Source organism: Diospyros lotus, chromosome 1 (assembly GCF_014633365.1).
Source record: "Diospyros lotus cultivar Yz01 chromosome 1, ASM1463336v1, whole genome shotgun sequence".
Classification (NCBI taxonomy): domain Eukaryota; kingdom Viridiplantae; phylum Streptophyta; class Magnoliopsida; order Ericales; family Ebenaceae; genus Diospyros; species Diospyros lotus.
The window spans coordinates 45858432-45930520 of NC_068338.1; the positions used below are offsets into that span (position 1 = coordinate 45858432).

Sequence of the window (72089 nt, forward strand, 5' to 3'; positions counted from 1 at the left end):
TCCCAAAGTAATATTCTAATTAGAGCAGACTCTAAATAGGATCATCAGGACCACCAAATTATATCCCTGAGGGATAATTAAGCTTTTTTTCTTTTTTATTCTATAGATGTCTCATATCTTAGACATTGAAATTAAATATTAAATTTTTAAAAAAAATTGTACATCTAGACAAAAAAATAAATAAATAATAAAATTTATGAGCACTCTCTTAAGGGGTAATGCATACTTTTATATTTATTATATTTTATTTTTAATATCTTAAAATATTTCTTTATTAATTAGTAGTAGATATATTTTATTTTTTAAAAAATCATATTTATTACACTTCCAACTAATAACTATGAAGCACTGCTTAACAGTTAACATGATTGATGATTCAAAATAATTAAATATATATATATATAATTATTCAGATAAGATTTTACTATTTTTAATCGTATTTTAATTATTTGTGTTATCCAATAAAAAAGAAGTGCGTCCAAATTCACCGCATTTTTTACGAATTTAAGCAAAGGTTGTATGGGCATTTTAGGCACGATATGATTTAACCGTACATAGACGACAGATGTGGACAAAATAAGGGCACAATGGTAAATTCACCGACTCCCAACTGTAAATGGATATCCAAAATGGTTGAGGGGATAATACTGGAAGCAAAAGCCTGCCTAAATAAATAAAGGCAGTGAACCAAACCAAACCAAAGATCATACCATACGAATGAATTCATACATATATATATAAATATAAATATAAATCATGTAATTAAATAATTATTGATAATAGAAGTGCGAATATTATATATCTCTGGCGATGAGGTTGGTCCTGGTGGTGAAGCTACTAGTAGCTATGGCGGTGCCCTTTGGAGCCTTCTGAGTCAACTCTGTTCAAGAACCGAAGCCAACGCGTTCTCCGGTGATCCCTAACTGTTCGCCGCGCGGCAGCGGCGTCGATACTAGTTTTTTTTCGCAGTTGAAGTCCAGGGAGTTCGGTAACGGAGTTGCGATCATGAACGGATTCAACAGTGTTGAGGCGGAGTACATACGGATGCACCACAGGCACCATCCGGCGGAGAATCAATGCAGCTCGGCTCTCGTGAAGCACATCAAAGCCCCTGTTCATCTCGTATGGTTCCTCTCTGCTTGTATCTCTGTGTTTTTCTTTATCTGTGAAGGCATTTTGCTCTATGGACCGATCGTTTGGCACTTAATCTTGTTTGGATTTGATTGGAGGTTTATATTTACGAATTCTCGGATCCTTACCCAAAAATAATAAAAGAAAAAGAATTCTCGGTTCCTGTTTTTCCTAGCTTGTAATTGCTGGAAGGGTATTGGTTATAATTGTGATTCTTCTGTATTACTTTGGTTGATTTGTTGTTAAATCGACTTTGTTTGTCCGCTGATCAGTTCGGTTGCCGAGAAAATGGAGAACTTACTCCAGGAAAATGTTTTGTTTTCGTTTGCATTCCTTCTCTCATAAGCACAAGGTTTGGTTGTTCTAGATTTAGCCGAATGGAGAAAACTGTTCTCCCGTGTCAAAAAGAAGAAGATTGTTTTCTTTTATTACCTTATTTTAGCACTATACAAAGCCAATTTTTCTAAGTGTGATTTCAATAGATTTTGTTTTCTGGTAATTTTTGAAGAATGGAAGCAGAATCCAATCGTGAGAAATACAGCTGAAGGGAAAACATTGTTGTTTTCTCTGTAAAATGATGGATTTTTTGTTGATTTGAGGCTTCGATAAAAGCTGATATTTCAAACTGTGTTATTTCTCTCTCTCTCTCTCTCTCGTTGGTAGGTGTCTTAGGAGGGCTTTTTATTGGTTGGTTGAGAAATTTTCCTTCCTTGAAAAGAGAGTTAAAACGTTTTCCTCGATTTGGATATTTGCAGCTTGGGTAATGATAAGGTTTCAAATATATCAGGAAGTAGCAATGTTCGTCACTTTCTTATCATTCTACTTGCATTAATCCCGTGTTGCATGTTTGAGCACTTAGTTTGATGGCAGTTCAATTAACTTACGTGTTTACTGTGCATTGAGTTCCTTGTTTTCGAGATTGTTCAATTACTGATCAAAAGGTTTTGCCTTTTTTATTTTTCCCCCATCAGGTATGGTCCTTGGTGAGGAGATTTGATCAACCACAAAAGTACAAGCCATTTGTCAGCAGGTGTGTTGTGCGGGGAAACCTTCAAATTGGAAGTCTTAGAGAAGTTGATGTTAAGTCAGGGCTTCCTGCCACTACTAGCACAGAGAGACTGGAACATCTTGATGATGAGGAGCATGTCCTTAGTGTCAGGATTGTTGGGGGTGATCACAGACTCAGGGTATGGAAAGTTGAAAATTATGTGTTCCATTTGGGGTCTGGTACCTCACATGTTTTCCTTTAGTTTTTTTTTTTTAATATATCTAATTTTGGTAGGACAAACTACAAAGTGACCCATCCACTGATTTTTGGCTACATATAAGCAGAAAAAAGAATTTGCTTAAGTTGTGAGTTATATATGAGTTGCCTAGTTCTAATTAAAGGCATAAAAACAAAAATGGAAAAAGATTATGTAGTTGGTTGAAGATGAATTTAGTTTTTGACAAGTAAGAAATCATGATTTATGTTGCAACCTTTCTGACTCTGAATACAATCTGATCCATGCCTTTCAATTTTTTGATGATTTTGTATGAATATTTACATTTCTTTATATTACAGTGGTAACAAATGATGTTGGATTGAATATTTTAAGTTCTGAACTATAGTATCTGTTAAGAAATATATTTTCTTGATCTTATTCAGAATATTAATACCTCCTGTCAGCATAGTGTAGCACCGTGAGTTTAATTAGAGGTCATGATAACTGAACCTGGACGACATGAATCCTTCTAATTTATGAATTCTGCCTCCTTATTGGATTCCTCCTTCCTTCCTCTTAATGTTCAAGGTCAGAAATGCTCTCTGCTCCTGATGGTTTGTGTTCCATAATGCAGGTAGGATTATTTGAGTTTTCTTATATAATTCATTACAGAATCAGCTTTCAGGTCATAGTTTGAACTACTGAAGTTTGCCTGATGGCCTAGGCTCCTCTAGCAGCAGGTGGAAACTAATTTGACGAGTAGAAAAGAACATCCAATTATGTGAAAGTTGGGAACTAATTTGATGAGTGCATATTGAAGATGGCTATGATGCACGGAAACTTCTCAGGGGTGTTGTTACAGCATTTCCGAAACATTTCCGTTTTCGAAAGGCCAAAAAATGTTTCTGGGCTGCTTTTGCAATTTTAGAAAGTTTTCATGGTCGTTTTGTAATATAAGAAAAATATCAAAAATGTGTTTTCGATTTGGAAACTCATTTCCATTAACGAGATAAAATTTTGTTCGTCTCTTGACTCAAAATTTTTAATTTTTTCTAGAATTTGTTTGAATGTATTATGGAATTTATGTTTATTTTTAGATTGAATAACTATTTTTTATAATTTTTTATATTAAAAATTATATTTTCAAAAATGTCCTTATATTTGTTTATGTATGTGTTTCTGTTTGACTACATTATAGAATTTGTTTTTCTCGTGTTTCCGTTTTCTTTTTTTTTTGAAAAATGACGTTTTTTCGTTTCTACAAGATAGGAAGATGGTATTAGCTTTTATGGTTCACTTTCATTAGCATTCATTTGTAGCACATGATTGGTTTGTAGGATTTCACTTTTGTTATTAATCAGGTGAAAGGAAAATATATATATAAAGAATCCTTCATGACATGGATAAGGTTGACTTGTGTGTGAATGTGGAATCTAACAATGTCTGCAGCCTTTCAACTAAATGTGCTTCCTGTATGCCATGTTACACCAGAATAGATGTATATTAAAATGCAACTTTTTAAGCTAAATGAAGTAAGCTGAAGTTTACTTTTGAAGGCATGATTTCCTTTGATGAAATAGTTACATGAATAATGGATTTACTATACATCATCATGGATCTGCTGCTCTCTAAGTTACCTTTGCAGCTGAATAGGATGGATGATCCTGAATTTGCTATTTGGTTAGATGCACATTGTGTTGCTGTCATGTAATCTCTATAAATTACCAGCTTGATGATATTTATTCTTCTCCATGTTCAAGTTTTTTTTTTAAACATTTTCAGAACTACTCTTCCACCATTTCTGTCCATCCAGAAGTCATTGATGGAAGACCAGGGACTCTGGTAATAGAGTCCTTTGTAGTCGATGTGCCTGATGGGAACACCAAGGATGAGACCTGTTACTTTGTAGAAGCCTTAATCAAATGCAATCTCAAATCACTTGCTGACGTGTCAGTGCGGCTGGCTGTACAAGGCAGGACTGAACCCATAGATCGGATGTAGATGGGGCGGGGACATGTGGAGGAGGCTATTGTTACCATGGATGAAGTTTCTCCTTGGCTTTTGATTCCTAGAGGCTAAGGTGGCAGACAGGTAGTGGCTTCTATTTGTATTTGAGATACTTTTGGATTCCTTCCTCTTTTCTTCCCCATGTTTAAAGTTATGCTTCCAGTAAGTAGCTTAAGGACCACAGCTTCATAGAAAGTTTCTCGACCCTGCTACTACGGATGAAAGGCGAAACCAAAGATTAGACTATCTTTCCATCTTATCTTTTTACTGGATTTTGGTCATCCATGGAGGTATGCCACACTTTATTAGTGTACATATGTGTTGTAGAAAGAGTTGGTGTTCGTTGACTTTTTTTTCTTCCATGTAGCTTCTGTCAAGAGTTCGATTACCTGTAGGCTAGTTTGCATGTCATTATAGAGCCAAGAAGCTTGTTTTTCGTATACAATGGTTGTGTGATAATTCTCTCTCCCATATTATCTACAAGTCATATTTGTGTTAAAGAATAGCTTTAATTATTGTGAGTTGAAAGATTCATCAAGGTTTTTACCAATTTGGTTGCCATTTGCTACATCTGGCCATACCCTGTGCTTAATAAGGTTTTTGCTCGGACCTTGGCTTTTGCCTTTTGTGGAGATCTGGAAATTGTTTTGCTATCTTGCTCAGCTCTGGTGTAAGGTTTTTCTCCAGATGTCTTATAGTTTAGTCTGTGTTAAGGGTTTCTATGAGGTTTACTAATTTATGGTGTATTTATTTATAAGTAAAACTTTTGGTTATTTATCCGTTGCACCTTGATATTTGGACCAAAAAATCATGGGCTGAATGCAGTAAGATCCCTCTCTTCCGACTTAATCCTTGTATTAACAATCATTTGATGTTCTACCCATTTATTAGTGTTTAAAATTGTTATCTTGTCCGTCTCAAATAACATATATAATATGCGGGTAAAATTAGAGGAGGGTGTCATATCCTCTCCCCTACAAGCCGCGTTGCAGACAACAAAACAAGTCTCTATTAATCTTCTTCACTGTTATTATATGTTCTCTATTATTTATTCTGTAATGCTTTTGATTTGCCATTACCTCTTAACTAACATTTCGTACGTGATCTCAGCCTAACGTGAAGAAATATTTTCTGTAATAACAAGAACACGTTTGTATTTTCACATGCAAGTAAATGGGGAAGTGAATCAACCTTTCTTCTAAGAGATGTTTTATTCATTTTCTCAGAATAAAAAAGAGATTGTTTATATTTTTTATGCTCTTCACTCCATCCAAACAAAAAAACTTATTTTATCTTGAATAATGTTAATTATTGTTTATAGTTTTATTTAAAATTAAAAATAACGTGAAATAAATGTATATTTTTTAAAAATAAGTTAATACTTACTACAACTCAATTCTTGCCTTAATATTATAACTTAATTTTTAACCTTCTTGTAGAAAATGCATACTTCACCTTTGCAAAGTAAAAAAATTAATGCAGTAGAAACAAACTTTATTGCATGTTGCTTTTCTTCTTTGAGTGCGATGTAGAATGCATTTGCAGACTTCTTGCTCCTTCGATAATGTTCAGAGAAATTTATGTGTACACGATGGATGGAACAAATTCAAAAAACTTCAAATATTATGTAAATAAAAAATAATGTTAATTATTTTCAATAGTTTAATAATAATATATATACTTTATTTTAAATAATATATATTTATTATATCTTATCTTTTATATTTAAATAATTTTATTAATTGATTAAATGTGTTTAAAACATTATACATTTATCATCAATTAAAAAATTATTTAATTATTAAAAATAAAATAAAATATTACCAGTTAACAATTACTTTTAAGGGCAATAATTAACAATCATCCATAAATTAACATAATAAAATAACAAAACATACGAAGGATGTGATGTGGCCAAACAAGAAATATGAACGAAAAAATATAGAAGTATTACGTGCACCATTAATTAACATTCAGACAAATTAATTGATATCAAATTATTAAAATAATATATTATTTTAAGATTTTACACAAACAAACCAGAATAAAACTAACTAAAAATATTTTTTGTTAATATTTTCTTTCTTCCCTACATCCCAAGTTAAAAGTGTAAGGAAAATTGGGATAATGGAGGGATCACTACCTCCATTATGCCTGAACATTTGCACTTAGCCATATTCGGCTTATTTAAGTGCTCGTCCATTAACAACTGAGTCATGAAAATGGATATCGCAACAAGAAGGGGCAACGACATAAGTAGATGCCATAGAATAAAAAAAACTAAATGGGACATATAAGGAAATTCACCAAGGGGAAGCAGAACCAGCGGGAAATAATAAACTACTCCATGTATTCCCTCCCAAACAAAATTAGTTTCCACTATGGGTTTTTTTTTTTCTTTTCCTTATTAAATATGGATTTCATATTGGCCCAGTGGAGCTTATACAGAAACCCTTTTGACATGTTACAACAAGAAGAATAATGAGCTAAAAAGAAAAAAAAATAAAATCCAAAGCTACTATATAAATAATCGCAACATTGAGCTTTTGAATGAACTGTACAGAGCTTACCACTAGTCTACATAATGATACGTCCAGACAGGCCGGCGGGCCTAAGCCTAGGCCAACGCAAGCTCCTCCTCCTCTTCCTGCGGCTGCTGTTGCTCCGACAGTCGCCCTTCCCTGTAGGGTAGAAGTATACGCTTGATATCTTCTGCATTAAGCGTCTCATACTCCAACAGTGCATTGGCCATTGCATGTAACGCCTTCTCTTGCTGCGTAATTGTCATACACATCGATAAAAACTCGAGAATTAGAATTCTAGAACAAGACCATTATAATCCCAGTACGTATAATACATTTTCTCTAGACTCACAATCTACGATTAGGAAGAGTTACACACTTACCTTTTTTAGCAGAGCTTTTACACGATCATACGCTTCTCGTAGAAGTTTCACCACCTGCACAATACAATATATGTCACGGAACAATATCATGACTGTTTTCATAGAACTCCAGGATTCAGATACATACTTCCGCATCAATGCGTGATTGCATTTCTGAACCAGGTCGTTCTTTGATGTGAACGGGACCGATTGTATCACTCATCCCACAGTTTGATACCTTGTAGAGAAAAAAATATTACAGAGTATCGTTAGTTGGAATAAAACTCATCATGAAATGAATATGAAGATACATTGACTTCGGTCTCTAGTAACTAAGAAGTCATGCAATTGAAACCATAAGGGTTATGGTAAATTCCTATTTCTCTCATTAACCACCTGTGGAACCATTTCAACTGATTACAAACTGCAGAATCTCACCAAGTATCCAGAGTCCAATGAAATGGATTTCACATTTTAACTTCATTTCTTTTGCAAAACTCTGTAACCATTTATGGAAATTAGCACCTCCCTAGTAGTTTTCTACATATATGTAGGATACTTCGCTCCAGAATAACAGGTTGTGGAAAGATCTAATTTAGCAAGAAATGGGATATACCATGAACTGGGCAAGCTCTGTAGCAGTATGGAGGTCACTACTTGCTCCAGTGGTAATATGATCCTGCCCAAATATAATCTCTTCTGCTACTCTTCCTCCCATGCATACATCAAGGCGGGCTAACAACTGCTTTTTGCTAATTGATGTCTCATCACTTGAAGGGAGCTGCGTTACCATTCCCAAAGCAGATCCACGTGGCGTGATTGTTGCTTTATGAATTGGATGTGCGCCCTCAGTATTGAAGGCAACAATTGCATGCCCACTCTCATGATATGCTGTAAGCTGATAACGTGCAGGAAAATGTCAGCTATGATAATGAAAAGTAAGTCTCCGAAAGCATCCTACATTGCAAGCAGCATATAGAAGGAAGATGATAATGCTTCATGAAAAATCAAGTTATCATACACGTTTTGCACTCTTAAGTTAACAAGATCAAGAACGTAACCACACTCCAAATGTCCAACTCCATGGTTCCATATTATTAGCCTAAAAGGGTATTGGAGCATGTCCTATTCATTTACAAGCTTAGTGTAATACCAAGAGGGATGCTGACTTTGTTTTCTCCCAGATCATAGCATTAGATGTTTTAACAAGAAAGAGCTATGACCATATCAATGGCACAAATCTACACAGGCACAAAAAGAATGCTGCCATATCCCAGATGATGTCAGGACTGAGGGTATACACACTTCATTCCCCGCAAAAATTATCCTCATTCACCCCAAAAGTTATGGTGACAAACAGGTAATAAAAAGAATCTTTATGAGTCCACAATTATGCAATAAAACATCAAGCTGAGGGAACCATATTAACCTCTATTTGCATAGGAGATACCTACCTTCTTCGACTCTTCTGAGATGAACATTGTTTTACGCTCAGTACCCATAATTATCCTGTCCTTTGCAAACTCCAACTGTGCTGCTGTAAGCTTCTCGGCACCTTCCACAGCAGCCTTGATGGCAGCAATGTTCACCAAATTTGCCAAATCTGTTTGAGAAGCAGGTTAAAAAGAGAAGATGATGTCAGCTCTACTACATGTCACTATTATTATAAGAAACAGTTTAATGAATGTGACATTATTATAAGAAACAGTTTAATGAATGTGACATCAGACCAGTTCTGGGAGAAGAATTATAATTTGTTACTCAAAGATGACATAATAGGTGTACCTGCTCCATTGAATCCCGGTGTACCACGAGCAATTGCTCTTACATCTACATCGTCAGATAAAGGTTTATCTTGCAGGTAAAGCTCCAATATCTCTTGGCGACCCCGCACATCTGGATTAGGAACAACAATCTAGAGCAAGTTCTAGTTAATTCATATGATTCAGAGGAAAAATTAATTTGCTTAGATTTGATAACCCTAAAAGAGTAAAAAAAAAAAAGAACCCCTAAGGAGGCTCATTACAAGTAGCAAGGATGGATTGTAACCAAGCACACAAGGACATCAAAACAGAAGGTTTCTAGCTAATGGAAGCTTAAGATTCATATGCAATAAATCTACAAGTTCAGAATGTTCAATCAGGATATTACAATGACAGAAATAGTTTTTGCACACTCTTTGCAGACAGATTATGACCTTGATACTTGATTGTGGCATAGTTATCAAACCGAGATAGATATTGTGAATCAGAAGGCCTAATTTCCAAATCATGAATTGTGAATCATAATATAAGAGAGTTCCTAGAAGATGTGTCATGCCAGTGTAACCTCATTACTTCCAGTGCTGGAAACCTCAAAAACATAACAAGTTTACTATAAGGCCAAATAAATTGCAAGATAAGAGTTCCCAAGAAGTTGCTGCCAGTATGATTCCTCCAATCATTGGGTTCTCACTAAGGCCGGGGTCTCTAAAGAAGTTTTTGGAAAGTTATCAATCAGTTTTGCCCTCCTAATGTTTTCAAGCAGTCGCTTTATTAGTTCATTGCATTCTGGGGAGCAGGGAGGACCGCCACAAATGTCTCCAGAACAATGGATCCCAGAAGTTGCTCAAATGTACAGTTAAATGGTTAATAAGAGAATTCTAGTAAATCATACTGCACTTTGAAGAAAATAGGAATTTGTAGCATTCGCTCACAGTAGCAGAGTCCAATTAACAAGTCACAACATCAAGGAAATATGAACATTTAGCATGTACCAACTAAAGGATGAACATAAATATTCAATGTTATCATCTTCGTACTCCAGATATTTCTTCAAACAGGAACATCAACTGCTAAACAATATGCAGTAGCCAAAGGACTTACATGCCTGTCAAATCTACCAGGCCTTGTCAGAGCTGGGTCAAGTATATCAGGCAAATTTGTGGCAGCCATCAAGATTATGCCCTAAAAATATATGATCATCTGTTAAAGCTTGTTATCACCAAAAATAATGATAATAATAATTGCATTTAACATAGGACTTTTTGTCCATCTCTACCTCATTTTGTTCAAATCCATCCATTTCAACAAGTAACTGATGCAATGTTTTCTTTGTATGGCCTTCCCATTGCTTCCGCGTAGAGCCAATAGCATCAATTTCATCAATGAAAATGATGCAAGGAGCCTATAAAATGGAAAAATAAGAACAAATTGTAAAACATAGAGAAAAGTTTGAATTCTAAAAATTGGGAGAAGATCCAAATGCAGCCACACTTGAGGAAAGGAAATGCCTAACCTACAAGTAGCATTGAATACATTGTCATCATGTAACTGTTACCCCATCAGTTGAGGGGGCAGGTTTTGTATAAGAATGTCAGATTGATTTCAATTTCAAACTTCAGTAACAAAATGAAACAATTTCTGTAACAATCTGGGTTTAAGATTACATTTTAAATGAGTGAATAAAATTTGAAGCCAACTAGATTAAGGTGGACCTTCAAAACCAGAGTAAATCTCCCTCCCTTTTCCCATGAAAGAAAAACCATAAGAAGCACATTGACTAACCAATTCCTAACAATGTATTCATCTCAGTTCATATCCTACAGTACAAGTGATATCCAATTCATTGATGAATAAACCTAAGGCAACCCAGAGCTTCATGCGCCAAGGATTGTTTAGTTCCAAATCAGCATTTGTCCACCGACCATAAGATAATCCTGTGACATCTCCACCGAGAATTATGGGTGGCACTCAACCCTCTCCTTGGGCTTGGCAGCAGCAGATACTGCATAACAGTGGCAGTCAAGTGCCTTCTCTCCAGGGTTGGGCAAAAAGGTTCATTTTCCTGCTAGCAGAAAGCCCTTTTCAGACACCACATAGATGGAAGTGCTTCAATGGTCGTCAGCATGTGCATGAAGCTAGACCCTGGCATGTTCACCTACTTGTGATTTGTTATTTCTGCAAATTGTATTTCATTTTACTTGCTTTTCATTTTATGAATTTGTCCCCACTTGTGTTGAAACTTGAAACAATACTTCAGGTTGATGTTTTTAAGCTTCTAGTACTTTGTTGAAATAATATTATTTATTAGACTTCTAGTACTCTGCTGAAATAATATTAGTTATTACTATAGTGGTTGAAATAATAATTAGTTGTTAAGGAGTATTTTCTTAAAGAATTTACTCCAAATTTTCACTAGCCACTTTACAAAAAAATTTAGTATTTCTATCACCTTCCTTGAGAAAAGTCATTATAGAATTTTGTTCCCAACAGATCTCTACCGAAGTCAACAATCTTCCCACCTGGCTCTTAAGCCCAGTTGTATGAACTGTCACTATTAGATAGCTGATTAGAGTCATTAGACCCCTCTCTTTCAGCAAGAACTTGAAATCTCTTCTAACAATCTACTAATCTTGACACTCACATTCCCAAGTCTCTATTTCACCTTTAGAGATCCCTTTAAGAGCTTGAGCTTTATGGTGAGATAAATTAGGAGAACCCAAACCACGCTCAAGTAAAATAAGGACATGGTCAAGCACAACTCTAGAAAGACAACACTGCCTAATGTAATGCCCAGGAGATCTAAACGTCCATAGTGAGAATAACAGACCTTGAAGATAAATGGTGGAAATGGCCTCAGTGATAAAATGGTCATTTTGCATTGTTGGAGAAGTTAAGGTCTAAAATGATGTTAAAACTTATCAGGAAGGTCCAAGCACCAGAGTGAGGAAGAACTAAGCTGGATAAAAGGCCCTGACAGTGGAGGAACCTAGTTCTTTAAGCCTTGATGGTGCTTAAGTGCAAACTGCTCTGATTTAGCAGAAGTTGCCAGCAAAAATGCTGCCATTGATAGACAGAGACAGAAAGGAGAGCCAGTGGCTAGAAAGCCACCTATGACATTTGGGAAATGGCCATTTTGTAGGGATATGTGCAACATATACCAGACAATTATCAAAAGTTCTGTAAGCCAAACAAAAAATCATTGTTCTGCTAAATTGTCACATGACATTGGCAGACTGATTTCTTTTCGCCAGAAAAAAAGCAACCATAAAAAATAAATTAGAGTGAAAACTGACGAACCTTCTTTTTGGCTGCTTGGAATAAGGATCTTACACGGCGAGCTCCAACACCAACAAACCTAGAAACAAAAAAGCAATGTGACAAGTATTTCAACGAGAATTGTGATACTGCATTTAGAAAAACTTAATGTTAGATTAGCAAATCTATTATTTTGCTCAAAAGCACCCAATTGATGACTAGCATACACAAGCATGTACTTTAGAAACGATAAACAAATCTACTTCTTTCCCTTCTTGCAATAACAATTGTTTCTGGAATTGCTAATAGCACTTGTCCCTTCAGACTCCTCAAGTATATGGGAGCCATTTAATTGAACAGGTCCAAAAGCACTACAAAAATTGCATCCACGGATAATGAAGTAAACCTTTTTGAACACACTGCATCTTAATTCTCCAGTATGAATCCCTCAAACAAGTACACAAAAAGGTAAACTTGATTTATTATCTTAATATAATTGATATTGAGGCAGCACTTTCCTATTTGATTGTTGTCAACTTGTCTTTATTGGGCAATAGCAAGGCTCTTTTTTTTTTTTTTTTTCTGTCCAATTCATCCTTCAAACCTTTGGCTACAGAGGGATTCAAATGTGTTACTGTCAGTTTTCAGTAGGGACTAATCCCTGTTAATAGAATATAGTTATGCACACTAATCTTTTTAGACGGTGGTATTTGCCTGTTTAAATCTGTCAAGAGAGACTGCTCTACTCTTATAAGCATTTTTATTAACAGAAAACCTCCATAAAACTACAGAAAGATAAAAGAGCACTTCTCTAGTTTAAATGAAGTAAGGCTACACGTTAAAAATCAGAAAATGCTTCACTGGAAATTCCTCTTAAATCTCTTGCAAAAAGAAAGGGTGGCAGCTTTTTAATGTGGCAAAACCAGTCTGCACCTCAGCACATCAGATGATAAACATAAGATTGACAAAAATCACCTCCTTCCAAGTAAATACACATTCTCAAAAATGGAAAATACTTTATAGCAAAAACATTGGCTACGTTTCTTGGACTACAAAAATGTATGAGCATTATCCAAATCAATTGATCTCTCCAGAATTACTTAAGAACAATCAGTTTATTATCTTCTAGAGAACTCTATTTCAGATAAAGAAGCAGGTTTTCCCTCAACATAAAACCAAAAAATGCAGTTTCTGCAAGATCAGATGAATATGATGGTTCTAACTGAGTTCATTAACTAGTCCCCCTATCCATCTATAGAGATGCATAACAAGAAATATAGCATGAGCCCATTAATGATATAGTGCCAAAGGATAAAAACTATTTCGTGTTATTCTCATTAAACTGAACAAAATTTCAATCAGGCTTTTATGCTGTCACATGGATAACTGATTCTTATCACAAAAAACAAAAACCACGGCAGATCGTAAGTTTTGCTACATTTTTATCCCTCAAGGTGGCAAGTCCAAAATATAAATTCAATATATATTGAGTGGGTAACTTACATCTCCTCAAATTCAGAGCCTGCTCGGTAAAAGAAGGGTACCCCAGCTTCTCCAGCAATGGCCTTCAGATATCCATCAAACAGAGTTAGGAGGCATACAAAATGCAGAACTAATAATACAAGTACAAAAGTGAAGTGAATGTAGGAGCTAAGATAAGGTACTACTAACAATGAGAGGTCAGAGGTGTCTCTTTCTCCTTTGTTGTGGTTGAGGAGAAGTAAAGGAAGACGGATGAATGTGTCAAGCCCTCAGATTATGGGCTGGACAATTGAAGGAATTCAAATTGAATTCCAAAAAGAATTGAATTTTTGGGAAGGAAACAGATAGAACGAGGAAGGAAGAAAGAGAGAACGAGAAAGAATGAGAGAGAGAAAGATCAGAGAAAGATAGACGAGAGACAAGAGGGTAACTTGTGTTATTCGATGATCCATTCTCATAACAGCAGGTCTCTTTATATAGAGCCTATATCAGTATAACAGCAATCTAACTAACGTAACAGCAAGGAGTAGGCTATTGTACACTTAGCCTAACCACTTAACCCCCCCGCTGATTAACCACTAACGGTAACTACAGTACTGACTTACCCCTGGGGTCGTGAGAGAATGTACCCTATTTTTTCCCTTCTCTACCACATCATAAATAATTGTCTACTTACAGATCAAAAATATTACAGAGAAACATACTTCTTATACTCTTCCTTAGTTAAACACTTTTAGGCCGAAAGAAAATAATGGGCCTGAACAGAAAACTCCTCTTTCTTCATCTATCCTTCCTAAAAAGAGCGAGCTCCCTCTCTTTCCTTTCTCTGTCCACCCAAGCCTTGTATCAAATGGGCATCAGAAGACAAAGAGGACAGGCTCAGGAAAAAAAAGAACTGTTGGAACCATCCACATAACATAAATACTAGCAGAAGGAATTTGCACACAGAAATTCATTGTTGATAACTAATTTCACCAATTATACAATTTGAGAAAAGATACCAATTATTCAATTTGAGAAATGAAAACAAATCCCCATGATCCATGCATGGACGAACACTCATTGATTAAACAATTAGATGGATGCCTATAGGCCTAAGAATTAGAGTATAAAGTATTCAACTGAATCACCCAACTGACAACATGCAGTCTTGTGTCTGACATTTAAGTTGTCATTAATGTCTGCGCTAAGGAAAGTACAGAACCAATTTGTATAAGAACCGTATAGACTAGCTTGTGGTCATTTTCACTAATTTTATTACCTTTCCCTAACATGAGTAGTTAATGCCTCAATGACCCAATCACTTGCTGAGAAAACCATTTAACCTACAGATTCAGATTTCATAATTCCTGAGCACTTATTGATTGACAGGATAGACCTGAAATGGCTGATGGATGAAAAGAACAATGTCCATTTGGTGTCAATCCCAACTGTTGTACTTGTAAGGAAACGCAGTTATCAATCCCAACTGTTAGCAGCTTCTCAATTGGTCAAGCATGTACTCCAAACTATAAGTGAGGGCACACGTCAACTAATAAATACCTTAATCTTTTGTTGAAATGCCAGACTCATTTGGCGTCACATCAATAACGGCTAGGAGGTGAGGAAGGCTGAAAATGAATTAGTTGTGTGAATTGTGGGTACCCATATAGACTACTTTCTTATGAGACCAGAGGATCACTTATGTTGTAAAGATTGTAAAGACTTATGGTGTTTGACATTCATATAAAAAAATGGAGAAAAAATTATACAAAACAAAGCCCAATCAAATGGTGGGATATAAAAGGTGAAAAACAAGCCATTTTCAAGAAGAGATGTGGCAAAAGAGATTGGACTATAGAAAGAAAAACTAACCAAATGTAGGTTGAGATGGCTACTGCTATTCGAAATGGAAAGGAGAGTTCAAGGAAAAGTCTCAAAGCAAAAGGAGTCTTACTGGTCAATTGAAGGGGTAAAAGAAAAAATCAAAACTAAGAGAGCTTGCTACAAGACGTCACATAAAGGATTTGAGTCAAGTGAAATGCATAAAAGATGAAAACCAAAAAGTAGCAACAAACGAGGGAGCGATCAAGGAGAGATGGAAGGATTAGTCTTGAAGTTGTTTAGTCAAGGTGGAGAAACAAGTGTTATGTTAGGACAACACAGTAACTTTGAAGAAGACATAAATTACAGATTCTATAGATGTGTAAGCCCAAACAAAATAAAGCAATCATTGAAAAAGAGGAAGAATAGTAAAGCAGCTGGACCAAATTATATCGCAACAGAAACATGAAAATGCATCAGACAAAAGGTATTTTCAACAAAATTATCCGTTGTGAAATGAAAAAAAAAAAAAATGTCAAACAAGTGGAAGAAGAGCACTTCAGTGCCTGTTTATAAGAATAAGGAAGATGTATGTTCAATTATGGAATTTATAGGGGAATCAAGTTAATAAGCCACACCATGAAACTTTCGGGGAGATTGATGAGCGCAGATCAAAAAGAGGAACCAGGGTGTCTGCAAACAAATTTTAATGTCTGGTAGGACAATAATAGGAGCAATGTACTTCCTGATGCATCTAGTGAAAGATATAGAGATAAACAAAAGGATTTGCATGCAGTGTTTATGGATTTAGAAAAAGCTTGTGACAAAGTCCCGAGATAAGCCTTATGGAGGGTCTTAAAGATGAAATGGGTCTGAATTGCTTATACTTGCTAGTAAAACATGTATCATGGACTAGAAACACATATGGAGTAATGAATATGGAGGGCAGTATAGAATCTAGACATTTCAAGTTGATCCGGTTAAAAATCTAATATACGGAATGTAATTTAGCAAAAATATAAGAATGGATGATGTTTATAGTGAAACATGATAATCAAGTCATCCCAAGAAAAGATTAGTTTAAATATCTTTGATTGATCATCCAAACAGATAGGCAGATTAATGAAGATGTTACCATAGACCTAAGACATGATTGTTAAAATGAAAAAGTGTATTTTAAGATTCTATTAAAGCTAAAAGAAAAAGTTTATAAAAACTTGGTTGTATGGCACGAAATATTTAGCAGTAAAGCACCAACGTGTGCAAAATAAAATGCAACAAAGATAGGATGTTATGATGTATATGCAACCTTACAAGAAAACATAAAATTAGAAACAAGGTTAATTGAAATAATCATAGGTAGAAATGATTGCCAAGCTAAAATTTATTTAGCCAGCCCCACCTAGTGGGATTAAGGTTTGATATGCTGCTGTTGCTGTGGAAATTGTGGAGTTCATTAATATGCAAGATTGCAAATTTGCTCCTCCGTAGCTAGAGACAGGTATATTCAAAATAGAGCATAATACAATTCTTTTTAGGCAATTTTGGGAAAGGAAAAATACCAACTAGATTTAAAAAAGGAAAACCAAATAGTATTGAAACCCATGAAAATAAGTCCCCTTAACATGTTTCAGAACCATTTTTAAGAATGTGCAACAACTTACCTTGGCCAATAGAGTTTTGCCTGTTCCAGGTGATCCAGTCAAAAGAATTCCCTGCAAATTTTTATACCATACTCAGCCAAACCAGAGGACAAAGAAGAATTACTTCATAGCCCAATGACTTCAGCAAAAGTGGAACAGGTAAGCTTTCAACAGTATGCTAGCCCATATGTACCACATAGGAAAAAAAAAAAGAGTTGAGCACCAAAGGGAACAAAAGAAGGGAGAAATGGAATGTAATAAACATATTTTACGAATTTGATTAAGGTAATGGTTTTATAAATCAATATTACCACAACCATGAAAATATTTTACTAAACAAAGGGTTGCAAGCAGATAGATGTATAATTTTGCAATTACTTGATTCACCAAGCACACATGCAGCATGCCTAAACATGTAAACATCATAAGCTACCTAGAATAGTCAATTAAACACCAAGAGTTCCATCAGGAAAAGACAACATACTGTAGATATTACAAGTACATTATAAGAGAACCATTTGATGCAAGTAAAAATATATCAAGATGATTAGTCAATGTAACAAACCTTAGGCAACTTTCCTCCAAGCCGAGTAAACTTTGTTGGATTTTTTAGGTACTCCACAACTTCCTCAAGCTCTTGCTTAGCATCATCACAGCCTTTGACATCCTTAAATGTTTTAACATTCTGCAGCCAAGAAAATTAATCAGGGCACATGGAAAAAAAATGACTATTTATAGGTGGGCAGCTTTCAAATCAGGAATGTTCTATGAATATATGTTGTCAACTGTTTGAGAGCTGATAAATAGAATCTTCAAACTAATTCCTTAAATAAAATGCATAGTAACAATTCATTAAAGTAAAAAGCAAAAAATAAAAGAAAAAGAAAAAGGAAAAGTCCAAAGCAGTATCTGCAAAATTATGTTTTGTTATGATACTAGGACAGACACAAACACAACTGATGCATTTTAACCTATATGGGATCTAGAATTCAGGACACAAGGATCAGATGTGTCAGATAAATAGTAAGTTCCCCATATGTCATGACTATTCCTAATATGTCAGCAGTCCAAACGTCTTCTATAATCAAGGATCAATAATGTTTCTTAAATTGGACAAGCTAATCCCTAAAGCTCACAAGCAAAGGCTTCCAAGGGTCACAGTTCAAAACCTGCATGCTAGTAGTTAATTCAGCATTTAATGTACAATTCCTAGAACCCACAGAAAATTGAAAACCCAAATCAAGTCTAAACGTGCATTCTTGTTTCAACTTGATAGATACAGTGATACAAGATGCCAATGGTTCACTTGTCATGGCCAGCATTTGAAGATTGATACAAAATACAACCATAAACCTACCTTTTCAGGCATAATCTCTTTATTCAACTCCTTTGGGGCATAAGAAGAACTTGAGCCCACACCTGAAGCTCCTATTCCACCCAAGCTACCTATGTACTTCTGAAGTGCAGCAGCACCAATTACCCTAAAACCAGTGTCAATAAATAAAAATAATAGCCAAATAATGTAGGCAACTGGATACCATCTCAAAAAATGTCTTCATAGTAAATGAAAAATGAAGGCAGGGAAAGTGGGGATTTAGCCAACTTTTCATCACTTTCTCTTTCGACCTTTTTGTCCAAATTTGAGGTTACGCCCAAAAGATGACGCACTCAATTTACAAAATAAAAGAATTATCACATGGGCATGACACATATAAAGGTCAAAACCAATTTACACCACAAATTCCAAAAGAAGTTTGAATGCAAAATTACAGTGCCCATCAACTAAAATAGATAAAAGAAAAAACTTGTACCATACTAAACCAACAGCAACAGTGAACAAGATCGTTGAGATTAGCTCTTGAGCAAAGCGTGATGATTTGTTCGACACTTTAGGGTCAACCTAACAGAGAAAACAGCATTGTTGAGAAGATCTAAAAACAAACAGATGCACTACATTCCCTAGTATTACAACCATGATATATAAAACAGATCAGGATTGTTTTGCACAATCCTGCAATAAAAGATCTTGTCATGAACGTTAGTGTAAGATGAAAACCTTCCCAGTGGAAAGAGAACCAGCACTTTATTATATCATTTATAACTTCTTACCATCACCACATGCAATGGTTGCTTCTCAGATATTCCAGGGCTTAAAAAGGATTCATCCATGTCTCCTGATGCTCTCTGCTTCAACTCTTGCAACTACATGCAGATTTCAGTGATTAGTACTAACCTAGGACAACATCAAACATAAACTTTATTGCAAAATAAGCTTGTTAATGATTTAGAGTTTATTTTAGTAAAAAACTTGCTAGAAGAGGTGAAAACATAGGCAAGGATGATTAGAAACACCAGTACAAGGTAGAATATTATAGGCACACATAAAGAGTAATATATAAAGCATGACGGGATACATTTTACAAGTAAAAACACTTATGAACCAAAATTTATGGCAATCAGCATCATCATATGCCAGAAAATGTAATTCTCCCTTTCATTTCTGTTCTGCCCCCATTCCTTGTAAAACCCATAAAATAGATAGAAAATCAAAGAGAAGAAATTCAAGCCCAAGCAAAAACAGTGGAGAGAGGGAAAAAAACAAAAGAAAAGAGAGGCATCTATAAAATACGCAAATGAAAAAAAAAACGGACAACAAAGAAAAAATTCCTTAAGCCTCAAACCTTGCAGTCACCAAGACTAGTATAACACTGCATATCTTTTGGCAAGCATTGCATCAAATTCTGTTTCTCACCCACAGCTGGGGTGTCAAAAGTAGCACTGCACAATACTGAAAGACCTTCTTATATTTGGTAAAATGAAAAAGAAGAGAACTGTGGCTATTTTTATTAGGGAAAAGCTGCTTAAAACCATTTAAATAAACAAAACCTGTTCACATTTTACCAATGACGATTAAATTTCTCACCCAAAACCGGAAATGAGAATGAAAAGAAAATTTTACATAATCTAGATCATGTTTAAGTCCCTAGTTTCCTGCTTTATAATTGATAATTCATGACACTGCCATACATCTTTCAAATTAGGATAAACTATTTTACAAACATTTATTGGTTATTTGGTGGATGGAAATTACTATTTATTGATCATGATATAAAGTTGGCTCGAAAAAAATAGCATAAACTACCAAGCACTGATCCTTTAAGAGTTAATGATGTGGTCAAGAAATTTCTTGGAGTTCAAGCAAGCAGACACATGACATACATGCAGAAACAGATACTATCAGAAAACAAAATGATCACGCAAAGCTAGTTACCAACGTAGGAAGACTGGAAGGCTTTCCTGATTGCTCGTCTGGAAGATAATCAGCAATGGCATTAGTGGCCACCAGAGCACGAATATATTCTGCAACTCCTCTGCTGTCTACTACATGATCCCTCTGCTCAAATCGCCTGATGACTGCCTCAGGACTAGGGATAGAAAGATAATATAAAAATAAATATGACATCTTATGCAATAAATATATATATAAAAAAAAAAGTCGACTACTACAACATAGTAAAATCTTCAAATTTTTGCGAGTTTATGGTCTAAAATCTTCAGCGAAGCAAGCAAATCAAATGGCCTTAATGATTGTAACATGAACATCAAACATTATAACACGACCAGTAGAATATTAGCAGTCACTGCATACAGAAGACTTTTAGTCCTGGATAGAGGAAAATTATGCCCTTGTGGAGAAGATAGATTCATAGGGAAATGATCAAGTGGATTGCCACTGAGCTTAGCCGGAAAATCCTTAAGAAAAACGGGTAGAATGTAGCGGCTTGTACAAAATATGGATAGAAACAATGACCATATATTCAAAATTATGTGATACCAATAGTTCTATAATTTATGATAAAGTTATGAACTCCAAATTAAATTTGCAAGCCATACAAATGATAGAAGATAAAGCCATAGCTCAAGCTCACTGCTAGAATCCAGGCAGTATCAATCTTGCAAAATCTCAAGTCTTCTCCTTTTATAAGTTGTTCAACTGGTTAATCAAAGTGTTAATGTAAAGCTAGTGTTATCACTAGAACTGGATACAAGGTTAAATTATGACTTCCATCTCCTTGTTTGGACGTTACCTGCATGGGCATCCTACTTGGTAGAGTGCGCATTGTGTTTTTTGTACATCTTGAACGAGAGAGAAATGCTAGCTTCAGTTTAATTCATCAGTTTTATTTTGTCATCTTCGAACCTTTCTCTTTTGACTGAGAGCTTATTACATCTAAAGCAACAATTAAGTTTCTGCATCATTTAACCAGTTTGTCGAACATAAATAAATTCTCTGTTGACTGTATATACCAATTTTATCTCCACATGTCCTAACAATAATGCATTACAAAAAGAAGCCAAGAAAAACAATAAACAAATAAAATGTAGCAAATGAACATGGTACACTGTTTGATCAGTATTCCTCATAAAATCAAATTTCACTCTCACATATAACAGAAGCACTTCGAAACACACACACAAACACACAGAGTAACTAACCTATGCTTATTGAGCTCGGACAACAAAGCGCCTTGCTTTGTTGCGTCTTTCGGATTCGCATCCGCTTCTGCAATCAACCTTTCCAGCTGTTTCTCCTGCCGCCAAAACGGCCACCAATTGAACCAATCTGACAACAACAACTTCCCCAACCCCTTCCTCGCAGTGGCCCACAAACCTAGCAAAAATACCACCACCGGCAAACGGCTCGCCTCACCGCCTTTCTCTGCCAAATTCCCTCCCGATTTCGCCTCACTCTCAACCTCAACATCAGAAACCGATACTTCCGAGTCAATCCCCACGTTCTCGGCCGGAAACTCCTCGATCACGTCACCGGCTTGAGATTCGTCCAGAAAAGACGAGTCCGAGGTCGAATCCACGCTATCGGGATGCAATGTGCAAGCAAAGAAGAATCGCTGGCGGCGAAACCGAGACCTGTGAGGAGCTGAGTCGATAGTGGAGAGGGAGTGGCATCGGCGATGAGTAGAGAGGGAAAGTTGAAGGCGGTTGGAGAAATAGACATGAGAGAGTGAGGGTTTGAAAAGGAGAGAGGCTTGAAGAGCAGTCATAGAGTAGTTGAGGGTTTAACCAAAGATTCGTTGCTGTGAATTCACTTTCCCTCTCTCTGAGAGTCGGGCAAAGGAGGATTGAGAGAAGGAGGGAGAGAGAGAGAGCCAAGGAGGAGGAGGAGGAGGAGGAGGAAGGGGAGGGGATAATACCTTATCTCGATTGAAATTGGCGCTTTGGTGTGGCCTTTATGTTCCGTTGAGTCGCTCGTCGAGTCGAGATGTCCAAAAATCCAAATATCATCATCAACTTCTCTATCCGGACCTCATTTATTTGTCGACTCTCTATTTTTCAGTTCCTCAATTTTATATTTTCAATTTTTTTCCAAGGATTTTTCCCCATTAGAAAGAAGGTCAACTATCTCTTGATCTTTGAAATGGCAAATAAATAATTATATTTCAGCAAAAAAATAAAAATAAAACAGTGAGAGAAGAGAAGCAGGAACAGAATTTTCTCATAACCAAACATTTTTTCTATATTCAGAATCCAAAGACGGTCTTAATTTTCCAAAAATGTCATTCTGTAAAAATAAGAGGTAATTTACGCTTATTTTTAGAATCCACGAATAGTTAAACGCATTAAGGTGGACTGTTTCTAACTTCTTCTTATCCCCACTGGTTTGTCTGATTCTCTGCCTGATGTCCAAGAAAGTCCTTAATGATGGCAGCAGGCTAGTGGCTGGCTACACTCACTCAACATTTCAGTAACTAAATAGGTTTTTATTTTCTCACTTCTTGGGCAATAGTAATCTACAAAATCAATATTAAGACTTTAAATATCAATAAAATAAAAGCCCACAATCATCACTACATTTTTTATAACACATTAAAATAATTTCTTCACACATGCACAACATGTCCAATAAACACACACAAATTCCAGATGAAAGTTTAAAACCTAAGAATACCATTATAACTTTTTTATTACCAAGCCAACCTGGTCATCTGAACTATCCTGCGGATCAATTCTCAATTTATATAATGAGATTCAGTTCGGAGATATGGCCATGAATCTGTTCTGCAGGATTGTAATGCCGTTCACCAGTTGTAGAGGCCAGCCTCTCCCAGCTGGTCGGCTTGGAAAGACGAGAGAAGACAAAATGGGATCATTTGCTTTGGAAAAGAATCTGGGCAAAATACTCTTCTCCAAGCACAGCAGCAACCAAAACTCATCCCCGCAATTTATTTCAACATGGCTCCTAATTGATGTTGGCATGCATTTTGCCGAGGCCACGTTACTTAAAACTGCTGCTCCAATAGTATTATTATGATCAAATAGGATGAAACAATACACAAGCGGGTTGCTTCAGCTTTAAGGCAAAATCACATTCAACAATATAATAACATCATGGTGACAGTTTTAGAACCGACAATTTACCAAAGTTTTCCATAGGCTGGAGTCCTCCGACTCCTCCCCCTAAATTAAAACTTTTAACAATTTTCTTTGAAATTGAAGACGATAATTTAGGCAAAAGCATCTTACGCACCCCCTCTGCGTTCCTCCTACCTTCATACGACCACAATAGTACAGCGAACTGTTTCATGAGAAAAAATTAATACTACTGTGGTCGATACAATGGCATTGTAGGCGGTGGACCATTCTGTCCATGAGACTGCATCAACCCAGGGGTCATGGTCGCAGGTGGCATGTAATGGTGACTATGCATTGGCGCAGGTGTGGACTGAGGCACAGCTGCGGCACCTGGTCCCCAACCTTCTGAAGGCTGTGGTACTGCAAACACTCCCGTAGGTGGGGGGAACTGGCCCCCGTTGTATTGATGAGAAACTAGAGGTGTTTGTTGATGATATACCATTGACGGTTGAGGATTCACCATAGGAGCACTAGGAATTGTATAATCTCTGCTCCGATCATTATTGACCTGAAATCATTAATCAAGCTTCACACAATTAAAAGGTGTTGAGAATATTCAGAAGAGTAAATCAAAACCTCGATCATTTGTAATTCCATTAAGTTCTTGGTGAAATAATGTGCACGGAAACACTGCATGTAGGGGGAGGGGGGGGGGGGGGGGAATGGGTGGGGGGTGTTATCTGAAATTGCAAGAACAGAATAAATAAATGACTAGGAAACACTGCATGCAAGATCAGAATAAATAAATGACTAGGAAGAAATTGCAAGAATAGAATAAATAAATGACTAGGGAAAAAGGGAGTTATTTCCCTTTATTGTAAGATCTAAAAACTAGTTGGATGTTAGATTAGATTATATTTACAGTTTTCCTTCGTAGTTCGTTCAAAGAGTAGCCTATTGGTTCGCACGTGTACTTCACAGACCAGCACAAAGTGCCAATCCCTTATAAAGCACGATTCTCCATGGAAAATATACCAGTGAATGGAGTATGCAGCCTATGCATAGCGAGACATGCCTCGGACAGCTCCCAGCTCAAGCAGAAACAGTTGCTTGACATGCCAATTACTTAAGCAGAGCCCGCCTCCGGTCAAGAACGTTTCCTCCAGCTCATGTGCTCAACTACACATGGAGCACACCTCACTGAGAACAAGCTTTACACTCTACACTCTTCATTGCCATAGCCTGACGCAAGATCTCTGGGCAGAATCTGCCCCACCCCCCCATTTCTTCTGCAAAATGCACTACAACAGGGCCAACACTAGCATTTGCAAGATATTCTCTCCAGAACCTAGTTTGTTACTCCCTTATGGAACATTGATGAATTTGCGGATTAGACCATAGAGTTTAGGTTTCATCAAGGTGCTTGTCCTTCTCAATCACATGAAGACAAGCAAAAGGGACAAATCAACACCTTCCATGCTCCTCATCAACTCTGCACGCTCAAGTAGAGAGCCCAACCACCACCACCTAGGGGTGTTCAAAAAAACCGGTGCACCGCGAAAACCGGCTAGACCGAACCGGTCGATTTTTTTGTTTTGCGGTCGAAAATGGTTTGAAGGCTGTCCAAACCGCGCGGTTCGCGGTTTGGATAGCAGGCGGCTCGGTTTTAAACCAAACCGCCCAAAACATAATAAAAAAAAAATAAAAAAATATATTAATATATAAACTCACCATCAACCCCGTGCAACCCCCTCCCCCACACGCAACCCTAATCCCTAATCGCATTCGGCAGAGCTGCCTCCCCCACCCGCAACCCTATTGCAATCGGCAGCTCCCTCCTCCACCCACGCAACCCTATACGGCAGTCCCATCCGGCCCTCCCCCACCCGCGCGACCCTTCCCCAGTTCCCCCAATCGGAATCATCCGTCAGCAGCCTACACCCACAGTTCCACTGTCGGCTACGACAAATCGAGGCAGATGAGAGGAAGCTCGAGCCGAAGCGGAGAAGAAGCCCAGTAGATCGAGGCAGAGGAGAGGAAGCTCGAGCCGAAGCGGAGAAGAAGCCCAGTAGATCGAGGCAGAGGAGAGGATGCTCGGGCAGATCGAGACAAAGGAGACGAAGCTCGGCAGATCTAGAGCTATCTATGAGACATAGCTGGGGCCGAAGCTCGGGCCAAAACGATTCGCCGATCTTACCAACGAGGATCATTCAGTGTTAATCTACTTCAAGTTTAAGGTGAATATATATATATAAGTATCACATTCATTGCTACGTATACTTACAATGCTAAGAAAAGAATATCGATAGACTTTAATCATGTAGTGCTTTAAATGGTATATATCCTTCATGTATATACATGAGGCATGCCCCTTCCTAATCCAAAAGCTCAGTGGAAGGAAGGAACCAACAAAAATTCCTGATAATTTCTTTTTGAAGCGGACAGAAAGGGAAGAAAAATGGAATCTAGCTTTATTAATTTCTTATAGAAATCTAATCCCATGCTGAAAATGGAATCTAGCTAGAATCATAATTGCCGAAAGCTCTATTAGTTTCTGTTTTATTTGATGCTAATATATAGGTCCATTAGTTTCTGTTTTATTTGATGCTAATATGCTGAAAATGAATGACTAATTGATGCTAATATATAGGTCCATTAATTATGACGTTTCTAGAATCATAATTAAGCAGATAACATCATCTGCTTAATTACCACTCAGAATTATCATTAGTAAACTATAGAAGGATCATTAATAAACTATAGAAGTCTTCTATAGTTTATTAATTTCTTATAGAAATCTAATCACATGCTGAAAATGGAATCTAGCTAGAATCATAATTGCTAAAAGCTCTATTAGTTTCTGTTTTATTTGATGCTAATATATAGGTCCATTAGTTTCTGTTTTATTTGATGCTAATATATTGATGCTAATATGTTGAAAATGAATGACTAATTGATGCTAATATATAGGTCCATTAAAGTAGCACCAATGATTCATTTCAAATTTTTTATTGCTTCAATGGCAGATGGAAACAGATAGTAGCACCAATGATTCATCCATTAAAAACCTCAATGAAGGCAGTGGTTCTAAACCTCCATTACCTTCTAAGTTTAAGGACAAAGGAATGAAAAAAAAACCTAGGCAGCAATCTGAAGTATGAGATCATTTTACAAGAAATGAGGATGACCTTTCTGACCCTAGAGCTGTGTGCAACTATTGTGGTAAAAATTATGCAAGTGATACTAGAAAAAATGGGACAAGTACTCTTTGGAACCATGTAAACAATCAATGTAAAAAGAATCCTTACAGAGTAGAAGATAAGAAGCAGAAGATTTTATGTTATCTAAAGAATAGTGACAATGAGGATGGAAGTGTTGAAGGTAGTAATCTTCTAGCTGTGGGATTTAGTCAAACAGCTTGTAGGATGGCATGTGCCAAAATGATTGTCATTGATGAATTGCCATTTAGGTTTGTTGAGCAAGAAAGTTTTAGATCATTTTGTGGTGTTGCATGCCCTAAATTTGATCCTCCTTCACGCATTACAATTGCTAGGGATATAATTAATCTTTATAATGATGAAAAGAAGAAGTTGAAGTCATTTTTGTTAAGAATTCACAAAGAGTCTCCCTTACCACTGATACATGGACTTCCATTCAAAATGTCAATTATATGGTGCTTACAGCTCATTTTATAGATTTTGAATGGAAAATGCAAAAAATAATCTTGAACTTTTGTCAAATTTCAAATCATAAGGGAGAGACAATTGGTAAAGCAATTGATGCGTGTTTGAAACAATGGGGTATTGAGAAGGTTTTCACAATCACAGTTGACAATGCTGCTTCTAATAATGGGGCTATTGGGCACATGAAGAAAAGACTACAAATTTGGAAGAGTGTTGTTTGTGATGGGGAATTCTTACATGTGAGATGTTCGGCTCATATTCTTAATTTGGTAGTGGGTGAAGGCTTAAAAGAATTGGACTTCTCTATTATGGCTATACGTAACGCAGTTAGATATGTTAGAGCTTCTCCTTCAAGGTTGTCAAGATTCAAAAGTTGTGTCAAGAATACTTGTAAAGAAGAGAAGGCTCTTGTGTGCTTGGATGTGCCAACAAGGTGGAACTCCACTTATTTAATGTTGGAGCATGCACTGAGATTTGTTGACACGTTTAAATTGTTGGAAGAAGAGGATTTGCTCTATTTACAATATTTTTGTGAAGAGGATAGAAATGGGAAAAGGCCAATTGGGCCACCAAATTCTAAAGACTGGGAGAATTGTGCAACATTCTGCAAGTTTTTGAAGACTTTTTATGATGCTACCCTCATGTTTAGTGCTTATTTGAATGTTACTGCAAATAATTATTTTCATGAAATTTGTAATGTACTTGGGAGACTAAACAAATGGAGTTCAACTTACGAATCAATCTTGAAAGATATGGCTTCTAGCATGAAAATAAAATTTGATAAGTATTGGGGCAACATTGAAAAACAAAATATACTTCTTTATGTGGCGGTTGTGCTTGATCCTAGGTACAAGATGAAATATGTAGCATTTTGTTTACGCAAGCTCTATTCTGAAGATGAAGTAAAAAACGTAATGGATTCTATCAAGAGTGCTCTAGGGAAGTTAGTGCATTTTTATGCAACAAATAACTCAAATGGACAATCAGGAGAACATAAACAGGGTGGGACAAGTTCTGAACAAAAGATTTTAGTTGTGGATTCTGATGAGGATGATGATGTTAACATGTTCAAATCCGATTTTGAGAAAGAATGTATTGAAGATAATGCTTTTGAAATGAAAAATGAGCTTGAAAGGTACTTAGCTGAACCTAACAAGGATATAAGAAATAATACTTTTGATATTTTGAATTGGTGGAAGGTAACTTCATCAAAGTACCATATCCTATCAGAGATTGCTCAAGATGTTCTTGCCATCCAAGTGTCAACAGTCGCTTCTGAGTCAGCTTTTAGCACTAGAGGTAGGGTGCTTGATTGCTTTCGCAGTTCATTGAGTCCATCTATGGTAGAAGCGTTGATTTGTTGTCAAAATTGGTTGAGAGGGACGTCTTTATCATTGGATATGACTTCAATATTAGAAGAGCATGCTACTTATGAATCAGTTGAATCTGGTAATTTTTTATTTACTTATCAAACATGTTTATTATTTTATTTGTATTAATTCTTAACATTTTGTTTTTCTACCTTTATTGTTTCTCTTAATATTACAGATAAGTCCACTATGACAACAGATGCTATAAACATTGATTAGTGATGAAGTTGAAGTTGGAGGCTTGGAGCATGTGTGGTTGTGTTATGAAATTTGAATTTTTAAGTTTGTATTTCGATCGGATTTGATTGTAACTTATCTTATTTTGAATGGTTATGTTATTGCGTGGCATGTTTTTGCCGTTTTGGACTTTAAATACTTAGTTATGATTGATGGTTGCCAACTATAATTCATTGTTAAACAGGTTATAATTGTTGAATATGTTGGATAGAATTATTACTAAATAGTTGAATAGATTATAACAATGTTATGCCATGTTTTGTTTATTTATAACAGGTTGGATGTTGTATGTTGAAATGTTGAATAAGTTATTTTTTGTTTTCAATGTCGAACAGGTTATTTTTTGTTAAATAGGTTATTTTTTAAACAGGTTAATTTAATTGCATAATTCATAATTCATTGCTAAATAGGTTAATTTGATAATTTGTTTATTTTCTAAACATGTTAATTGCATAATTCATTGCTAAACTAAACAGGTTATTTTTTGCTTTCAATGTTGAAATGTTGTATGTTGAATTACACTCTTGTCTTTATTTTTTGCTTCTATTTATTTACCTTTGATTGTCTTTATTTACTAATATTTGTCTTTATTTACCATTTTTAAGTAACATTTTTAATGATTTTAAGGCACTTGTATTAGATTTTTAAACCGCGGTAAACCGCACCAAACCAGACCGCAAATGCGATGCGGTTTGGCCGCACCCAAACCAGACCACGGTCTGGTTTGGTCGGAAAACCGCACTAGCGGTTTGGCTTGCTGAAAATGGTTCAGACCGGACAAACCGCACCGCGAACACCCCTACCACCACCTGCATTTCCAGCCACAATTGGGCATCCTTCAGTCAGCTCAGCCTCCAAATTCCCAAGTGCTCTATACCAGGAGGATTTCACTATTTGGAATTAACAATTTGCCTTATGGCCTAGAGCTATCTACTGCTCCCTCTTTGTGCATTGATTTGGCTCTCTCCCTACCATGTCTATGTAGGCTGGTGAAATCTGGGTGACTACCATCATTTTCCAAAGGGCCCACTTACTCTTGTTGTATGACAAGTAGGGTTGCAAATAAACCGAGTTGTTCGTAAGCAGGTCGATAAAAGCTCATTCGTTAAGGTAAACAAGTCGAAGTTAAGCCTAGCCTTGAACCTCGATTTGTAAAACTGAACTTGAACTTAGTAAAGATCAGCTCGTTAGCTTGTGAGCTAGCTCGTTTAGAGGCTCGTGAGCAGACCCAATTAGAAGTTCATGAATAGCTCGTTTATAAATACATTAATAAATTTATTTATAGTTTTATAAACATATTATTTTATAGTTAGATAATATATGTATATATTAGATATACATTTTCTAAATATATTATTTAAACAAAAGTATATAATATTTATATCATCATTATATCTATATCATGTATTTATTAGATTTAATTGATTGATTTAGGGGTTGTGTTGTCTCTCCATCTATATTGGATCCGAGAGAAGGGAGGAGGGACATGTGCGCCTACCTCTGTATTTTACATATATATATATATATATCACATATATATATTGATGTGCTCAATGGATCAAACGGACGAAAAGAACGAGAGGAAAAAGATAGAAGAGGGGGCACTGTGGGAGACGAGAGAGATTGGGAGCAAATTGGGGCTGCTTTTAACCTTAATATATATATATATTATATATACATATTGGCAGCCAAAGGGGGGGAGAACAATTCTCCCCTTTCAATTTATCTCCTGCAAGCACAATCATAATCATGCGCCTGCAACCAACTCACTGCCCCACCTACTCAATGTTCCTTCGTTCTTTCAATTTGAAATTGCCTCCCTACCACAAGCCTCTTGTCATTTTGCTTGCCGCCATTATCTTAGAAACCCATTCTTTCTTTCTTCTTTCCTCTCCTCTCTCCCCTTCGCCGCCTATTTCTTCATCTTCTTCTCCAGCAGAGAGGCCGCCCGTCTATGCCTGTTATGTTCCTCTTCTTCTCCTTCCGGCACTGGGCAAGGACGATCGACAACAGCTTCTCCTCCTCTTCAATGGTTGCGACTTGAGACCAACACCTATTGTCCATCTTCTCCGACCGACCGACTGGCATTCGACCTCCGTGCCTGTGACCGTCCGCCTTCTCTGGTGAAGGCGACCGCCAGCCATTGGCCTTCTCTCCAACCGATTTGCCTTCTTCGACTAGACGCCTGCAACACCAACCCATTTGCCGCCTAAGCCAACAACTTCAAGCCCTTGTTGAGCTTCTTGACAGGCCGGGCTTTAAGGCTCGAGTCGAGCTCGAGCCCATACACTTACTCACCGAGCCAAGCCTAAGCTGAACAAAGCTCGGCTTGGTTCGGCTGGATTGCAACCCTAATGATAAGAAACTAAAAAAGTAAGAATCGCATGTTTTTCACAACCCTTCTCCCACACCCCCCAAGAGGGAGGGGGTTCATAAAAAAGAAGAAAAAAATAAAACAAGGTAAAAACAATGGATGCTACTTCAATTGCTCTATCACAAGATTTTGTAAACGCCAAACTCAAGCTTAACACTAAGGATGTAAAGATGAAGTGGATCCATCAGCAGGTGATGATGCACAGACATTTCCCTACTCTTTTTCTTTTGATAAACAAGCGCACACACAAATGTTAAACATATATGCGCGCGCGTGCGCATGAGAGAGAGAGAGAGAGAGAGAGTAGTTACAGCTTTATTAGAAGCAAGTTCTTACTTAGTCTGTTCAATTACTAGGGCATGCACAGCAATAAAATATAATGAATGCAGCAGGACATCCGACATCATATAAAAATTTGGCACAAATCTCCAATAAATGTCTTCCAAACTTGTACAATTAACTTGCCATCCAAGTGTGTATTTACAGTACCTTTATACTGAGATCAGTATGGCGTGAAAATGTAATATGAAGCTTGCAAAACCCTCCATCATATATGCAATGTCCTTGCAAGGCTTCCTTGGCAACAACAGCTGTCTGGACATCTACAAGTCCATTGTATCATCAATACCACATTGCAAATGCATAAAAGATGGATCGATTGAAGCAATGTCTTTTGAATTAATCTTTCTTATAGAATTTTATATTCAAGAAATATAGGAAACTCTGGCAGCATCATAAACATTTTTTCCTGCCAAGTCCACAGGTCCAGGGACTCAAAATTGGGTATAGCACATGTAGTAACTAACAAACACTAAAACAAGGTAAAGACTCTACAGAGAAAATAACAGAACAAGGTAAACACTTTACAGATAAAATAACGGTGATCATTAATTTAATACTTCATTTTTATCGTTACAACTGGCCACAATTAACCATAAAGTAGGACCATAAATTCTAACCTAGTAAAGATTCTCTCAACTAAGCAAAACCATAAAAATAAAATTAAAAATGGTTGTCATGCACAGATTAAGAAAATAATGTGGTACATGTCATGAACGGTTTATGAAATTGCTTAGAGAAAGCACATGGGTTAGCAGCAAGCAGAATCTAAACTACCAGGTAGGGCCGCTGTGTTTAAGAGGTTTGAAAATTCAGAACTGATAATCAAACAACTGTAAAAATTGTGTTGAGAGAGTGTGAAACTTCAATTACCAGGATACTGAATTAGGGCCTGAACCCCACCATTCTTATCAAACATGGCAATCTTTAGAACTGGCCCAAAAGCTGAAAAGACCTAAGCATGGGGTCAAGGAAAAAGAAAAGGTAAATATATAATCATTAATAACGAAAAAGGAATGGTAACTGAGTATCAATTTTAAAAAGGCCAAGTAATTAAGTTACCATGTGTAGAGCATCCAATGTCACGGCATATTGCATGTTCTCAATCGATGCAAGAAGAACATTACTCTCAGGCTCTAGCTTTTTACCATCGATGCCGAAACTAAACTGCAGCCATGACAAATGGTTACATTCAGACTGCAGCAAGAACATGGTTTAACAATCTCATAGCACTAGAAAACATTAAACAGAAAACCTCCGGGAAATATGGACAGCCAACCACCCAAACTTTGTTTGTGGGTTCAAGTTGCCTTCCTCTACCAGTAAGACTGCAAGGGCCTTATTCTTTTCTTTTCTTTTTTTCTGTAAGTACAAGGGCCTTATCCTTAAAGGGTTGGAAACACCTCTCCTCCCCCAATGAGGCTGTGACGGCCCTTTCTCCTCAAACATCTAAGTGGCGGAAATACATGAAGGGGATAGCACCTCAGTTGCACATTATTATTGTGTCTGATGCAAGGAAAAAGTCCAGGTGCAACACACTCCACATGGGAACATGGTTCATAAAAGGATACATATTAACCATATATCATCAGTCAAAACTTATTAACAACTTGTAATAGATCCCCTAAGAAATCACCCCTAATAGATGGTTAATTCACAAAAGATGGTCAACTGGAGAAGATAAAAAAAAAAAAATCAAGCACACAAACTACCATGACGGGTTCCAATTCATTTGTCTTAGTTTGTCAGACTTGTGTTAAGAAGTGTAGGTTGCAATGAGTATAGAAAAAATGTGCCCTCACTTGACTTCAAAATTGAGGGCTATGGTACATCCCACTTCTTGGTCCTCCCCAAATTTAGACTCATGAATATAAAACATGACCGGCCACATCCCATAGTTTACCTGACCAGACGCATCAATGGCTGAAGGAGCAACAGGGAGGAGAGGATTAGTATAGTCCCTGGCACAATAGACAGCATGTTTGAGCTCATAATAGTCAAAGACACCAAATAAAAAGCCCATCAATAACAAGTTGGACTGGATACCAATATTGTGAACCAAAATTGACATACAAGCAATTAGTAATTCTACTCAGAAACTGATCAAGGAAAGAAAAAGTTGGCATTTACAAGAAACATTCCCACAGCATGGAGTACCAATAAGAGAACACTGAATAAATTAATAAGAGAATTTACCTGCTACGATGAGACTGGAATTTCACACTCAAGTCAGTGTGAGCTGAATATGTGATTTTAAGGCTACATGGTCCCAAGTCTGGAATCAAATATCTGACACATAGCAAAGCACTAAAAATTCAGTCGATTACATTGCATTCATATTTACAGGAAAATAAATTTTATAGAAACCACATGTATGATTGCATAAAATTGCTCTGGTGACAAAAGTTTTTATCATCCCCAAAATTTTCATAAATTACGTTAAATTGACTTGGCCTGAGTATTGGTTAGGGATATGTATCCAAGCACCCTGGCCTTCATATACTGTTAAATCAAGGATACTAAGCCACGTATGCAGAATTTAGGATACTTTTGTCTCACCAATGCCCCAACCACTTTCCAGGCTCTAATGAACCATCTATTTGCCCCCCACTTAAGGAAATTTATATTAGTCTTCTTTGATGGCATTTTGGTTTATAGCCCCAATCTCAAACAACACCTGATCCACCTTAAAACCACCTTTGAAATCCTGAAAACCAACCAATTATATGTGAAACCCTCAAAGTGCTCCTTTGCAAAGAGTGAGGTGGAATATCTAGGGCATATCATATCAAGTCAGGAAGTCAGTACAAACCCCAAGAAAATCGCAGCCATGTTAGAATGGCCTGGGCCTTCATCTATACGAGAGTTGAGGGGATTCCTAGGGCTAACTGGGTATTACAAGAGATTTATACAACATTATGGGGTAATCAGTAAGCCCTTGACCGAGTTACTCAAGAAAGACAACTTCAAATGGAATCCCCAAGCTGAGGCTGCTTTCATTATACTTAAAAGGGCAATGACACAAGCCCCGATTCCGGCCCTACCCGATTTCTCTAAGACCTTCGTGATTGAAACAAATGCATGTGACATTGGGGTGGGAGTAGTGTTGGTACAAGAAGGGAGACCCTTAGCCTACATTAGTCAGGTATTGGGTGCTAAGCATCAGGGACTAAGTGTGTATGAAAAGGAATTGCTAGCCATTGATAAGTAGAGGCAGTGTGTATGAAAAGGAATTGCTAGCCATTGATAAGTGGAGGCACTACCTGGAGGGAACTCCATTCATCATTAGGACAAACCATGATAGCCTAAGACACCTACAACAGAGATTGCATACACAGCTACAAAGAAAGGGGTATCAAAATTATTAGGCCTGAATTATGTGATACAGTATAGAAAGGGCAAAGAGAATATAGTGGCAGATGCCCTATCGAGAAGAGAAGAAGGGGTGTGTGAAGCCATTACAATTGTGATACCTGATTGGGTCAAAAATGTAACTGAGAGCTATGATAAATCCAAATGGATTAAATCCCTACAGGCTCAGCTAGAAGTCAAGCATACCAATGAATAGGGGTACTCTATCTCCAATGGTCTGATCATATTTAAAGGCAGATTGGTTGTGGGGGATGACAAAGAATTGAAGTCCAAGATATTGCAGGCACTACATAACTCTCGGGGGGTCAGAGCTACCTACTATAGAGTCAGACAGATGTTCTTTTGGCCATAGCTTAAAAAAGAGGTGACAGATTTTTTTGTGGCAGCATACATAACGTGCCAACGATGCATGCATGAACAAGTGGCTTATGCGGGGTTGTTACAACCATTAGCTATACCAGAGTAGGCCTCGGAGAAGATTTCCATGGACTTTATTGAGGGTTGTCACATACCTAGCTGCTACATGGAATACATTGAAATAATTAGTAGCTATTGTCGTAGTGTCATGACCTTATGAGCAATAAAAGGGTATTATTGTAATAGGATAGAATAGTTTGTTAGGGATATTTTAGTAAGTGGTTAGAAGTACATGGGAGCATGTGCTAGGCTATTAGAAGGCAAATATGCCTATATAAGGTTGTTGTAATGGATTTGTTTCCTTATCCAAAAATTAATGAATAGAAATCTGATTTTCTCCTCCTCTGAATTCTCTCCCCTTTCTTCATCTTCATCTCCCTCTTTTCCGTTCTTCTAATTCCCCCCTAACAATTCTTCTAATCTCTCCCTCATTCTTTCAAATTTCCCCCTACTTTCCTTCTATTCTTGGCCTTAGCTGAATCGGATTCTTCCGATTCCCAAACTGATCCTAGGTTAAGCCCTAGGTTCATGACAAATGGTATCAGAGCGGTCGTTCTTCGGCTGTGGTTCGTGCAATTTTGGTAGTTGATTCCAACGATTCTCGGCGGAATTGATTGAGCAGAGCAGCTAATCATTTTCTGGAAGCTAATCGTAGATTGGCGAATTTCGAAAGTGTAACAGGCAAGCGATTAACGAAAGCTGGATTTGGAGTTGCGAGTTGGTTTCAAAAGTCGCGCATCTTGTCCAGTGAATTCAAATAGCAGTGTCAGGGGTGAGTTAGGTTGTTGGTTCAGCGAAAGGAGGTTTAGGCGATAATCAGAATTCGCAGATGAGAAGACGAGGCAAGGGCGACGCAGACGAGGAAGGTGTCGCAACCATTATCAAACGCGACTAGTGAGTAGGTAGAACCAGAGGAGGAAGACGCGGTTCTCTCAATTCTGATTAGAGCGAGGCATGAAGTTAAGTCGAACAGCAATTTAGACGAAGCTTAAGGCATCGAAGAGAAGCAAATTAGAGCGATTGGAGCCTACCGCGATCGTAACTCAATTCCGAGGACTTGTCGACCAAGGTGAACTCAGGGAGGCGGTGGTCCTCCACAGGGGAGGAGCCCAGGGCAGCTAACAATTAAAAATAATTTTTAATTTAAAAAATTAATGTTTTAATGTAAAAAATAATAAATTTTACTAATAATTCAGTCAAAACAAATTTCAGCCCACCCCGAAATTTGTTGTGTGTAATTTTATACTTCAAAAAAAAAAAATTAGCCTCCCCTACATAGATTTCTGGATCCGCCCCTGGTCCTCCAACCTTGGTCGGTGATTGGGTAGAAAGAGGAGTTGCCAGGGAGGCGATCGTGAATCCACAACGATCACAAGCAAAGTCGATCTTGACCATCCAGGCAAACTTATGGAGCGACCTCGAACTAGTGATCCTCAGCCAGTCGGTTAGGATTGCAGTGAGTAAGGAGTCCATCGAAGGTAGTGCCGTGGACAGCCAGAGGGTTGCAATTGTCCAAGGCGAGCATGAGTCCGTCGGAGGTGAAGCGGATGGCCCAGACCGGAAGACCAGTCCGACCAGACCGATAAGCTTCTTGTAGGCACGGCTGTGGTGTGTGGTTTTGATCGAGAATTCCGACCGGAGTTCTGTGGAGCGTTGCTTCCTTGATCAGAATTATCTAGCTCCTTGATTGTTGGTGCTGGAGGCAGAGGAAACAAGAGGTAGATTTTGGCTGTAAATTTTTTGCTTTGAATTTTGGGATAACTTGTTTGAAGAAGAGCAATATGTATATAGCTCTTTGGTCTTCAAAGTATGCTGATTGTGAAAAATCAGCTAAGGGGAGCAGTGCATGTAGGAGACCATGGGAGCTTCAATTGCAACAGAAAAATTCTTCATTTTCAGTTGAAATGGGGTCTCAATTGTAGCCGAATGATGCTGCATTTTCAGTGGTTAATTTTCAAGCAAGAGAACAACCTCAATTGTAGCGGAACAGTGCTTTATTTTTCGTGGGATGTCCTACTTGGGAGGTTTTGGGAAGTAGTGCCCACATCAGATAATCAAATCCTCAATGGCAGCAGAAAAATGCTGCATTTTCAGTTGACCAGAAGCATCAAATATGGGGAAAGAAGTTTGAGAATGAGTCTAGCCAAAGGGACAAAGGAACTAGCAGTGGGTTTCATGAAGAGTGCGAGGAATTTAGCCGTATGTTCCGCGAGAAGCTACAAGAGTTGGCAATGATATTTATTAAGAAGTATCATTACAACTTTCCGATGGAATACTTTAATGATTATTACGGAAGTTTTAATAAGGAGGACTTCCTTGAAATGGAGCAGCCAAAGGAGAAGTCAAGATTATGGAAGAGCGAATCAGTGCTTACCTCCAACGTGGAGTGGAAGAAGGATACCGGTTTCAGCAGAACTATTAAGGAGGAATGCAACATTAGTGATGAAATTGGTGGTGAATGGCATTGTTCAAAAGGAACCTATGATGAACAGATTGATGGGGCAGCAAAGGCAAATGGACAATCTGAAATTATTGAAAGAGAGGTTCACATAGAGGAAAATTCCAGCAAACATAAGGAAGAAAGAGTTGCTGAATTATTTTCATGTAATCAGGAGATTCCGAATGAAACTTCAGCCAATATTAAGGAAGTTGGTGTTGTAAATGAAGCGAACAAGTCAATGGAAACTTAGGATTCCAAGGATGAAAGAAGATTGGATGAAGAGATTGGGATAGACCACACTCTACAAGAGCAAGAAGCTGACCCCAGTGATGCATAGCCTAATCTAGATGTAAATCATGTTAGGGAAGAAGGTCGAGATGAAGGCTGGGTGTCAGTCATTGAGAAATTGTTGACTGGAATTGAAGTGGCAATAGCTCCTAATGTTAATGCTCACAAACAGCCTTGGTATGAGGTATTCAAGTCAAGTCTACAATCCCCCATTGCTGCATTTTGAGGTTGTTGTTGATATTTTTGCAGCAGAGCATGGCTGTGGGTTGAATGGGGGTACAATAACAGCAACTATGGTTGTGGATCTGCTCTCCTTACTTGTAGTGGATGGTAATGAAGTTTTCCCTATTGAAATTCCAGGCCAATTTATACTTGGAATTAATCTTGAAAACCTAAGAATGAAGAAGAAGAGACCTAGAAGTAGAAAGAAAGAAAGGAGGATGATACGCATAGAGAAGGTTGGAATTGGATGAAGAGCAACAACTACTTGCGGCAAGTTCTTGGGGACAAGAACTCTCTTAAGGAGGGGGGAATTGTCATGACCTTATGAGCAATAAAATGGTATTATTGTAATGTGATAGAATAGTTTGTTAGGGATATTTTAGCAAGTGGTTAGAAGCACATGGCAGCATGTGCTAGGCTGTTAGAAGGCAAATATGCTTATATAAGGTTGTTGTAATGGAGTTCTTTCCTTATCCAAAAATTAATGAATCAAAATCTGATTTTCTCCTCCTCTGAATTCTCTCCCCTTTCTTCATCTTCATCTCCCTCTTTTCTGTTCTTCTAATTCCCCCCTAACAATTCCTCTAATCTCTACCTCATTCTTTCAAATTTCCCCCTACTTTTTCCTTCTATTCTTGGCCTTAGCTGAATCGGATTCTTCAGATTCCCAAACTAATCCTAGGTTAAGCCCTAGGTTCATGACACGTAGCTATTTTGTTTTGATTAAGAGAGGATTTAGTTGACTGGCAGCATGTGTGGCAAAGCTAATTGCCAACAAGTGGGTAGGCAAGTTGATGATTCTAGAAGGGACTTCGGCAACCGTTTTGGCACCTATTCCCAGCTGAGCAATATAACTACCCTGCTTCAGCTCAATTGAAATCACTTTTGGATAATTGAATCAATCTATTTCCCTCTCAAAACTCTTTTTCCGTTCTCTCTCTTCTCTCTAACTTTCCCTCCCAATTCTCGACTCTACTTTCCCTCTCAATTCTCGTGAGTTTCTCTCTTAATTAGAGAGAATTCTCACTTTCAGATTTCGGATCTAACATTTTGGTATCAGAGCAAGTCCCGGGCCGGAGTTAGCAGAGCAATGGCTGATGGAACAAGGATGAGGCAAATGGAGATGCAATTGCACCAAGTCTCCACGTCAATGGCGGAGGTCCAAGGTTAGGTGGATGCGATAAAGGAGAAGGTTGGGGTGGCGGTAGACCGAAAGTTGGATACGTTGGTTGAACGACTCCGGGGAGACATGGGCCTACAGATCAGGGAGGAGATGCAGGAGGTGAGGGAGCAAGGAAATATATTGCACAATCAACTACAACAGTTTATGTTGATGTTTTCGAGCCAAACTCAGGTAAGAATTTTGCCTAATTTTCCACCGAGAGAGAGGTCGGAGCCAATTCTTCCAGGAATTGGTACTAGGAATCGTCGTGTCGGATCATCGAGATTGGAAGGAGATCCAACCATGGAAGGAGAATTTGTGCCGAAAATGAGGCAAGAGATACCAAATCATTCACATCAGCCCGAATTTCCAATTCCCAAGCTAGAATTGCCGGTGTTTGATGAAACCAAACCTAAGTGGTGGGTGCGAAGGTGCAAGAAGCTATTTGAAATTCATTAGGTGGCCGAGAGGTAGAGGGTGTCACTAGCCTTGGCTTACCTCCATGATGCAGGGGATGTGTGGTTCCAGGGGTGGTCCAGGATGAGGGAAACTTATAACTATGAGGATTTCGCACAAGGGTTGTGTGAAAGATTTGGTGAGCGAGGTAGATGGGATGTGGTGCAAGAATTCAACCGTTTGAGGCGGGAGGGGACGATGTTGGAATACCAGGCGAAGTTTGAGGAGCTTAAGTTCCTAATGCTGAACAGGAACCCCTTCTTGACCGAAGAGTATTTCGTGTCAAGCTTCACAGGGGGACTAAACGATGAATTGAGGACGACGGTCCAAGTACTCCGACCAAGGACAATGCAAGAGGCAACAGAAGGAGCCTACAAGAGATGACATTCGAAGCACTACTGAAGAAACAGAGGAGCAATGTGGGGGAAGGCCTACGGGAAAAAAACCCGTGGGGACCGGACCAGGAGTAAGGTATCCCACATTACCCCTAGTTCCCCAAAATTTTCAAAATAGAGATAAATTGTTAAACCAGAGGAGATTGGCAGGGTTGTGTTTCAAATGTGTGTCATGACCGTAGGAGCAATAGAAGGGCAAAATTGTAATAAGGATATAAATAGTTATTAGAGGGTATTTTGCAATTTGTTAGAATTTCAATTGTTATGCACATCGATGCATGGTTGAGGCCAAATGAACTGCACATGGGTGCAGCCATGCAGGAGCAAGTGGGCTATAAATAAGCCACTGTTGTAGAAAGAAAGCATGATTGAAATGATAAATGAAATTCTAATTCTCTCCCATCAGTCTCTCTCAATCTCCCTCTAATTTCCCTCTATATCTCTCATTTCCCCCTTAAATCTTCTTCTCTATTTTGTTCTCCCTTAATTCCCTCCCTCAATTCCTTCAAATTCCTCTTCTAACCTACCACGACCCCTAGGCTCGTGACAAATGATATCAGAGCAGTCGTTCCCTAGCTGTGAGTCCTGAAATTCGGTAGTTGTCCTTGTTCGATCCGATTATGAAGTAATCAAGCCGATTTGAAGCAGATACTTCTTCGGCTATGGTTCATACAATTGTGGGTAAATTGATTTCGATGACTTTTGTCGGAATTGATTTAAGCAGTGAATTCCGCAGGTGGGGCAGAGAAGTGGTCGGTGATTGGGTAAGCAGAAGACAAGTTGCGAGAGCTCTATCGGAGCGACGATGTGGGTGAGGAAGGTTGTCACAGCCAGGTCAATCAGAGCCACTGGTTCTTGGAAGCTCTTGGCCTGTCGCTTGCGCATCGTCTAGCAAATTCAAGTAGCAGTGTCGGAGGCAAGTTAGGTTAGACTCACTTCAGAGGTGACTTAAAAGGACTGGAAATTGAGATCGATAGTTTTCTTTATTAACCAAGGCCAATTCCGAGTGACTGTTTTTCTGCTAGAACTCGGGCGGCCTTCAGCAATTGACGCAAATTAGGAAGTTAATGACGAGAAGCAACTTCCTACACCACTGTTGAACATCAACGAGTTGCTGGTCATAGGTGGTTCTAGCAAATCAGAGTAGAGGTGATTCCGACCCAAACTGACAGTGATTGGCTGAGGCGAGCACGAGCAAACAAGTCTAATCCAAACGATGAGAAGCGATTCTGGGCAAGGCGAGTATGAATTCAATCAGGTGCATAGTTGATGTTGCCGCTTTGATCGGTTGTGGATTCCGACCCAAACGATGAACTGTAGTGGACGTTTCGAGGTGATCAGGGTCCGTCAGAGGGTGAAGAGTGAGACGGATTTGAAAGGTGAACTCGAGGAGTGTGGGGGTCCTCCAACCATTAGTTAGTGATTGGGCAAGAAGGGTGAAGTGAGGCAGAGCCGATCCAATTAATTGAGGTCCATCGTCGATTCAATTAATCAAAATTGAATCAAATTTGGAGGTAAAGTAGATCCAAATCTCAGTGGTTTTCGTGAGGTGAATCTGGAGGCCAAACCGATTCAATCAAGTTCTGGAAGTATTTGCACAGCAGAAACGTTGAGATTTGGACTCAAGAGTGGGTGTAGCGGTTGAACTAGTAATGAGTTCTGGTGATTTTGGAATCAGAAACGATCGCAAATTGGGCTGGGAGCCTTGGACGGTGATTGGGCAGTAGCTATTCTTTGGCTACGATTTTGATTTGAGTTGAAGGCAAGGAAATCAGTTTCCGTAGTTAAGGTCTAGGGTGAGAAGGCTTGAAGGCGACTTGGCTGGGCGGTATTTCTAGGGAAGTAGATACAAGCTAATTTCCAGAAATTGATTCTGATGTCTGGGGTGATAAACGATTGTCGTAGCATTGAGGTTTGGAGTTCCGGAGGCAGACATCGTCGAAAAGCTAGCCAGGTAAATTTTGATCCGTTTAGGCTATTGCCAGCTGACGTGGTTAATTTCCAAGAGAGAGAGCAACCCTTTGTTTAGACGTTTGAATTTGGGAGGCAAAGCAAGGTAGATAGCGCTCCAAATTCTTGGCTTGTATATCATTCTACCAATGAAAGTTCTGCCAAGGCAGGCAGTGCACATATGAGGCCATGGGAGACTCAATTGCAGCAAAATAAGGCTGCATTTTCAATGGGGTGTCCTACTCGAGGCAATGCATACATGAAGCAAAATGCTATAATCTCAGTTGGATATAACAAAAACCAAAGGAGTTTGGCTAGAATCGTGGGACATGGGAAAAGAAAACGGAAAATCAATTCAATCTAAGGTACAAGGAAACAACAAGTGGAATACATGAAGAGTGTAAGGAATTCGGTCGAATATTCTGCGAGAAATTGCAGGAGTTTGCAATGATACTGACTAAAAAGTATCATTGCAACTTCTTTGTATAATACTTCGATGATTATCGAGGAAGTTTTAACAATGAGAAATTCCTTAAAATGGAGCAACCGAAGAAGGACAGCCTTGCTGAAAGTAAGTCCTTGGTGTACTCCAGCTACCGGCAAGTAAAAGTATTTCCACTTAAGGAGGCCCCTACTAAAGATATGGAAGGATCTAAACATACCACTCCCTTGGTCTTGGCTATGGAAATCGTTGAGGAGTACATGGAAGAAGAGATTGGGGAGGAGGATGGCACTCAATCAGTTGGTAGCCTCTCAAGCACTACCACTGGTGCTGAGACTCCTGATGCCATTGATCTCCTGAAACAGCAAAATAAGAAGTCTAAAGAGAAGGAACAAAAGATTGCACCGGGCACCTTACTTGGAACATCTCACATGTATGTCATTGACACGAGCACACAAGACAAAGCAAAGTTAACATTGCAGCAAGAAGAGTTGGAGGTAATGTACAGATTTTTACCTACAGAAAGGTTTGAAATTCTATCCATAATTGAAAAAGATGGAGTTGTAGGGCTGACGACACATTTGGAACTATTTTTAACGACAATAAGGAAGAGGTGGATGGCTGAAATTGGTGTTGCAGCAAGTTATAATGATGTTACTGTTGAGGAAAAAGAAAAGAAGAAGCAAGAGACAAGGGAAATAAGAGATAAAAACAAGAAAATGCGAAAAAGAAACCAGTGGGTGAAGATAGACATTGGATAAAGAAACAACGGCTAGGTGATAATAAGTTTCTTGGGACAAGAAACCTTTTAAGGCGGGGAGAATTGTCATGACCCTAGGAGTAATAGGGGCAAAATTGTAATAAGGATCTAAATAGTTGTTTGGGGGTATTTTGTAATTTGCTAGAATTTCAGTTGTTATGTACATGGGTGCATGGTTGAGGCCAAACGGACTGCACATGGGGCAGGGAGCAGTGGGCTATAAATAAGCCACTATTGCAGGAAAAAAGCATGATTGAAATGATAAATGAAATTCTAATTCTCTCTACCATTCTCTCTCAATCTCCCTCTATATATCTCATTTCCCCCTTAAATCTTCTTCTCTATTCTGTTCTCCCTTAATTCCCTCACTCAATTCCCTCCAATTCCTTTTCTAACCTATCACGAACCCTAGGTTCGTGACAATGTGGAGACAAGTATACACTGAGGCACCAGTGTAAGGAGCAACTATTGTTGTTGGAAGGAGAAGAAGAAGAGGAAGAGGATATGGCAGTCATAGCTGATGTGCACGAGGAGGACAATGGGGCAATATCACTGCATGCCATCAAAGGAGTGGTTAGCAACAAGATAATCAAGGTAGAGGGTCAGGCACAAGAGGGGACCTTGATGGTGTTGATCGATAGTGGGAGTACCCACAGCTTCATTAACAAGGGTACAGACAAAAGGATGAAGTATCTATCCTTTGGCCAACACACAGCCACTGTCAGTTACAGTGGCCAATGGAGAAAAAGTGATTAGCAAGTCTGCTTGCTTAGGGTTTTGCTAGGAAATGCAGGGTGAATTATTTGAAGCTGATATGAGATTATTGAAATTGGGTGGCTGCCATATAGTATTTGGGGTGAATTGGATGAAGGGAGTAAGTCCGATCAGTTTTGATTTTAATAAGATGGAGGCATCCTAGGAGAAGGAAGGAAGAAGGGTAATTCTCCAAGGCAGTTTGGAAACGGGAACATGCAAATTGATAAGAGGTAAGAGGTTGCACCAACTGTTCCTAAAGAAAATGTCTCAAGTGGCTCATCTCTTTGCCATTGAGGCTAGGGAGGAAGGAGTGACCTATGAGGAACCGGAGGAAGATAGCTCAGAATTCAATCATCAACAGTCTCACAGCCAATGACAAGTAATTGAGTTGGCCTTACTTGAGTTATTACTGACTGAATATCAAGACCTATTTGTAGAGCCTAAGTCCTTACCCCCTTAAAGATCCCTAGACCATTCTATACCACTTGTACCTCAAGCTGAACCTGTTAATATCAAATCTTACAAATATCCCCCAAAATTGAAAACAGAAATTGAAAGATTGGTGAAAGACATGATGTCCCAATCTATCATAAGACCCAGCCGTAGCCCTTTTGCATCCCTTATCCTCTTGGTCAAAAAGAAAGATGGGACGTGACGTTTTTGTATTGATTATAGATAACTAAATGCCATCACCATCAAAGATAAATTTCCTATACCCATTATTGAAGACTTACTTGAACTCAAAGATGCCTCTATTTTCTCCAAATTAGACCTAAGGTCTGGGTACCATCAAATAAGAATGGACCCAGCAGACATTGTCAAAACCACTTTTAGAATCCATCATGGCCACTACAAGTTCACTATTATGCCATTTGGCCTTACTAACGCCCCAGCCACTTTTCAAGCCCTTATGAACCAAATATTTGAACTCTATCTCCGAAAATTTGTGCTGATATTTTTTGAATATATCCTAATATACAGTCTAAAAGAGTAAACCAATACCTTGAGTCATATTTAAGGTGTCTCTGTTTTCTAAGACAAAAAGAGTTGCACAAATGGTTAGTTGTGGCCCAATAGTGGTACAATTCATGCCACCACAACTCTATTAACATAATTCCTTTTGAGGCCTTATACGGCTACAAGCCAGCGTTATTGCTGGCGGTGGAAGAACCAACAATAGTGGCAATAGTGGAAGCCTACATGCAATAGAGACAAGAAATCCTGAGGCTACTAAAGACAAAACTGACCAAGGCCCAAAACAGGATGAAACAAATGGCGGATAGAAGAAGTGAGGGGGAATTTTCAGAAGGGGAGGAGGTGTATGTGAAACTTAGCCATCAACGCCTGAAAACTCTCTTACGCCAACCGGTATCCAAATTGAGCCCCAAATTCTATGGTCCATTCCCAATGCTTGCAAAGGCAGGGCCAATGGCCTATCGCCTACAACTACCGAAGGGGGCCCAAATGCTCTCGTTATTCCATGTCTCTCTTCTCAAGAATGGCGTTGGGTCACAAATAACCAATCCTTCCTTTCCGTCCGGTCTTCGTGAAGAAACAGAGCCAACAGTCCCTATGTAATGTGAACGGTAAAGAAACAAAGACAAGGGTTGTCCAAGAGCATGTAAGTCTTGGGCCAGTTACTCGTTCAAGGGCTAAAGAATTTCGAAAGGAACTTGAGTTATTTATTGGGAAGACTCCAGCCTATTTGGAAGAGTTAGAATTCAAAGTGAAAGAGTTAAAGCCCAAATTAATCACATTGCTTGTTTGCTTGGAAGCCTAGGACCAGAATACAACCTAAGCACTCCATGATCAAGCCCAAGCAATCAGCCCATCTGCCAAGCCCAAGTCTCATAACTGATGTCATGGATGATGTCACCTTTCATTTGTCCTTTATGTTTGAGAGTGTTTTGTCTTTATGTATCATTGTGTTTTTATCATCATGACTCCATTTGTCAAAAGTGGCATGATGATGTTTTTCTTTATGCTTTTGGTTTGTCTTTTATCATCATTAGCCCCATTTTGTCAAAAGTGGCATGATGATGTTTTTCTTTATGCTTTTGATTTGTCTTTCATCATCATTAAGCCCTCTTTTGTCAAAAGAATGAATGATATTGTCCGTCTTTAATTGTTAGGTTTGTCTTTAAGACTAGTATTTATAGGTGTGATCTTATAATGTTTTGGCATGAACATTTTCATGAAGGGAGTGCAAGAGCATTTTTATCATAATTCTTATCTAAGCAATTCATTTGTTTAGTGGCAAATTTACTTGATTCTTATCACTCTTCCTTCTTCTATCCTAGAGTGTGGCGAATCAAAACTAGTATTTTCTTGTTTGTGGCGAACTTTCTTATCAAACAAGGGGTGCTAGTATTTCTTTTGTGTTTTGGGCACATCACTATGGCTATCCCAGACGGGCGTGTCATCTAACCAGTAAGGGGCACCTATTATCCAAGTGTTGGTAAAATGGTCCTCCATACATTCGGACAACACCACCTGAGAGTACCTCCCAAATTTATTGAAGCAGTTTCCAAATGCTACTAGCCTATTGCACATTTCTTGAGGACAAGAAATGTTTGAAGGAGGGAGAAGATGTCATGTACCTAGTTGCTACATTGAATACATTGTAATAATTAGTAGCTATAGTCATAGCTATTTCATTTTGATTAGGAGAGGATTTAGCTTGCTGGCAGCATTTGCAGCAAAGCAAACTGCCTACAAATGGGTAGGCAAGTTGTTGATTCTAGAAGGGACTTCGGCAACCGTTTTGGCGCCTATTCCTAGCTAAGCAGTATAACTACCCTGTTTCAGCTCAATTGTTATCACTTTTGAATAATTGAATCAGTCTATTTCCCTCTCAAAACTCTCTTCTCTCTAACTTTCCCTCCCAATTCTCGACTCTACTTTCCCTCTCAATTCCCGCAAGTTTCTCTCTTAATTAGATAGAATTCTCACTGTCAGATTTCGTATCTGACAATGCCGAGCCCCATTTTACGTGCACCACATATTCATATATCATCCACAATATTGATCCCATGCCAAAAAGTAAATCCTACATCACCTCGGAATGCTTCTTCCATCAAGGGCATCTTTTGCAGAAGTAGCAGTTTCTAAATCAGAAAATTGCACCAAAGCCTGAAAAGGATATCAATGGCTAAAATGAATGTTACAGAAGTAGGTAGAATCTGATAGTTCCATGGATAAAGGATTAGGGGGCGGAAAGAGAGAGGAGAAAAGTTTTGCATATATACTTGTACACACACACCTGGAACCCAGCTGTCTTCTCAAAGGTAGTAATCTTATGTACAAATCCAAAAGCTGAAAACACCTGCAAATAAAATCTTTTATCCTCCCTGATGACCATGGAAAAACTGGGAATATATAGTACACCACAATTTCCATGTTTGTGCAAATCAAAGACGCAAGAAAAATTTGTTGTCCGTATACACAACTTACTTTCTTTTTCTCATACATAATCTACACGCACCAGTTCACAATAAATAGTATTTTATATGGAAAAAATGCACAGCGAGGACAATAAGTAATGTGCACAAAACCAAAAGAAAAAAAATACCACTAATTAGAAATACATTAATTCATTACTCTCCAAATTACCTATATATTTTTATTTTTTCTTTTTCTTTTTTTAGAATATGAACACAATAATTGACATATGGATGGATTGGTAAATACTCAAATTTTTAATTTATGTTTAGTGGGTTGTGCGTCCAATTGTTGGATAAAAATGTACTGAAACTAGAGGCACCAAATAAGGCAAAACAACTTAAATATTAGAAACTAATATTTAAAAGTTTCAAACAAAACCTTAGATATTAGATTCTGTGGTTGGTCCTTATTTGAAATCTATAGCTCAATTCTAGATGTGTATGCTCTCAGCCTATCCTAGTATTGCAGAAAACACAAAACACACCTTGTCTTGTAAGTCAAAAGAAAGACAACAGATTGAACTCAACAAGATTCAACCATAATGATGTTGCTAATTTTCTGAACTAAAGAATATAGCCCATTCAGTACTTATTTTGGGTACCAACTGCAGCCAAAAAATGTCACAAATTATATTAATTTGTGAAATAACATTATGTCACGACCCCGAGATATATTAGGAATTATCTAATGCATGTATTTTTTCCTTTGTTGTACTTTGTTGCTTTCCTGTTTGTACCTCTCAGTTATATTGTAACTGAAAGGAGAGAATAGCCTATAAATAGGCTAGAGTAGTTAGAGAATATATGTTGTTGAATGATATTGAATTCTGATTTCCCTCTCAATTGTTCTGATCTCTCTCGTTTCCTTCTGATCTCTCTCTCTTTCTCTGTTCTGTCTACATTTCTCCCTCTATTCTCACTGTTATCTCCCTCTCTTTCAGTCTAATTCTCCCTCCATTCTGTCTAATTTTTTGTCTATTCCTTCCTAAATTCCAATCTAAACCCTCATGACACATTACTAGATGTACGTAAAAATGGGGTTATGGCGTCATGTAAGGAAATACCTGCGCTGTATGAAAATACCAATACAGTTTTAGATGATTTATTGTTACTTGCAACTAGATAGAAAGAAGCTCTTGTTTCTGTCCATTATTTCATACATGTTCACCCCATTAAGCTACTAGTTTTTTTTATATCGATATACTTGTTTATTTATCAATAAAAAAAGAAAATACTTGAACCATCTTGAATTAAAGTGAACAGAACTCCAAAATCACAATAAAAGACTACAACACAACTAAATTCTACCCCAGTTCGTTTTTCCCCTCAAATACAAGAGCCAAAGAAATCCTAGTTGTTAAATGATACTTTAACAAATCTGCATGGTAGGAATTGCATAACTGCATTGGGAAAAAATTAAACAATACTCAAAAAAAGACAAAAGCCATCATACACACATTGCATCCATCATAGAGCATGCAGAATTGAGATGATACAGGGGTAACCAAAAGAAAAGGAGAAAGAAACAAATACAAGTATTTGAAACTCTTAGAATGGTAGGGAGGAAGATGAGGAGGAAAAGGGAAGAAGGAGATAGTGTTAAGCAAGGAGAAAGGAGACAAACACACATGTGCTCTTTCTCCCAATGGAATAAGCTTCCAACGAAGATATTTGCTTGACATAGGCCTGCTGATCCATGCACATATTTATGTCAAACAAAAATATCACAAAGCATGAACCACCATAAGTCTATAACCTAATCACAAACAGCAGACAGCATCCTCTTAAGTGATAAGTTTACCTCTAGTAGTGTGAGAAAGTCTTGTAACAACTTACCAAGTGCAGAACATCAATGCTGACAAGGCGTGCATCAGTACCCTCAATTGTCACTAACAATACATTTCCAGCAACATCTGCAGTGGTTTTGTTGTTCACTATTTCTTGTCTGTTGGAATATTGTAGGTAGACGGTTTTCCCACGTACCTGAGCCGGTTCAGGCGATGAAGCATAATAAGATATCATGGAAATAGCTTGATTTAACTCTGCCTGTAAAAATTGAAAATATGAATGGTGAATATGAATTGGTATTATAGAGACAGAATACATCAGCATAAAGGAAAAAGAATGTCTACTTACAAACTCAATAAAAGCTTGATTTTGGTTTGCTCCTACATTGCATTTGGTGTTAACAACTTTACCAAATGGTTTCCCAAGTTCAATCAATTCCTCCTCTGTGCACTCCCATGGCAAGTTTCGCAAATGGAGCACTTTGGATGGGGGTTGTGTGTAGCGGAACTGTGGCTGACTGGACACAGATGCCATCCTACACTGTAACTCCAACACATGAGTGAACAGAAAGGACATCAAGCCAGTCAACCCATAATTCACAAGCACATTTCAGAATTAGGCACACCATCCAGGATTTGGAAACAAAATCAATGAGGTTGGTCTCTAGCCCATTGGAATCCTTATGGAGGTCTGCTTCCTTGCTTCTACTAGAATCTAGTACGAACCATATAATTCTGATGCCAATCGCACTTATTATAAATTAAAAGGACGAGGCCATTAGAAACCCAATACTACTTCACCGAGAATTATCTCTTTTACAAAACAATCTGACAGATGTCTAGCAAGTTATAAATACGATTAAAGACACTACATTTTCGCAAAATGATGCACTTTTCGATTATGACACACACCGTATGACCGGAACAATCTACCCTAACCCCAAGAATCTAGCCTCTTCCATAGAGGGAACTAGACTTGCATAGAGATTTCAATTAATGGATTATCTCAATTTCCACAGAAGAGGTATTAATGAATCTTACCATCTAAGAAACATGCAACCCTAGATAGATAGACAGGGATCGCAAGGGGTTGCGAATCATCAAACATCATTTTGAAATACGATTCGAATCAAGACCACATGTGGAATTAGGGCAAGGAAATAGATGGCAATCAAAGATTGGGATGCATACCGGAGCGGCGAGGCCAAACCCGTCGATTTGGTTGCTACGAACTAGGGTTCGCGCAGAACGGAACTGAGGAAAATAGGCTGAAAGCCTGAATGAAGTTACATATATATATATTTACATAATGTTATATTTTGCAAGAGCCAAGCGTGCAACGATATTAGGATATTTTTAAGATAGGGTTAATTGCATGGAACGTTTTATTTATCTGAGTTTTGGCAATCTTAATTGCTTTAAATTTAATTTTGAATCTTTTAAAACTTATATAATTAATTCAATCAATAACCGAACAATGAATTTAGAGAGATAATTGAAAGAATGAACAAATTTAATAATATAATTGATTTAAAATTATATATTTTAGTGATATTTTTGAAATAATAAAAAATTCAAGTATTTAAATATAAAAATATATAAATATAAGAATTAAAATTTGTATTTGATTATTAATTTTGTAAGTTATTTCGTCTTTCACCTAAATTTAGAATTGTCGAAAATATATTCGTCTATATTAAGATATTATTGATTTTAATAACTTTTTTTTAAAGTGTTATACTATAGATGAAGGGGTAATATTTAAGTTTTCAATATTTTTTAGATTCAGAATTTAGAGTTTGTTGAGTTTATTTAATATCTTAAGTATTTGGAATTGTTAAACGCATAGTAACCTATTCTTTATAATAAATTAATTATGGAAATTCGATATGATGAGAAATTAAAACCGAGATAGATGGTTAGCATGAAAGGGTTATATACATGAATCATGCTAAATATACACCTATTTTGTACATCTTGGTCTATATAAGGGGGTATTATGACCAAAATATCATGCGCTTCATGAGAAGTTTTTTTGTCATAATACCCCCTTATATAACTCAGAATGTACAAAATTGGTGTACCAATAGCATTTTCCTATATACATAGGCAATATAGCTCCGCATATACAAGTGGCTGTACGAGTAAATATTGTTACTGTAAGTAGTTATTAGACTATTATTTTATTATAAATAGTTATTTGTGGTGTAAATATTAGCCAAACTAAAATTATATAATAACACAATAACATATCTAGCCTTTATCCCATTACATGGGATCGGTTATATGAATTCTAGACTTTTATGTATTTTCGTCTTTTGTCATATCTTTATTTAAGTCCATACACTTCATATCAAATTTTAATGTCTTGTTCAAAGTCTTGTTGGATATGTCTCTACCTATTTTTTTGACTAGTTTTTCAATTTCATCAATTCTTCTCAAAATAACGTCTTTTGGTCTCATTCTCACATGATCAAACCATTTTAGTCTAGTCTATCTCATCTTCTCATCGATTGGCATTACTCCTACCTTATTACAAATAACCTCATTTTTTATTTTTTATTTTCTTATACGGCCACACATCCATCTTAGCATCTCTATATCCTCTACACTCGTCTTTTACTCGTGCTGGCATTTGACTGCTCAACATTTTGAGCCATACAACAAGACTCGTCTTATAACTGTCCTATAGAATTTTTCTTTCAATTTTAATGGGTTTTTACCATCACATAACACCCCCGATACATTTCTCCATTTTAGCCAACTTGTCTTAATTATATGCATGACATCCTCGTGAATTTTTTTATCTTTTTGAATCATTGATCCCAAATATTGAAAATGGTATTTGCTTTATAAGATTTGATCTTTTAATTTTATTATAACATCTTCCACTATTGCATTATTACTAAATTTACATTCAATAAATTTTGTTTTCCTTCTATTTAATTTAAATCACTTAGATTTTAAGTTATTTCTCCACAACTCAAGCTTAATATTCACTCCCTCTTTTGTTTCATCCACCAACATTATGTCATTTGCAAATAACATATATCATGACACCTCTTCCTCAATGTGTTTAGTGAGCTCATCAATTACTAAAGCAAATAAATATAGATTTAGTGCAGAATCTTGATGCAATTCTATTATAATTTTAAACGGTTTAGTATTCCCTCCGTATGTTCTAACCTTTGTCTCTGCACTGTGATACATGTTCTTAAAAGCTTGTATATAAGCTATTCGAACTATTTTATTCTAAAAAACCCTCCATAATACTGATCTATGAATCATATCATAGGCCTTTTCTAGATCTATAAACACTATATGCAAGTCTTTTTGATGATACCAATACTTTTCCATTAAACGCCTCAATAGGTATATAGTTTTCATTGTTGACCTACTATAGACATGAAACTAAACTAATTTTTTGATACATCTATTTATTTTCTGAGCCTCTGCTCTATAACTCTCTCACAGAGTTTCATGGTATGTCTCATTAACTTAATTCATCTATAATTTTCACAGTTTTGAACATCTCATTTATTCTTATATATAGAAACCAAAGTACTATTTCTCCACTCATCTGACATCTTTTTTTATTTAATGATTGCGTTAAATAATTTCGTTAGCTAGGAAATGCCCTATTCTCCCATGCATTTCCATGGTTTTATTGGTATATTATTTGGTCCCACCACCTTATGATTTTTCATCTTTTTAATACTTACCTTATTTCATTTGAACTTATACGTCGATAAAATGCATAGCTTACGTTCCCTTCGGAATTACTAAGATGTTCCAACCTAACTCTTGTGTCCTTACCATCATTGAATAATTTTGTGAAGTACTCATTCCATCTCTTCTTAATCGCTATCTCATTTACTAATACATTTTGGTTTTCATCTTTTATGCATTTCACTTGGTTTAGATTCCTTGTTTTTCTTTCTTTTGCTTTAACTAATTTATACATATCAATTTCTCAATCTTTTATATCAAGTTGCTTATATAAATTCTTATATGCTTTTGATCTTGCCTCGCTAACAGCTCTTTTTGCTGCATTTTTCGCTTTTTTATAATTTTTTAGATTTTTTTCATTATTGCTGTAAGCACCCCCGCTCGGATATCCCAACCACCCGGTCTATCCGAATGAGTGCGCTCACAGAAGGGAAGAGGAATAGACAAAAGACAAAAATGAAAGCGCTTACGTAAGGGAAAATAAACAAATACAAGACAAAATGCTCTGACATGCATTCATAAAAGAAATGCCACAGCGGAAGCAAAATGATATACATGCATGTCCGCAGGTACCCCGCTAACACAGCGGTCACAAGATAAATAAATAAACACAAACTCTTGTGCCGACATACACAAGACTCGAGAAAACACCTGGCACAGTACGAAATAATAGAGTAAATTCTACTTAGACATCAGAGTGGATAGGGATTGACGAGACTGCCTGTACACCACACCGACTCTGCCGTTAAAGCTGACTCCCTTGCTATGGCTCACGCCGCCACTACCTGGAATGATGGAAAGCAAGGTGAGTCGAGAGACTCAGCAAGCATAAGGAAGAAAAGGCTGAAGGCTACACAAAACCAGAAATCTCACCCCAAAATAAACCCCCAAGTACACACAAACCATGAGACGCTACAACACAACAGCTCAATAACATAATAAAATAAAAGCACATACCGGTCCTTGGGGCCCACATAAAACACTTGGCACCCAAGTCCCATACCAACCTGCCGCTGCCCTGAAAGGCAACAAATATCTGCAACAAACATGCGCGCGCTGTCCCAGGCCGGTACTCCCGTCACCTGTATCCGTCGGTACTCCCGACAACCGAGCCATAGGCTCCCTCGGAACGGTACTCCCGTCCGAGAACTAAATACTACCAGTATCCATGCAATGCACATAGAAATGCAATGGCGTAGTGAGCATCAACGTGATACAAGACGCCCATACATCCAGGCATCAGGCCATGCTCCGCCCACATAGTAAACCACACGCCATGCATATGCTCGCGCTGGATGCAACCTAACTAAACTAGAATGTCCGTGTCCAAGCATTCTCAATAAATGGATATCCTAATATGCATCCCGTACCCATGTGCATATCAAATCATGAACAGTAATACAATGTATCTAATCATGCAGTAAATCACATACCGGCAGAGCTAGTCAGCAGTGCCCGGCACCGGTCAACGGCCAGTGACTAGGGGTGTCCACCCGATGGTCCACATCAGGGTCGTACCATAGCCTACCCCAACATCACCAAACGGTTGACCCCTGCCCACTGCTCAATAGCTCTAACCAAATCATAAGTAAATCAGGAAAAAACCGTAAATAAAACCCGCACGACTAGGAACCTAGTTCCCCAAACTGGTTCAGCATCATTCCCGAAAGGAATGGGGGTGGTACAAACCCCCGTAGGCTCACAACGAATAAAATTATAGAAGCCTCGGATTTAATTTAAATTAAGACAAATGAATAATAATTCAACTAATAAGGCAAGGTGCCGAATTAAAGTAAGGGAGGTGATAAAATACAGGAAATCACGGGGTCTTCCACGGGAATTAAAGATCAGGAAGAGAGGGTTAAGAACTTGCCTTTACACGGCCGTTCCTTGCTTTTCTTACGCACCCGCTGCGAAGTAAAACGTTCGCTGGCAATAAATAAAATCGCGGTGTTAATTAAATAAATCTACCGTGTAATATAATTAATTTAGCCGTCTAAAATCCCACGTAAGCGCACCATAATTAAAATCTTAACAAGTCTCATATTTATTTAAATTAAATCACGCTAATAAAATCCTTGAAACCAGCTTAATAAATTAAATTTAAATCAAACGACTCAAATTTTCATAATTAATAAACGAATCGAAACAGACGAAGGAAAGGTATAAAATACGAGAAATCACAGGGTTTCTCACGGGAATTAAAGAATACGAGGAAAGCATTAGGAACTTGCCTGAAATTAGCTGATTCCGACCTCTCTTAAGCTCCCAAGGAAAATTAAATCATTTCCTAGCAAATAACACAATCGGGACTCAAATTAATTAATTTTAATCGCGAAAAATTTATAATTTAAATATGACATGCTTCGACTAATTTTTACCCACGTACTTAGTCACTTTCCGTGCCAAAACCATCTCGAAATTGCCCTATTTTCCCCATATTTTCTTCTTTTTCTTTTTTTTTTTCTTTTTTCTTTTCCTTCCTATTTTCTCTTCTTCTTCTCTGGCTTCTCCCGCGCGCGCACTGTTCATCGTCTTTTTCACCGCGCCCTCTACTCCTGCACTTTTCTTCTTCCTCTTCCTTTTCCTTCTTCTTCTTCTTTTTCTTCTTCTTCTTCTTCTTCTTCTTCGCGCGGCCGCTGCTCCTTCTTCTTCTTCCCCATGGCGCCGCACCAGCTCGCGGCCACCTGCTCCTCGCGCAATCACCTGCGCACAGCCGCCTGCCATGGACGGCCCTCGCTGCTCCAGCCGCTGCAGCCTTCGGGTGCTGCTTGCATGACTTCCTCGGCCCCCCTCACTCGCCATTAGCCGACCATCGTTGTCGGCTATTGAAGCTTCCATCGGCGCCTCGAGCTTCAGCATCACAGCCATGGCCACCACACCAGCGCATGCACGTGGCTGCCGCTGCAACTGGCCGCCCTCGCCTGTTGCCATCGCGTCGCCCCGACCGCCGCAAGCCTGGTGCTTCGCCTTCGCCGCTGCTGTAAGTTGCTCGGCTGCCATGACCGAGCTTCACTCGAAGCTTCCATGGCTACCACCACCATCTCTCCCTCATTCCATCTCTCTTTCTCACTCTCTCTATCTCTTCCTCTCCCTCTCGATCTCTCCCTCACTTGGTCGAGCGCTCTCACTCTTCCAATCTCTCGGCTCCCCCTGCTCTCTTACGAATCCTTTCTCCCTCTCTCTCTGTTCCTTCTCCCAGCAGCTAGAAGCTTCCATGAAACAAAAAATATCAAATCTTGGCCATTTGCTTAACCCCTATGCACACGCGCACAGCCACAAAATTTTAAACAAATTAATCAATTTAATTAATTAAATAATTCATTTACACTTATATTATTTTTGGGATATTACAATTGCACTAATATACAGTCTTATAATAAATTTTCTTATTTCTAATTTTCAATTGTACATTTTCATTCCACCACCAAGACTCCTTGAGGTTTGGAGCTCTACCATTTGTTTATCCAAGGACTACCTTTGTCGTGTTTCTCAAGGTAGTAACTATTTCCCTTCACATTTGATTTAGCCAAACTAAAATTATAAGCATATTTATTTATTTGGATAATATTTGTTAATTAAGATATAAGTTTACAAAAGTAAAATATAGGAAGTATTATAAACATAAGTATTTTTTATTATATTTATTAAATTTATTTGGCCATGTATTGAAAAAAAGTCACCTGATTTCTTATCTATAATTATTTAAATAAATTTATCTTTTACTTCAAATAAATTTATTTTGGACCTTACATATAAGAAAAAATGACCATATGCCCCTCAATGTATTATAAAAAAATTAACAAATTGTCTGATAAAAATATTATAATGCTTCCCAATTTTATCTTAACTATTTCATATATTGGTTTGAAAAGTATTACGATCTTATCCTGATATAACCTTATATTATTAAAATGAGCAAGATAAGGTTGTATCAAAATAAAATTGAAATACTTTTTAAATTAAAATATGGAATGATTAATATAATATTGAAAATTATTTTAAAATTTTTATTAGACTATTTGTTCAATTTTTTGGAGTGTATTGGAGAACATATGGATATTTTTTTTATTTGTAAGGTTAAAAATAAATTTATCTGAACAATTTCATATAAGAAGTTATGTAACTTCTTTTCCAAGAGATTGCTAAATAAATTTAACAAATACAATGAAAATCACTTTTGTCTGTAATTATTTTCATATTTTATTTTTTTTCACCCTGTATTTTAATTAACAAATACTACCTTAGTAGTTGGGGGTGTTAAAGTACCGACCATGAGCAATGTGGGTTTAATAGTTGTGTTGTGGGTGAAAACTAACCATGTTTGTAATTAAGATATAGATTGAAAAAAGTGAGATATAAAAAATATTTTATATAAAAAATATTTTTATTATATTTAAATAAAAAATATAATAAATACAATAATATTTTATTATAAAAAATCATGTATCTTCTTATGAAATTTTTTTAAATAAATTTATTTTGAATCTTATAAATAAAAAAAATGACATCTATGTTATTCAATATATTTTAAAAAAATTAATAAATAATTTAATAAAAATCTAAAAATAGAGTATTTCATATATTAATTAAAAATTATTTTAATTTTATTTTAATATAATTTTGGGAACGAGTGTCAAATGGCAAAGCGTTGCCCAATACCTCGACTCTCGACTGCAAATTGCCGGCAGCAAGCAAATTGATTTTGACTTGGTCAAAAAGTCCTACGTGAGAAAGCCTTCCCTTGGGTTATCTTTTTATATTTCAACTTAAAAGCAATAAAAGAGAGTACTGTTCTGGTAAGGCCCAAGGCGACTCTATCTGGACGGCCCCACATCATGGGAGGGGGTAAATCAGGACCTGAGCTCCCTTGATTTCAAACTCAGGAGCATCTGCACTTGTGGTACCTTTACGAGAGTGCCAGAGTCACTCAGACTAAACCCTAGAAACAATAAAAAGGAAATACTATTGACTACAAGTAAATATGTCATATCACAAGTTTTATAATTTTTGAATTAGAATGTTCAAATATGCCATGTGGGGGGTGTGATGTATTCAAAGTGGGATGTAAGTATATATAGATACGATTGTTCAATGCAACAAAAACTTTTCAATGCTCTTAAAATAGGATATTAGTCTTTAAATTTTATAACAAATTAATTATTATATTTTAATTTTTATAATTATAACCATTAAATTTTAATTTTGTTATAATTGAATTTATTTTTTTTAATTTTATGAACAAAAATTAATATACCATATATTAATATAAATCTTAAAATCACTTGATTACGAAATTTATATTAATTTTAATATTAAATAATTTTTAGATTTATATTAATATATGTCACACCAATTTTTTAAACAAAATTTGAAGAAAAATGAAAAGAGATATTGAATTATAGCAAAATTTAAAAATTAGTGATTATGATGACAAAAATAAAAATATAATAATCAATCTATTACATAATACAAAATTTAAAAACTAATAGATTAATTTATTCTAAAACTGCGTGCCTTTTACAAGTCATTAACCATATATATGCTAAGAAAATATCACCAAATTAAACAGCATTATAAACGAAATATATTTTTTCTTTTCATGATTATATTATCTACTTTATGTTTTATGCACACATGGACTGGCCAGGTGTTAATTAATTTACAATCAATGTCATAAAAAAATCTTCTATTTATTATATATTGAGCAAAGCGCCTACTAGTACTCTTACTCATTAATTATATAACGATCGTATTAATTCGTTAGATGCATATATATAATGACTCAGGAATCATGCATATATATATATATAATAACTAATAAGCACATAAAAATTAATTTGAGTATAATTTATCCATAAAAATTTGAACCCCCAGTGATGATGTCGAGAATTCCTCAATATATTTGTTAATCTAATTCGATGGTTTAGGAACTTCAATTTGTTGGTCTTGCCTATATAATTCACTTCAGGGGAGATGTAAGAGAGCTATGATAAAGCACAAAGGTAAAAGGAAGAAATAATTGAAAATAGGAGAGTGGAAATTAGATGCCCTTTTTGTTCGGGTACTTTAGACGCGTTTATGTTTTTTAGATTCTTTTAAGGCTTCTATTTCACATGTGCCTTTTGCCTGCTTTAATTAGTTCATTTGAAGAATTATTATATATCAAATGCGATCCAATTTGTTATGATATTATTAAAGTAATTATAAATTGTTATAGATAATTATCTCAATATTGAGTCATATTACCAAACGGAGTTCATATTTAATACTCCAAACTATTACTAGCTCGCTTAATCATTCTTATGCTGCAGATGGGACCATTGACATGCTATTTAATTATATCATCATATCTTAGAAGAAATCATAATTAATTATAATCATTTTATCATCCAACTCATCATTCTTACCAATTGATATATTATTAAAAATCAAATCTCTAAAAAAACCGCTCACTCTTTCCTATATATATGAACATTTATATATATATTTCGCATTTACAAAACATGGTAGTTGCGCCCTTGAATTTGTTTATTTAATCCTAAGATTTTCAGCACAAAGCTTAGGTTACAACAACATGGAAGAAAGAAAATTAACTCAAAAGGACCTGCATGCAAACAACATTGATACTAGTATATATTATGAAGTAGTTGTTAATCATCAACTCTTGCCACTAATAGCAGCTGCATTATCAGCACTGCTAGCCATGAGCTGCAATTTCTGCTTGGCTTTCTCATCATTAATCTTCTCTATGTCCCATTTCTGTGGTTCCTCCATAATTCCTCTTCTCCTGTACTTGCAATAAACCAGAATTTGGAGCATGCCTAATGGGGCGCCAATCAAATTAGGAAACTGCAACCCCCCCCACACCCAACAAAAAAAAAAAAAAAATCAAATTAACTAATGAACAACATTTTATTAATTAGGAGAGTATTAATTGAAATTTTCTTTTTAATTCAATCAAGGTGTAATGTTCACACAAACCGCGAGAAGAAGATCGCGGCTCAGCAGTCCATAGGCCATCCATAGCAAACTCGCCAGAAATGAGAATAATGACAGAGAAAATGGCATAAATTCGACGCTCTTTGTCTCTATTACTTGTTTCTGCATCATGAAATTATCCCAATTAATTTCAACAATATATATATATATATATAGTGATAAGATGTTGCTATTCTGATACTTTTTTAATAGTGCGCAACAGTTAAAATGGCTTTAAAGTAGAATAGAAGTGGCTAAAAGACACACACAACATGAGAAATGTAATATTTTTGCGTACTATATATATATGCAAGTCAAAACAGTGAATGTTTTGATTCCATATAAGAACAAACACACAATTTGTCTATGGTGGGGAAGAGCAACTCACCACAACCACCAGAGGAGAAGCGTACATTGCTGCAGAGGCTATGATTCCAATACTCCCGATGACTACCTTGCGATGGTGGTGATCGTGAAATACAAAAGCCGACACCAAGGCAGCGGCGCAAAAGATTAGGACTATGGGTATTGTTATTATAGCGACCTGCTTCTGCACCATTACCAGCCAAACGTTGGTTTCTATAGCTAGAATTCATGTACTTCAGCCCGCACATATAGTAAGATAAAGGATCGGTAATGAAGAAATATACATGCATAATTGTACCATATATATATTAACATGCATGCATGTTTGTAAATTCTTGCATAAAATACAAAAGTACGTAGAACTAAAAATCACTTGCTGATCAAATATACAGAAGCATATAATCAATGAATGATAAGAGAGAGTAATTTAAAGCTTGCCTTTCCTTTAGGCGGAGCAAACAAGAAATAGATGAGAATGAAGGAGAGCTCAAGAACAACGCCCAAGCCATTAATGGTGACCAGTGGGAAATTTTCCCATTTGCAGCTGACAACAGGCAAGCCATACCAAGTGTAACATGAACAGTTGAGCATTGCAATGATGTATGGAACACATGAGAACTTCTCGGTGCTTTTCTTTTTTATGACCCTTGAGAAAGTTAATCTGGGAAGAACATATATAATTAAACTACAAGATTAGTGTTGAATTCAGATTTTAAGCATAAAGCAGGCAGAAAATTATATGTGTAAATATATATATATATATATATCTAGAGAGAGAGATTGAAAATACATTGGAGCAGCATAAAGCAACATAGAAGTCGCATTGCCTGCAAGAAATTGACGCACAAAAAATAAAGAGAATAACGTTAGAAATTTTACCTGTCATGTTTTTCTAGATTTTTGTACGATTGATATACGTAACATCAGAGTTATCTTAATAAAAATGTACCTATCATTCCAACAGCGAGGCGAAGCTGATCTCCCATTACTTGGGATGGGTCAATATTTGTTGATTAGAAGGATATATGGGCTTTGGGAAGAAGGGCAATTAACAATATTGCCTGAAGTGTGGAGCAATATTAACGTTGGGGGTGGTATAAATAATGGGGGAGAAGTGGATAGGAAGGGAATAATAGAGAAATGGAAGGGGAGAGAGAGAGAAGGAGAAGAGTTGTCTACGTCTCGAGGAAGAACCTGTGGAGGGAAAATAAATAAGTTGGTTGGCTGTAGTACGTCGTTGGGCATTTCATTTGCTTGGATTTGTTTAATGGCGCACCATTTGAATGAATTTGGGTTAGGTTTTGGGGTATTACGCCAATATCAGGGAGGGGAAGAACAAAAAAAGGAATTAATTTTGTTTGCTGTCATGGTTCTCTTTCTTGAGTGGAACTTGTCACTGGACCTCCACCATCCACTACCCAAATCTTTGAGATCACGTATGATCAAACGTGATAATACCAATATATAGACTTGTTCTGATGTGCCTAGTAAATTTTCTTTTGGATACTCAAAAGTGAGAGTTTTTCTCTTTTTTTTTTCCCTTAATAAAATAATAATAAATTTTATGTTAACAAATTCTATCTACAACTATACAACTTTAAAGAAAAAACTTTGCATTAATTCATACTTCATTAGAATTCACTCTGGAGATTGAGGAAACCCCACTTCAATGATTAAATTATTAGTCTTTTCACTTTTTAAATTTACTTGATAATAGTGAGGGCCACATTAAAACCATATGCAGAAAGTGAAGATGCCCTCAAAACTTCAACACGAGATGCTTTATTTAAACATTCACCACTCAAACAACCGGGTGCTCAATATATAGACTCGCTAAGTGCTTAATACTTCACTTAAATAAAAAAAAAAAGTGCTTAGTACTTTTTCCTTAAAGAAAAATTACTGTTTTATCTACCAAACACAAAAGTTAATTTCATATAGAAATGTTACATTGTGATATAGTGCTATACATCTTGATTGGTTTATTAATTCATCTCAAAAGGGACCAACCAAACTTAATTACTATCTAATCAAGGTTTATAATTAATTCTGAGCAAATTAATTTTCTCATCACAAATTGATGATTTGTAATACCTCTAACTAGGTCGTGGCCTCATTGTTATCTATAGGCTGACAAATATTAAACTTGAAATATTTGTTTGAGAAATTGAAGAAGGAAAGAACATTAATTTTACGTTAATGGAGGAGAATTTTCACTGAAGAAGCCGCATCTGAACTCCCTTTTTATATGTTTAGAATAAAGATGGATTCCACGCAATTACATGCTTGATTTTTACAACAAGGCAGAAATTTCAGCATATAGAATCAATTCATTCATTCATTCAGTCATTCTTGGTTAACTCCCACACACACTCTCTCTCTCTCTCTCTCTCTATAAATATATATATATATTGGTGCCTGGTATGCTTTTAATTAAGACAAACTGTATATTATGAATTTTAGTCCATTAAATTTGCCAACAAGTTGGATTTTAATTATTGTCTTGCATGGAAATAAAGCAAACTCAATTCATCCATACGTATCTGATATATATAAAACGCACGTGAAAACACAAAGTTATAATACATGCATGCATGTCAAAAGGATAAAGATAAAATATAGAAGAGAGGTAGGTATATATGCCAATATATATATATATATATATAATCTCTTTATTTTTCTGGCATTTACTTGTATTTATGTATCTCTGTTTTTTATCCGTCATATATAAAACAAAAATCTACCTCTTTTTCTTATTTAGTTACTATTTTCCCTACAAATTTCACTCTTATAATGGGATCTATTATTTTTTTAAAAGAAATAGACAGTTTTACCCATATTTTTAAACATATTTACACAACAGTCATTTTTTTTATTTATATATATGCATATATAAATAAAAATATTTATAAAATACGTGTATAAAAAATGCCAATGCTAGACGTTTAATTTGATAGATTTTCATTTTCAATAAGGAATTTTTTTTTTTTTTGTTAAAGAGAGAAATATTTTTATTAAAAAATAAAAATAGTACATTAACATCCACTCGGAATTAATAGTTTATGAAATCACTTATTAGTTATGTAAGAAGACAAAACGAGAATATCAAATTGTAAAAAGAGAAGTTTTAGATAACAAAATTTAGTTTAATCGAATGGAGATGTATTTTTATGAAATACATAAATAAATATTAATTAAATTATGATATAAAATGTTTAGAAAACAAAATTTATCATATAAATATTTAATGGATTTAAAATTATATTAAGTAATATTGTCCTATAATTAGAAAAAAGTATACAACAATACTAACATAAATTTATGAAGAAATAAAATAAAACTCAAGATCAAAAATATAAAATGTTATCCATATATTTACAAAATTATATATTTTATTCAAATGGCCATTTCAAATATTTTAGATTATTATATTATTCTTAATATTTAAAAAAACACAAAAGTACATCAATAGAGTTCACCTGTCCAAATGTGATTCTTGCCAAAAAAAAATCGCATGTTACTATGAACTATATCAATTTCTCAAGTGATTTTTAATTTAGTTGGTTCAACCAATTAAATCTCATTTGATTCTTATCACTAAAAATATAGACACAATAAAAGAGACTTATTTTTATCCCTAAATCAAGGGGTATGAGAAGGATTACCAACCTTTTAAAATAAAAATAAGATATAACCCTTCTATTCTTTTTTATTTCTCTAACTCCCAAACAAGGGATGGGGGTTATATTTCTTTTCATTTATTAAATACCTAATTAAATAAAAGAAAGGTAACTCTCACTCTCTTTCCTTCTCTTCCCTTTTTGTATAAAAATCCTTTATTTCTCTCTTCATCAAAACTCAAACATAGCTTAAAAGTAAAATCCTTTTCTCACGATCTACAAGTTATAAGCATCCATTTGCACTTTCTTTTAGTTCTCTCTCTTTCACTATTTTTGCCATTATATTTATAGCTCAATAGATATAATAATACTAAAAAGATCTAAAGCTTAAGAAAATATCCGCTAAAAGATAAATATTTTCTGTTCTTTGTTTTTGCTAGTACAAAAGATAATGTTTTCAACCAGCTTTATGAGTAGTCTATTGCAGGAAAAAAAAGAAAAAAGAAATAGAATACTTACCTCCCCATAGTTAACGCAAGCATGGGGTAATAAAGGAAATGGTAATCGAGCCTCATATATTCATGGACCCCGTTTCCTGCCATATGGCCAATGGTTTTATCATCTCCTTGGATGAAGCCAATCAATTAATAAGGACCTCAAATAAATTATAATACAATAATAATAATAATAATAATAATAATAATAATAAAGTGGAATTCTTTAATAATGTCATAGGCACCAAAGGAATTAGTGGTTTATTGATGAAGAATACCATTTGCATTTGGCGTTGATGGTGATCTCAGCCTGTCTTTTACGTTGTCATCCATTCATCCTTCGTTTGCTTCAACTATCCATTAAAATTCTATATCCTCAACCAAACATTTGCTCTTCTGATGATGCCTTATTCTATCCCTTTTGGTACTTGAATGTTCCTCTGCCTTGGTGGCCTACTGCAATTACTTTACGGCTCTACCTAATTAATATCCAACCAATATCAGCTACTAGTAACCTTTTCTACGTGGTGCTGTACATATTGTTTTTTTTGGTTAGACGTTGTCGGCATAATTGTTTTAAAGGTTTTTGTATAAAGAATATGAGCGGTTCTTATAAGTCATAACTCTTCTTAACCAAAATTTTCATTTCTAATATATAGGAGTCCCAAATTGAGGGTAACCTGTGTATATAGAGAATTTAGTATGAATTTACCATATAGATGATGGCATTATTACGAGATTAAGGATTAATTTTGCTACATCCAATAGATATTATTTATTTCTGACCAAATTGAATAATATGTACGTATGACGCAATTAAAATTTTGAGTACTGCATCACTTAAGAGTAACATTGCAGATCCCTGAATGTAATATTTGAATTTGTGGCTTCATATTTGCATAATTATTTCAAACCAACTATCCCAGTATATGTTTTATATATAACAGCATGGATGGCATTCAAATTATTCCTTCGACAGTGCTGATAAGAAGAGGGACTTTCTATCTGAGGGTTCCAAATGAACTGATTGTTTGTGTTCCGCAATTGTTGATTTGGACCATTCATCATGATGCTGTTCCATAATAAGAATCATTCTTACACAAGGGATTTAATCTGTGGTGAAGAAGAAGTACTCTGTGATAAATTGCAGCTGTAGCCTGTAGTGGTGTGTAGAAGCAAATGAACAACAGCACAAGCATTTGGAATATATGCTTTTGTTGAGGACGAACAACATAAGCATTGTGCATTTAACTGGTTGTGTTGTGCAGAATGCACTTTGTAAGGATGCTTAAACATTAAATATGGACAAGTTCTTTCGAAGAAGTTTTGATTGTGATTGATAGACAGGTAGATTAACTAAGAAGTCGAGTGTTATGATTTAATCTCATATTGGTAATCTATTTAAAAAGTTTCACACATATAATTATTTGATTTCATGAAGTTATAAATCACCTTTAACTAGCACTTTTAAATGAAGACTAAAATATTAAAAGTTGTTTTTTAGAGCCAACAGGAAACTACTTTTAAATTGATTTTAGTTAAATAGAGATACAGATATCTTTGTCTAGCAAAAAGCTAAGAATTAGAGGGGAGAATTTGTCATGCACCATCTTGCAAAAAGCTAAGAATTAGAGGGGAGAATTTGTCATGCACCATCTTACTTATAATATGCTAGTCTACTTAAGTTGCTTTGTTGATTTAGTTTGATAAACAATATGAATCTACTTCCAGTGTCAGAATGATCCAAGGCCACTGATCCAATAATTTGATTCCAATAAATCAAGGAACCATAGAAAATTGTTACTTTGGCTTGATGTCTATTTGCTTTGCTAATTAGCACTACTAATGCAAATAAGGTTTGTTAATTAGTTGCTTATAAGAAGTAATGCATTCCCAAGTCATGAATGTGGCCCATCTGAACACCCAAGCTCCCACTTAATGAAGATTCTGGACTTCATGCATCCATGCAACAAATGGTAGCAGATCATTTGGCAAAGCGTTAAATTACTAAAAATGATGATTAATTAGCATTATAACTAGGGGTGAGCAAAAGTTTGGTTAAACCGAACTAACTGAACCGAACCGAAAAGTTCGGTCGGTTTGGTTTTTCATAAAAAGCGGTTCGGTTTGGTTATATTTTTTTAAAAAAATCGGTTATTCGGTACGGTTCGGTTATTTTGATAAAAAATACTTAAAAACCGAACCGAACCGTATATGTAGCAAATAGGCGAACCGCCCCCCCCCCCCCCCGCGGACCGAACTGACCGCGCCCCCTCTCACGCACGTGGGCGCGACACCCCATTTGGTCTTCTCTTCGTTCTTCTCTCTCTCTGTGTCTCTCTCTCGTGTCTTCTCTTCTCTTCGAGTTCTGGCGATGGCGATTAGCGAAGATGAAGCCTCTCTTCGAGTTCGAGTCTTCGAGTTCTGGCGATGGTGAAGACGAAGACTCTCTTCGAGTTCGAGTCTTCACAGATTTGGCGATGGCGAAGACGAAGAGGAAGCTCTTCGATGGTGATGGCGAAGACGAAGGCTCTTGCCTCTTCAATGCTTCGTAGATCAGCACTGGCCGCCCACAGATCTTGCGATGGCGAAGACGAAGACGAAGGCTTTTCGTTGTTTCATAGATCAGCACTGGCCGAAGGCTCTTCGTCTTCATCTCTTCTCTTTCCCTCCACCATCCGTCGCCGTCACCGATGGTGAAGAAGAAGATGAAGGCCGGAGATGAAGACGAAGACGACGCCGATGATTTTTCGGTAAGTTTTTCGACTGCTTCTCTTTTACATTGAAACTTTGAAACTTAGATCTACTAAAATCCAACCATTAGATGCTTTTAATTTTTGGGTATGTGGGTTATCGTGGTTAGGGAAATCCGATGATTGGTTTTGATCATCGGAATTGCCGGCCGGCTAGGTGGCCGACAGCAACAGCAAGACTGTTTTCTTGGTTATTTTGTGTTTCAGTTCGGGTATTCGGTTCGGTTCGGGTAGCACAGTTTAGATTTCGGTTAATTCGGTTTTGGTTAGTTCGGTTTGTTGAGGTTAGTCGGTCGGTTCGGTTCGGTTATTGCTTTTGGTTCGGTTCAATTCGGTTCACAATTTTTGGCCGGTTCGATTCGATTATAACTGATTGCTCACACCTAATTATAACCACTACTAAATTGTTTTACAAATTCAAGCTTAGTTAATCTATACTATTCAACTACCAACATATCTAATTGGGAGCACACAAACAAAATTTTACTTGCATCTGTTAGTTACTTAGAGTTCTTCTACAAGGTCAGACAGGTTGACAGACAAGCTTACAGAATGAAAGCTAAAATACTAAAATATCCTCACTCACATTGTATTGAAAAAAGTATAATGTAATGTGGGCGAGGGTATTTTAATTTTTTAGCCCCCATTCTGTAGGCCTGTCTGGCTCTCAAGAATTTTCCAATTACGAAAGATACATCTACTTATAATAGTGATTTTTTACTTAAACATCAAATAAAAAAACACAAGTCTATTTGTATCTTTCGATTAAGGTTAAGTACATAATTATGTTTCATTTAAATTTTAAGATGAGTCACTCAGATCATGTTTTAACGGAGAATTAAGTTTTTGATTGTCTCTTCTTTAATTACTCTTTATATATGACTAGTCAAAGCAATTAATTTTAGTTATAACTATCAAAATATTATAACTTAAAAAGTTGATAATTTAAATGAGATTTTGATGCTACTACCACACCATGCATTAGCATCTTCATATATGAGATTTGGGACCACATAAATATTTATTTATCGCTATCATTGTAGCATGCATAAAAACGCTGGTGAAAAATGTGCTCAAAATGCTACTAAAAACTCTTTTTTGATTTTTCTTGTAAGATCTTGTGTTCGAGGGGACAATAAGGCTCTAATGGTTAAATTAATGCTAAGGTTAAGTATATATATATATATATATGGTTTTTATTTTTCAGTTTATGAGATATTAAGGAATTTTTTTTTCACTTTAGACAATCTGATCACTTTGGATTCAGAAATGTTAGTTTGATCTAAAATATCTTTAACTTTAGATAAAAAGTTAAAATTAGGTACTAAGGTCATCTTCAACTTTTTTTCTCGATCTCACTCTCTATTATATTATAAATAATTCATTCTCTATTTTAATTTTACTTATGAAACTGTGCATGTTCCAATCACAGTCTTTATTCTCCTCTTTATTTTACTCCTTATCCCACTTATTTATTAATAAATTTTAATTTTATTTATTTTACATCACTTATAATTTTTATTAATATAAAATTTATTATTTATTTGATAATTTAATAATAAATATGATGGTATTAAATTTTTATAATATTTAATATATTTGTAAATAAATTTACTAATATTTTTTAAAAATGATTACTTAACAAAATTATTTGAAAATTTTCATAATTCAAAATTTATTGGTCAAATTGCTTAAAAAATCACAAAAATAAATGCTCTCATTGTGATACAATAATTATTATTTCAATACAACATTAAATAATATAATTAAGTAACTTTGACATTCATTTTTAAGATTAGCTTCAAAATATTACATTAAAACATGTAAAAAAATATACAATACACAAAATAAATCAAATACACATAATCAATAATCAAATACACACATACACATATAAACAGATACACACATACACATAATCAATAATTAAATACACAAAATAATCAAATACACTCAAAATGAATAATCAAGTATACAAAATAATTAAATACATGCATACACAAAATATATAATCATATACACAAAATAATCAAATATTTTCATACAAAGAAATGTATAATCAAATACACACTTATTAAAAATTAATAATCAAATATACAAAATATAATTTATCCAATACTTTAATACATATAAAAAATATAAAAAAATGCAATAGAGAGCAAATTTTAGCTCCTGATCTCTTGGGAATCATTTAAAGCTCAACCAAATTTTAGAGAGTGATAAAACACATAAAGAGATGAGTTGGAGATAAATTTCAACACTTTACTCCTCATAATTTAGTTTGGCGAGAATTTAGGCCTTGCGTTGGAGATGGCCTAATAGGATGGATGCCATATCTCTTTATAGATCAGAAAAATTATAATTTGCTACTCCTAGAGCAAACAAACAGATATGAAAATTTCTAAGTGGATAATAAAACCATGTTTGGAGAGAGCAAATTTGGCATGACATATCGAAGTTCTGAAAAGGTTTATGATCTATTGAGTCGAGAACAAGCATTTTTGGGTCAAATTGTTTTGTTTGTTAATAATAATGGAAAGCTGTGGACTTGCTTGGTGGAGAGTTGGGATAATTAGTAAGGCAAAGCCAACCTCTAGGTTTCTGTAAAGTGGAATGAAAGTTGTAGTACACTATGCTCTCATCAAAAGCAACTATGGATGCTAGGAAACCAAAAAAAAAAAAAAAATAGAAAAGAAAGAGCAATTATATATGAAAGTGGACGAGGATATGATCACAGTCATTATGATGGAGTTTATTAAAGGAAAGTAGTAACTTTAATTGCTTGTAAACCTCATAAATCTAGGTATGAGATATCTTGTAAATCCATAGCCAATTCGGATGGTTGGATATGGTTTCTTTTAGGAGAATTAAATCTAAGAATTTGGAAAAAAAAATTATTTTAGGTGAAAGAAATGATTACGTATAAATAAGTCTATAATATAATTTTTAAGTAATTATCTCTTGGTATTACCAAAAATAATATAACTAGGTAACTAAAATTACGAATATCTTATTTCGATAATCTATGTTATTTGAGTGAAAAAATGACTATTTATTTAAAATTATAAAAATTATGTAAATTTACAATTGTATTCATCTCGAGCAAATTTATATTTTTCTCCCATTCAAAAACTACACCATCATTAACTAAGTGAATTTATTTTATTAGTTTAAAATTATATAAATAAGCCTATTAAAACTAAATCATGTTAAATTTATATGTTTCTTTCTCTCTTAAATTCTATTGTGATCCAGTCCTAATTGCTTAGATAGGGATATCCTCCCGCATAACGTGCAACTCTTTTTGATGAGTTTTTTTTTTGTTTTTTCTTTTTAATCCTAGGCGTCTTTGTGATAGAACCCATTATTTAAAATTAAATTCCACACTAAAACAGTAGAACAAATCAGTGTTTACAAAGATCCCAACAAATGCTAGGATGAATAAAAGCTAAAACAACCAATCAACCTATTCAAGAGGGCTTGCTTTCTCCCCATGACAATTGCCCAGATTTTTCCACCCCTTCTTTCTTTTTTCCCTTCACCTTATATACGTTCTCATCAATATGTTACAACCATGCGAAGGAATATTCTACCCTTAACTAACTTTGGACTCTTTTATCCCTTAGTCAATTTCCTTGGCTACCCTTGATTTCTCCCCTCCTTTTATGCCTCTATAGGTATGAATAATGGAAGTCCTAACATTACCCCCGCCCAAGAGACACACCTTGTTCTCATGGTGAAATTTAGGAAACTGTTGTTGTATCTAACGGTAGGGCTCCCAACTTGCCTCTAGAGGTGACAGTCCCTTCCATTGGATTAGAACATCAAGGTTTCTCAAATTCTTTCTTGTGCCCGGCTTGACTTTTGACAAAAATTTCGATTCCACCTTCATCTCCAGCTCGATAGTGAGCTAGTCTAGAATTTCTATCGTCTCTTGCACTACTCCTTCCGTCTTGCGAAGCTAGGAGACATGGAAGACGGGGTGGATTGCGCAAAAAGGTGGTAGGGACAATCAGTACGCCACCTTCCCAATCTTCTTCTCCACAACAAAAGGCCCATAAAATTTAGATGACAACTTCTCATTCACCCTAGCAGCCAACGTCTTTTGTCGATAGGGGCAAATTGCCTACGTTTGTCGCAATTGGGTCTACAACTCCTCCAAAACAACATCCCGTTTCAACATCCGTTGCTCGATTGCTAAAACCGTCGTGGTCTCTTTCTCATAACGCAACAATGGGGGAGGTTCATGCCCATAGACTATCTAAAACGGAGTTAGTTTTGAGGAGACATGATAAAAGGTATTATACCAATATTTTGCCGATGGAAGCCAACTGCACCACGCCTTGGATTTGGAGGAGGAAAAACATTGGAGATATGTCTCTAAAGTGCAGTTTAGGACCTCAATTTGACCATCGAACTAAGGGTGGTATGTGGTGCTTCTGTTCAGCTGAGTGCCTTGCAACTTGAATATTTCTTCCCAAAAATGGCTGACAAATACTTTATCTCTATCGGAAACGATTGAGTTTGGAACTCCATGCAACTGAACAATCTCCTTCACGAAGATCTCTGCTATGTTGGCTGTTGTAAATGGGTGCCTTAGAGCAATAAAATATCCATATTTACTAAGTCAATCCACCACCACTAAGATATAATCCCTCCCCACTGATTTGGGCAACCCTTTAATGAAATTGATTAGTGGTTAATTTTA

At 36.4% G+C, this 72089-nt stretch overlaps 4 protein-coding genes across 6 annotated transcripts; 1 reads left to right on the top strand and 3 right to left on the bottom strand.

The window, feature by feature from the left end:
- The first annotated feature begins 780 nt into the window (after window positions 1–780).
- On the top strand, window positions 781–4911 carry LOC127792481 (abscisic acid receptor PYL3). Its single transcript, XM_052322983.1, has 3 exons — window positions 781–1122; window positions 2103–2318; window positions 4119–4911. The coding sequence occupies exons 1-3, from the start codon at window positions 1006–1008 to the stop codon at window positions 4335–4337; spliced, it is 552 nt and encodes a 183-aa protein (XP_052178943.1). The 5' UTR covers window positions 781–1005; the 3' UTR covers window positions 4338–4911.
- A 1765-nt stretch (window positions 4912–6676) lies between these two features.
- LOC127802203 (ATP-dependent zinc metalloprotease FTSH 11, chloroplastic/mitochondrial) lies at window positions 6677–22451 on the bottom strand. Its single transcript, XM_052338278.1, has 17 exons — window positions 21671–22451; window positions 20445–20598; window positions 19283–19375; window positions 18985–19073; window positions 18531–18654; window positions 17739–17858; window positions 17195–17245; window positions 13749–13810; window positions 12288–12345; window positions 10267–10392; window positions 10092–10172; window positions 9013–9142; window positions 8682–8830; window positions 7844–8125; window positions 7376–7465; window positions 7249–7302; window positions 6677–7116 (listed from the first exon to the last, which is right to left on the bottom strand). The coding sequence occupies exons 1-17, from the start codon at window positions 22234–22236 to the stop codon at window positions 6961–6963; spliced, it is 2385 nt and encodes a 794-aa protein (XP_052194238.1). The 5' UTR covers window positions 22237–22451; the 3' UTR covers window positions 6677–6960.
- A 1017-nt stretch (window positions 22452–23468) lies between these two features.
- LOC127802979 (polypyrimidine tract-binding protein homolog 2) lies at window positions 23469–50761 on the bottom strand. 3 transcript variants are annotated; one of them, XM_052340946.1, is made up of 12 exons: window positions 49788–49872; window positions 49635–49697; window positions 49488–49564; window positions 49280–49337; window positions 47471–47533; window positions 47267–47340; window positions 33745–33837; window positions 33452–33509; window positions 32611–32715; window positions 32422–32503; window positions 31699–31811; window positions 23469–24113 (listed from the first exon to the last, which is right to left on the bottom strand). In XM_052340946.1, exons 3-12 carry the CDS (start codon window positions 49520–49522, stop codon window positions 23793–23795), a joined length of 1002 nt encoding a protein of 333 aa, XP_052196906.1. In that variant the 5' UTR covers window positions 49523–49564; window positions 49635–49697; window positions 49788–49872; the 3' UTR covers window positions 23469–23792. The 3 variants fall into 3 exon arrangements, with proteins under 3 accessions (XP_052196906.1, XP_052196102.1, XP_052195310.1); XM_052340142.1 differs by having other exon boundaries at window positions 49280–49340; XM_052339350.1 differs by lacking the exon at window positions 49280–49337 and adding an exon at window positions 50630–50761 and having other exon boundaries at window positions 49488–49697; window positions 49788–49979.
- Window positions 50762–59680: 8919 nt separating this feature from the next.
- On the bottom strand, window positions 59681–61691 carry LOC127810854 (bidirectional sugar transporter SWEET3). Its single transcript, XM_052350427.1, has 6 exons — window positions 61464–61691; window positions 61305–61341; window positions 60953–61175; window positions 60537–60698; window positions 60152–60271; window positions 59681–60019 (listed from the first exon to the last, which is right to left on the bottom strand). The coding sequence occupies exons 1-6, from the start codon at window positions 61498–61500 to the stop codon at window positions 59828–59830; spliced, it is 771 nt and encodes a 256-aa protein (XP_052206387.1). The 5' UTR covers window positions 61501–61691; the 3' UTR covers window positions 59681–59827.
- Window positions 61692–72089: the final 10398 nt, after the last annotated feature.

Coding starts and splice junctions, on each gene's coding strand:
- LOC127802979 (XM_052339350.1), bottom strand. CDS start 49,973: ATGGCATCTGTGTCCAGTCAGCCACAGTTCCGCTACACACAACCCCCA. Junction 47,534..49,487: donor GCATTGATGTTCTGCACTTG/GTAAGTTGTTAC, acceptor TTTTATTTGCAG/GTGTTTTCAGCTTTTGGATT. Junction 32,504..32,610: donor CATTGGATGCTCTACACATG/GTAACTTAATTA, acceptor CCCCATGCTTAG/GTCTTTTCAGCTTTTGGGCC.
- LOC127792481 (XM_052322983.1), top strand. CDS start 1,006: ATGAACGGATTCAACAGTGTTGAGGCGGAGTACATACGGATGCACCAC. Junction 1,123..2,102: donor TCAAAGCCCCTGTTCATCTC/GTATGGTTCCTC, acceptor TTCCCCCATCAG/GTATGGTCCTTGGTGAGGAG. Junction 2,319..4,118: donor GGGGTGATCACAGACTCAGG/GTATGGAAAGTT, acceptor AAACATTTTCAG/AACTACTCTTCCACCATTTC.
- LOC127802203 (XM_052338278.1), bottom strand. CDS start 22,236: ATGACTGCTCTTCAAGCCTCTCTCCTTTTCAAACCCTCACTCTCTCAT. Junction 19,074..19,282: donor AACCATTGCATGTGGTGATG/GTAAGAAGTTAT, acceptor TTTCTCTGTTAG/GTTGACCCTAAAGTGTCGAA. Junction 7,117..7,248: donor TAAAAGCTCTGCTAAAAAAG/GTAAGTGTGTAA, acceptor ACAATTACGCAG/CAAGAGAAGGCGTTACATGC.
- LOC127810854 (XM_052350427.1), bottom strand. CDS start 61,500: ATGGGAGATCAGCTTCGCCTCGCTGTTGGAATGATAG. Junction 61,342..61,463: donor CCTCGCTGTTGGAATGATAG/GTACATTTTTAT, acceptor AATTTCTTGCAG/GCAATGCGACTTCTATGTTG. Junction 60,699..60,952: donor TTGCTCCGCCTAAAGGAAAG/GCAAGCTTTAAA, acceptor GTAATGGTGCAG/AAGCAGGTCGCTATAATAAC.